The sequence below is a fragment of the Erythranthe guttata genome, chromosome 13 (assembly GCF_056151865.1).
Source record: "Erythranthe guttata isolate IM_541 chromosome 13, IM_541, whole genome shotgun sequence".
Taxonomy (NCBI): domain Eukaryota; kingdom Viridiplantae; phylum Streptophyta; class Magnoliopsida; order Lamiales; family Phrymaceae; genus Erythranthe; species Erythranthe guttata.
This window is the reverse complement of record NC_142545.1, coordinates 4,087,388-4,156,108: the sequence shown is the minus strand read 5'-3', so window position 1 is coordinate 4,156,108 and position 68,721 is coordinate 4,087,388. Positions and strand designations below refer to the sequence as shown.

General features: G+C 34.0%; 1 protein-coding gene and 2 long non-coding RNA genes across 5 annotated transcripts; all 3 read left to right on the top strand.

Annotated features, from left to right (window-relative positions):
- The first annotated feature begins 1,846 nt into the window (after positions 1-1,846).
- LOC105966386 (PLASMODESMATA CALLOSE-BINDING PROTEIN 5) lies at positions 1,847-3,082 on the top strand. The gene is made up of 3 exons (XM_012990945.2): positions 1,847-2,399; positions 2,511-2,538; positions 2,638-3,082. Exons 1-3 carry the CDS (start codon positions 2,057-2,059, stop codon positions 2,789-2,791), a joined length of 525 nt encoding a protein of 174 aa, XP_012846399.2. The 5' UTR covers positions 1,847-2,056; the 3' UTR covers positions 2,792-3,082.
- Positions 3,083-19,680: 16,598 nt separating this feature from the next.
- Positions 19,681-21,419, top strand: LOC105976967 (uncharacterized). Its single transcript, XR_001174524.2, has 2 exons — positions 19,681-19,923; positions 21,066-21,419. It is a non-coding gene; the product is annotated as an uncharacterized LOC105976967 (long non-coding RNA).
- Positions 21,420-29,624: 8,205 nt separating this feature from the next.
- Positions 29,625-31,651, top strand: LOC105952527 (uncharacterized). Of its 3 annotated transcripts, none has more exons than XR_016029159.1 (6): positions 29,625-29,868; positions 30,016-30,369; positions 30,489-30,570; positions 30,967-31,057; positions 31,232-31,303; positions 31,506-31,651. It is a non-coding gene; the product is annotated as an uncharacterized LOC105952527 (long non-coding RNA). The 3 variants fall into 3 exon arrangements; XR_016029161.1 differs by having other exon boundaries at positions 31,232-31,408; positions 31,512-31,651; XR_016029160.1 differs by having other exon boundaries at positions 30,467-30,570.
- Positions 31,652-68,721: the final 37,070 nt, after the last annotated feature.

Genomic DNA, 68,721 nt, shown 5'->3' with positions numbered 1-68,721 from the left:
GACTATGGATTTCGTGGGTGTCTATGGTTGTCTATGACTAGTTGACAGCTAGGGTTCAAAGAGGGAGTTAAGGTTTTTGAATTGTGCAGTACAAATGACTATCAGTTACTATGATTACTACAGGTTTCTAAGGATGGCAATAGTTAACTAAAGCCGATTTTTTTTTTAAAACAAATCATAATTTTCAATATTATATTGAAAAAAAAAAAAAAGATTTTATAATACTAAAAATACTTAAATAAAAAAAATCGTGTTCCACGTGCAAAAAGAATTATTAGATGCAAAAATAAAAATGTAAAATACGGAATAAAAAAATGATAAATACAGTTTAAATATTACTTGGTACATAATTCATTTGTTGTGTGTGGAGGGCATTTTTGGAATAAAATTTATAAAGGATGTGAAACAAATGTTTAGTTGAGTTTATCATTTAATTTTAATAAGTTTTGTCATCAGGGATCTATATCTTAAAACCCGTAAATTTTATTGTAATAGTGCCATATATTTCTTAATTAATTGTTACAGTCATGTATAAAATTAATTATCACTAGTAGAAAAATGATTTTTCACTCCGACCACTAACAATAGCAAAATGTACTAAATTCACAGTAAAAAGACTTCTGCAACCATTGGCTATGTATGAGTTTGGCTCCGTACCATATACGAGCGTGGCAAAAACTTTGTAATGGTAAATGGCCGTAGCAAATATTTTTTTGATACGGTAAAATCCTAACATTTACTACGACTCCTAGATTATTTCATGGTAAAAAGTAAATTATGTTACGATTTTTTACCGTATAAAAAAAAATGAAAAATCCATAATAAAAAATTATTTTTCTGTATTAATAAAGTAAATAACTAATTATTAACCATTAATTTGAACAATAATAGTAAACAACCATACCAATGAAAAGTTGAATTCGCAATTAATATTCCATTACTCCACAAGACCGTAACAAAGGCAATTTTACCATTAGCAGAGCAGTTCTCACTGCGACATCAATCTCCTTTATTTACGTTACAGTGTTGAAGAATCCCAAATTTATCTCCCCACCACACTCTTCAATAATTGAAGGGGATTTGTACTTCGCCCCCTAACAATTTCATACATTCGCACTTTCCCCCTTAAAAATTCAAAAAAGAGACGTCCCTCCCTGCAAAATATGTTTATGTTGCACTTTGCCCCAAAGTCAAATTTCCGGCGTATTTTTTGCCAGACTTGACAAAACTCCATCCACTCAAAGGGTATTGGCGTCATTTCACCTTCCCACCAAATTCAAACTGTAATATCATTCCCTTGTGGCACAACAACCGTAAAAAACTCCACTCTCATTTCACCAAACAATTTCTGGACACAAAATTAGGGATTTCAGTCCGAAAATTATGAGAATCTTTCATTGTTTCTTCGATTAGAAAGCTATCCGGGTGTTCCCGTCACAAGGTTTCAAAAATCACGAGTGAAGGAACACAAAATAGAACACATGTAATGTGTGGTTTCAATTCGAACAATTCGTAATTTCGGGAGAGAAGAACCCTAATTTTTCAACCCTATGTGTAATTCCTGGGTTATATGAATAGGAGTTAAGTCAGGTATAACCAAATTACATATATACCCTGAAATGACGGCAATCCCCTTCGACTGGACGGAGTTTTGTCAATTCCGGTAAAAAAAATACGCCGGCAGTTCGACTTTGTGGCAAAGTACAACATAAATATATTTTGCATGTGGATGTCTCTCTTCTTTAAATTTCTAGGAGGAAAAATGCGAAATTTTAAAATTTATAGGAGGCAAAGTGCAATTTGTCCATAACTAAATCCTGAATAGTGAAATTCTCTCAATAACGTCAAATTGCCTGCAGTTCTCTCTCTCTTCTTTCTCTCTCTTGTCTCCTCAGTTTTCGTGAAATCGCAACGGTCTCATTCTCTGCGTATAAAAAAACCGCCGAACAATGTGAACAATTGCGCACTCAACTTTTTCTCAACGGCTACTCCCACTTTCTTCACACGCTTCAACTCCCCCCCTTTCCACTGCTTCCTTCTCTCTCTACATTTCAAAATGGCTTCTCCAATCTTCGCCGGAGATCTGTTTTTCCTCCTACTCGCGCTCATCTCCAGCGCGGCCGCAGCCCAAGGCGGCGGCGGCGGAGGGGCGGCGAGGGAGCTCTGGTGCGTCGCCAAAAACAACGCAGAGGACGCCGCCCTGCAATCGGCACTCGACTGGACGTGCGGGCCCGGAGGAGCAGACTGCGGGCCCATTCAGAACGGCGGGCCCTGCTACGACGGGTCGGATCTCCAGCGAACGGCGTCGTACGCATTCAACGATTACTACCTCAAGCACGGCCCTTCCGATGAAAACTGCAATTTTGCCAACACTGCTGCTATCACTTCTCTCAACCCTAGTAAGCCCTAAATTTCCAATTTTCCCCCCAATTTTTTCTTCAAATAAAAAAAAAAAAATTATTACGAACATTCTATTTTTTTTTAATGGTTTTATTAATTATTTTTTTCAGGCCACCACAAGTGCAAATTTCCATCCAGGTGAGAAATTTGATGGATCTTAGTGTTGATTATTTAAATTGGAAAAATCGTGTATATTTGACGATTTCTGTGTGTATATATATATATATTTTGGTGCAGTTTAAGCTCCGGCAAAGGAAATTACAGTGGGGCAGTGGGTGCAGGGCCGGGTAGTGCAAATATGAGCGGCAGCGTTAGCGGTTCGATTGCTCGCTACTTTGATGTGAGTTCACTTGCAATTCATCTCTTATTTGCAATTGCGCTAATCTTGTAACGGAATCGAGTGCACATTTTTGTATGTAAACTACATTTTGGCTGAAACAAACGCAGCAGAAACAACTATGCAATTAATGGGATGGTTATTAGTGTTGATAAGATAACGTTTTTCGTAACAATTCGGGTAATATATTTTTATTTTCTTTAATTGGTTCGGTTGTTCTCACATGTAAAATTGTTGGGGAATGTTGAATCTCTCTTTTTACACGATTCTTGAGCAGTTTATTTCAAGCTGTTTTGGAAAGAGAAACTTGAAATATGTTACATTCTATCTCAAATTCTATGTTAAGGCCGAATAGTGTTCTCCGTTACGTGTATGTTCGGTTAAACAAACTGAATCATTGGTTTACAGTGATCATCGATTTGTCAAATGTTCACTGTAAGATGTTTGGTTCGGGAGTTCCTCTAGTCAATCCTTTCCCTTCTTGTTGTTGGATATCTCGTTCGTACACATCTTCTCTTTGTTTCCCGGGCCTCTAGTGAGTAAGCCTTGTGAAAGAACAAATTAATATGAGAAGGGAAGGGAAATTAAAACGGCAATTTCCAGGTTGAGTTTGGGCGTAAGAAGTGACAATGTAAGAAAACAAGAGCTCCAAAGTTAACTTGAAACCCCAGTGCCAAATTACGATTGCCTAATTTATGCAACGCGGCATAAAAATATGTTGGTATTGAACAACGGAGGAGTTTCTCAAGATGAGAAACTCCAAACGAAAAGCAATCTACAAAACTAAAAATTAAATCAGTAATAACATCAACAGCCTTTCACTAAAGAAAAACAAAGCCCAACAAAAATACGCTAGACAAAAATCACGACATTCTGTTGGTTGGTAATACCTACACGCAAGTGCACGTATCATCACACAAGTAATAAAGTGGATTTTTAAGTCCAAGTATCGATCCTATAGAGAATATTTAATTATTTAATCCTAAACGTTAAATTCTACCAATTGCTATCAAGCCTACCCACCCTACACAGTCAAAGATGATTAATAAACTAAATTAACTAAACTAAAAGCATGAAAGCAATTAAAAAAGCCAAAAGCAAGAAAACAATTAAAAACGAAAGATTTAATCAGAGAAAACGAGCCTAGGATTTTATTCTTCCCCCTATGTGATTATTACTCCCCCAATTCCTTCAATTATGCAAGTAATTAACCCGAATTATTAACATGAAATGCTCAATTAATCATAACCCGCTTCCGCGTGTATTATGATTCTAATACTCTAGATTCAATTACTGTATTCCTACGCAATTAATTCTAGAACACAAAATTAAGCAAAAATCTCAATAAAGGTTCTTCTACCACAGTTCTAATTATTAACCCTATCTGCCGATTCATGTGATTAACAATAACATAAAAGCACATAAAGTGGCCAGTTTCATGAACTTAATAAAACAAGTAGAAGAAATAATGCGGAATTTAAACTTGCATAAAATCATAAAATTGAGTTCATAAATCCCACGGCAGGGTTCAAAATAAAATCCTATAAATAAATAAATTAGCTACTCATGATTAAAGTAAAAACAAAATAATAATTTATGAAAAGATAAATTATGCTTGTAATGGTCGAATTCTCCGTATTCGTTATTGCTTCGTTGCTATAGAAATTGCGTAAAAGATGGATCCCCAATTGTGTGCTTGACTTGGCCTTATATATGGTGGGAAACTTGGAGAAGAAGGTAGTTTCCTTGTGCAATTATAATCTCTTTACTGCGCCTTTTCGTAATCTTGGACAGCCGTCTGGGCTATAATTCTTCAGATTTATTACTTCTTCATTTTTCGCCCATATTTTCTCCAAAATTGAAGTTTTGACCCCCTATTTATCCAATTCTTTAATTTGTACCTAAAATACAATAAATCAACATTTTAAGCACCAATTATCAACTAAAAGGCACGATTAAGTGTAAAGATATACACTTAACACATCCCCAAACTTGAACTTTTACTTGTCCTCAAGCAAAATCTACTCATAAGCAAATAACTCAACTACTACATCTCATAACATAGATTAATGATCAACTTCACGTTTTCAGAACTTGTAATTATAATGACAATTCTTAGGCATTCGCAAGCTCAAAATTCAAAAGCACTTAGTCACTTTTATTACCAAAAACCACAAATCATACAATTGCTTCAAGCATCCAATATTTGTAAATTAAAGAATGAAAGAATTTATGCTTTCATGCACATGTTTGATTCCAAATACTCACCAAATTATTTTACTCTACTAATATCGAACATTAAACTATTGGGATCATTGGGGCTTTTTGGCTTTCAATTGTTAGGCTCTTTGGTTCGAGGTAGGAAATATGGGTATATGTGACTATTCTTCAAATCGTACGTTCAACATGAAATGAAGGCGGCTCAAACCGTATTGGGAAGCGAGTAAAGATTGCTAAGTGACTTCGGTCACTTTTGCTTGAAAATAAAGAAGCAACGTTCGGCTGAAGATTTTAAAAATAGCGCTTCTCGGTAGGCAACCTGAGCTTTATTATTTTTCATAGTTTTCTTTATTTTTTTCATTTTGTTTTTATTTTCATAGGCATGCATTCTAATTAATCTATTTTGAATTTTAATTTCGAGGGTTGAGAATATGATCAGGATGCCCAGACGACCGTCCGAAATTGCAAGCAAAATCCCAGACGGTCGTCTGGGGAAACAGAAGGCCACATCTGCAGCACTGCCGGTGAGACGGCCGTTCGAGAATATGCCTTAAATCTCAGACGGCCGTCTGGGAAGCAGTGGGGGAAACAGAGGCGTCGGATGGCCGTCCGAAAATCAGTGTAAAATTCGGGACGGCCGTCCAAACCTATTTTGGGGCGAATTAAATAGGAAAGTTCATATTTCTACCCCATTATTTCCCAAACCCTTCTCCTTCCTTCTCTCAAACCCCCACACACATTTTTCGATTTTTTTTTTCGAATTTCTCTTCTAAAATTCATAAATTTCACACACATAAATCGACCACACATTCTTGAACTCTTTTATTTTGATGGTATTGACAGGGAGGCTAGAGAATCGAACCAAATTCTCCAAAACCTATCTATTCAAGGCACGCACACAAGGTGTTCGACAAATTGCTCCAATCAAGTTTGGGGTTCGATTCTCGTCCAATTCTCACCGAATCTATTCCAAAAGATCTCCCAACTATGTCGTCCAACAAAAGAGGCCGCACGAGCGAAGCATCATCTTCCAAAGGGAAAGGAAAAGGCAAGAAAGGTGCCACCAAAACGACGATCCCTCTACCCGAAAAGGAAGCCTTTAGTGTCGAAGGCGCGACGGCTCTATTCGAGAAACAAGCCAATAAGACCGTCATCACGGAACGAGCTTTGACAATCACCCTACCAAACTTCGCCAACCTTAATTAAGAAATAATACGACGAGGGTGGCAAAAGTTGTGTGAACCGGAGTCGATTTACAACATCTCAATCGTCTGGGAGTTTTATGCTAACACGTTGGCAATCAAGCATCCATTTCATGCCACAAGTGTAGTACGAAAAATACATGTCACGTGGGAGACGGACGATATCAACCAATACTATGGATTCCCGGACTTAAGTCAAAGATGGAGAGAGATGAGAGATGCAGTCACCAAAGAGGAAATTGGTGAAGTGTTGAGTGATGGACATCCAACATGGATTGAATACCCGGACAAGGGGACGTATGAGCTCAGTTGGAAGAGCATCAATTATGAAGGCAAGGCATGGTTGACGTTCATTTGCGCCAACGTGATCCCAACTACCTCCTTTAGTCGGATCAACCACGAATGTTGTGCTCTCGCCTATTACATCATCACGGGGCAGACGGTCGATGTCGGGGCAATTATGCAAGATCAACTTTGGATGACCATGCGCGACAACTCAAAGGGAATCTTCTTCCCCAGTCTCATCACGGGGTTGTGCGTCCCCAAGTTGCCGAACGATATCGAGTTCACCATCTGTAAGCTGATTGTTGATTTTGAGGCTTCGCAATTCAAGGAAGCAACCCATAACGAGCCACAAGCCTTGGCCGAAATTGCAGCCGCTCCTCAAGCCCGAAACAACTCCGAAGCCTCAAGCTCCCGTGCCGATCGACGATTCCGAAAGAAGATGGAGCGAGAGATCATACTTACGAGGAACCGGTTGACTACCATCGAGCATAAAGTCAACACGGTGGAGGCACTTCAGAGATGGTTGAGCAAGATGCTACAAGCGATTGTCCAACACTTGAGATGCGGGACGCCCGATTGTGTCGAGCCGGCACCTTTACCGGCGCCGATTCTTGAGCTCGTACTTGAGCTTTTCGATGACGAGGAGCTAGGGAGGAGCACCCCGATCACATCGACTCCGACTAGCCAGGTGTTTTCTATCCTTAAACTTTTTCCTAATTTCGTTGAGGGCAACGAAAATTTTAAGTTTGGGGGTGAAAAAACATGTTTTTATGTTTATTTGCTTTAGTTTGCATGCATTAGGTTTTATTTTATTTTTTTCTATTTTTATCGCTTTTATTGTTTTTATCATATAAAAAAAATAGAAAAAAATAGAAAAAAAAAAAACTACGAAAAACTATAAAGCTCGGGTTGCCTATTTTCGTTTTTTTTTTTTTTTTTTTTTTCTTTTTTCTATTTTTTTTATATGATAAAAACGATAAAAATAGAAAAAATAAAATAAAACCTAATGCATGCAAACTAAAGCAAATAAGCATAAAAACATGTTTTTTCACCCCCAAACTTAAAATTTTCGTTGCCCTCAACGAAATTAGGACAAAGTTTAAGGATAGAAAACACCTGGCTAGTCGGAGTCGATGGGATCGGGGTGCTCCTCCCTAGCTCCTCATCATCAAAAAGCTCGAGTACGTGCTCAAGAATCGGCGCCGGTAAAGGTGCTGGCTCGACACAATCGGGCGTCCCGCATCCCAAGTGTTGGACAATCGCTTGTAGCATCTTGCTCGACCATCTCTGAAGTGCCTCCACCGTGTTGACTTTATGCTCGATGGTAGTTAATCGGTTCCTCGTAAGTATCATGTTTCGCTCCATCTTCTTTCGGAATCGTCGATCGGCACGGGAGCTTGAGGCTTCGGAGTTGTTTCGGGCTTGAGGCTCGTTATGTGTTGCTTCCTTGAATTGCGAGGCCGCAAAATCGGCAATCGGCTTCCGATTGGTGAGCTCGATATCGTTCGACAACTTGGGGACCCTCTTTTTTTTTGCACAATCGGCTTCCCTTTGATTTGTCGCGCATCGTCTTCCAAAGTTGATCGTGCATAATTGCCCCGACATCGACTGTCTGCCCCGTGATGATGTAATAGGCGAGAGCACAATGTTCGTGGTTGATCAGACTAAAGAAGGTAGTTGGGATCACGTTGGCGCAAATGAACGTCAACCATGCCTTGCCTTCATAATTGTTGCTCTTCCAACTGAGCTCATACGTCCCCTTGTCCAGGTATTCAAGGGGCATGAAATGGATGCTTGATTGCCAACGTGTTAGCATAAAACTCCCGGACGATTGAGATGTTGTAAATCGGCTCCGATTCACACAACTTTTGCCACCCTCGTCATATAATTTCTTGATTAAGGTTGGTGAAGTGTGGTAGAGTGATTGTCAAAGCTCGTTCCGTGATGACGGTCTTATTGGCTTGTTTCTCGAATAGAGCCGCCGCGCCTTCGACACTAAAGACTTCCTTTTCGGGTAGAGGGATCGTCGTTTTGGTGGCACCTTTCTTGCCTTTTCCTTTCCCTTTGGAAGATGATGCTTCGCTCGTGCGGCCTCTTTTGTTGGACGACATAGTTGGGAGATCTTTTGGAATAGATTCGATGAGAATTGGACGAGAATCGAACCCCAAACTTGATTGGAGCAATTTGTCGAACACCTTGTGGGCGTGCCTTGAATAGATAGGTTTTGGAGAATTTGGTTCGATTCTCTAGCCTCCATGTCAATACCAACAAAATAAAAGAGTTCAAGAATGTGTGGTCGAATTATGTGTGTGAATTTATGAATTCTAGAAGAGAAATTCGAAAATTGTGTGTGGGGGTTTGAGAGAAGGAAGGAGAAGGGTTTGGGAAATAATGGGGTAGAAATATGAATTTTCCTATATAATATGCCCCAAAATAGGTTCGACGCTTCTGTTTCCCCCACTGGTTTCCCAGACGGCCGTCTGGGATTTCGCTTGCAATTTCGGACGGCCGTCTGGACCTCCTGATCATATTTTCGACCCTGAAAATTAAAATTTAAAATAGATTAATTAGAATGCATGCATACGAAAATAAAAACAAAATGAAAAAAATAAAAAAACTACGAAAAGCAATAAAGCTCGGGTTGCCTCCCGAGAAGCGCTAAGTTTAAATTATTCAGCCGGACATTGCTTCTTTATTTTTAAGCAAATGTGACCGAAGTCACTTGACAATCTTTACTTGCTTCCCAATACGGTTTGAGCGATTTGAATCTCGCTCCTTTATCTCGACTACTACGTGAGGAAGAATCTTTTGAACAACAAACGGCTCCAACCACTTTGATTTGCGCTTCCTTGGAAATAACCAAAGACGGGATTTGCACAATAACACCAATTGTCCTTTGTGCAATTTCTTTTTGACTTTATCCTTACGACCCCAATAGTTTGATTCGTCCCTCTCTCGTGGCTTGCTCGATTTTTGGGTGGCAACATCCTCCTTGCACTTTCATCGTCGTTACGACCCCAACTCGTATGACTTTGTCTCGGAGGAGTAGAAATTGAGTTCACAAAATAAATTTGCTCCGTCGACTCCCGGTTCCGCCACCATCTCCTGCACTCAAAGATGCTTTCCCATTGTCCAAGATCAAAACATCAAACTTTTCATGATTTGTAAAATCCATAAGCTCGATAGCAAAACCTCAATATTATCACATGAATTTTTATTAGCACTAAAAACATTGAATTTGATTGTTTGATCATGCACCGTCATTGTGAGATCACCACTAGCACAATCAATTAGAGTTTTTTACGTGGCTAAAAACGGTCTCCCTACGATAAGAGGTATCTCCCTATCCTCATCTATATCAAGTATAACGAAATCAATAGGGAAGATAAATTTATTAACTTTCACTAGCACATTCTCTAAAATACCTTTTGGGTAAACTAAAGATCTATCGGCTAATTGAAGAGTTATAGCCGTTGGTTCAATCTCAGCTAACCCAAGACTTTTAAAAGTGGAATAAGGCATAAGATTAATGCTAGCCCCTAAATCAATGAGCGATCTAAAATGTCTACCTCCTATAGTACAAGGAATAGTAAATGTACCTGGATCGGCGAGTTTTTGTGGAAGGGGCCTAGTAAGAATTGCACTGCATTGCTCGGTGAGTTGGATCATCTCGTTCCCTTACAATTTCTTACCTTTCGTCACGATGACCTTGAGGAACTTCACCCACTTTGGCATCTTTTGAAGTGCTTCGATGAAAGGAATATTTATGCGAATTTCCTTTAACTTGTCCAAGAATCCTTGGTATTCGGCATTGAGCTTCTTCTTTATAAACTTTTGAGTATATGGAATTGGTGGGGCTCGTGCAATCACTATTGATGGCAGTTCTTCTTGAATTGATTCCTTTTGCTCAATCACCTTCGGCTTCTCGATTACCGTATTTCTCTTCTCTTTTCGCGGGCCTTCCTCCAATTGCTTACCATTCTTCAAGGTGACTGCTTGGCATGTCTCGACCTCGATCTTTTTCGTTTGCAATCTTTGGGGATATGGGATTGGTTCCACCCATTCGGCTACAGTGACTTGCGGCTTTATTTGAATTTCTTCATTTTCTTCGATCTTGAGATCGATAGCTTGGCACGTCTCGAAATTTTGCTTTCGAGGATCTTCCGTATTTGATGGTAATGCTCCTGCCGGACGGTTCTCTTGAATTCAATGCAAATTTAGCGAATTGATTCTCCGAATTCCGCAGCGAGGCTTGGGTAGCGGTCATAAATTGGGCCAATATCTCATCCCTGTTTGATTTTTGGGCCGGTGGATTGTTGCCTTGATAGTTTTGTTGAGGAGGGGCTTGATTTTGAAATTGACCTTGAGGTCTTTGATACCATTGGCTTTGTTGATTTCCTCCGTATTGCCCTTGTGATCTCCACTAACCGTCCTTTCTCTTGACTTGGCAAACCGATTTTGTGCAATTTGATCCAACATAATAAATGCATCCAGTATCGATTGACTCATAAAGTTACCCTCGGTTGATGCATCTAAGATGGTTCGTGCATTCTCGTTAATGTGAATTTGTCGCCATTGCTCCACTCCATGTGTTGGACACTGCCGCAAAAGAGTTTTAAATCTCTCCCATGCCTCGTATAATGGCTCCCCTTGATCTTGGAGGAAATTATGAATTTCCCGTCGTATTCTCTCGTCCTTCTCTGGTGAGCTGAGGAGTTGAGGCCACGACGAGATAGAGTGGGGGGCTTGGGACATCAACCACTGGCGAGCTCTTCCTTGTAGGGAGTGCTTGAAGAGAATTAAATGAAGCGCCTCTTGGGAAACGCCGTTTTGACGATGGGAATTACATGTATCTAGAAAATTGGCAATGTGAAGATGGGGCCAATCCACTAAATAGCCCGTTATTTTGGAGCATCGTCAAGAGGCCTTGCTTGATCTCAAAATTGTACGCCTCAATGGGTGGATATTTGACGCAGAACGGAAGCACGGTAAAGAATTAATTTCTACGAATTAATCCTATAGAACACGATAACTCTAGAATCCACTAGATAGTTGAGAGAAAACTCAGAAATTTTATTAATAATGAAAGATGCTGAAAAATAAACCCTGGAGCAACTATTTATACTAAAGAAAACGAAAAACCTAATCAAACTAGGAAAACAAGAAAATTACCAAAAAAGGCAAAAACGAAATAACTCCTAAACCTAATAGAATACCGAAAGTTGGAAACATCCCAACTTGCGGAATTCAAATCCGATTTTTCTAGAATTAATTATGAATTATTTAAAATTTTCCTAAAATAGCAAAAACGTCGTTTTGAAGGCTTTAACGACCTCGAAACGCCAAAATCCATTGCACGTCATGGCGTAACAGTGAGTTTAACTCCCCTCGTCGTTCCGGTTCGGAAAAACTTGGCCCCATACAATTCCGGCTCCGCCACCTCTGCATCAATCCCCTGTTATTCGAAAGAGCTCGACCTCGAGCTTGTATCGGGATAAAGTGGGGTATTCTCCTGATACTCGTACAAGTCCGAAACGTTGAAAGTCTTCGAAATACCCATGTGAGCCGTGAGGTCGATTACGTAAGCATTATCATTAATTTTCTAAAGGACTTTGAATGGTCCATACTTCTTTGGCTTGAGCTTGCTATACGTTCCTACCGAGAATCGCTCCTTCCGAAGGCATACCATGACATCGTCCCCCTCATCAAAGGTCTTCAGCCTGCGATGCTCGTCCGCAGTAGCTTTATACTTGGCATTCTTTTGCTCGAGCCTCTCCTTAACCTCCGTTTGCACGTCTCGCACTTCATTAGCCAGTCGCTCCGCCGCCACACTTTTTCGGTGCTCTTGAGGGAGGCGTATCAAATCCATCCACTGCATGTTTCGGAGCTGCCCTGTAAACCAACGCAAAAGGAGACATTCCAGTGGGGCTAAAGCATGATCCCATTGCCTCGGGCGATCGCCGCAAATACATCGTACCAAATTTCCCAAAGTCCGATTAGTCACCTCCGTTTGCCCATCAGTTTGCGGATGTGCTGTGGTGCTTCGCTTGAGGGAGGTGTCAAACATCTTCCAAAGGACAAGTCAAAAATGGCTAAGGAACTGCACGTCTCGATCGGATGTGATTGTCTTCGGTACGCCGTGTAAACGCACTACTTCTCGAAAGAACAGTCTCGCAATATGAGACACATCAGAAGTCTTTCGGCACGGAATGAAGTGAGTCATCTTGGAGAACCTATCAACCACCACGAAAACCGAATCAACTCCCCGCTGGGTTCGCGGCAAGCCCAACACAAAATCCATCGACAGATCTTCCCAAATACCACTTGGGACCGGGAGAGGTGTATACAACCCCGTATTTTGAGATCGACCCTTCGAAACTTGGCAAACATAGCACCTTGCAACTATCTTACCAACATCTCGTTTAAGTTGAGGCCAATAAAATCACTCCTCGACGTTGCTCGTCGTCGTGTCTCGTCCCAAATGACCGCTTAGCCCGCTTGCATGTAGATCTACAATTAACTTTTCGCGAAGAGAAGTCCTCAGAATGCACAGCTGGTTACCTCTAAACATGAATCCTTCACTAATATAATAATCATTCATCGGCTGTCGCGCAACACACTTAGACCATATTTCTCCAAAATCCTCACCTCCCTCGTACAGCTCATTCAAACACTCCAATCCGACCACTTCTTCACTAAGAGTGGTAAGTAATGCAGCTTGCCGACTTAGGGCGTCCGCGACACGGTTCATGATCCCATTCCGATGCTTGATGACAAACGGAAACTTCTGCAGGAAATTCGTCCACCTCACATGCATGTTGTCGACACTTTTCTGACTATTCAGAAACTTCAAAGCTTGGTGGTCGGTGTATAGTACGAACTCTCGCTGTATCAAATAGTGTTCCCACTGTTTCAAAGCTCGAACTACCACATAAAATTCTTGATCGTAAGTGCTCCACATCCTTCGTGTGTCACTCAATTTCTCGCTGAAGAAAGCCACAGGACGCGGAACAAAACAGCTCCAACACCTACTCCACTGGCGTCACATTCTACTTCAAACACCTTCTCAAAACTAGGTAAGGCTAAAACAGGTGCATTACTTAATTTCTCCTTGATTACAGCAAAACTCTGATCCGCCTCGTCACCCCACATAAACCTTCCCTTTTTCATACACTCAGTAATTGGTGCCATGATGGTGCTGAAATTCCGAATGAACCGTCTGTAGAATGTCGCCAACCCGGAAACTCCTGACTTTCGAAACATTCTTAGGCGTGGGCCACTCACGAATTGCCCGAACCTTCTCATCATCGACATGAATTCCTTCCGCCCCAACTATAAATCCCAAGAACAGTAATCGACTAGCCATGAAAGTACACTTCTTCAAATTGATAAATAACTGATTTTTCCTCAAAACAGTTAGCACCTCACGCAGGTGTCCCATATGCTCGTCTTCCTGTTTGCTATAAATCAGGATATCATCGAAGTACACAACGACAAATTTTCCAGAAAAGGGTCGTAATACCTGATTCATCACGCGCATGAAAGTGTTGGGCGCGTTCGACAACCGAAACGGCATCACCAACCATTCGTATAAGCCATCTTTTGTCTTGAACGCTGTCTTCCACTCGTTCCCGGGTCTAATCCGAATCTGATGATACCCACTTCGAAGATCAATTTTTGAAAACAGCTTTGCACCTTCCAGCATATCCAACATATCGTCAAGCCGCGGAATGGGAAAACGATACTTTATGGTAATCTGATTTATTGCTCTACTGTCAACACACATCCTCCAGCTGTCGTCTTTCTTCTTCACTAGTAGCACCGGCAACGCACACGGGCTCATACTCTCTCTGATAAACCCCTTTTTCAGCAGCTCTTCCACCTCTCGCAAAACCTCACATTCTTGCAGATTCATCCGATAATGTGGCAGATTTGGCAGGCTAGCATCGGGCGCTAAATCAATCTAGTGTTGAACATCTCTCATAGGTGGCAACGAATCCGGTAGGTCATCGGACACCAACTCATCAAACTCCGTAAGTAACGGTTGCACACTCTTAGGTATTTCGACGGTTTATTTCTGAACCTTATTTTCCTTTTGAATTCCCAAAGACCTCATCATCGTCACGTATACTCCGGCTGCTGATTCGACATCTTTTGTGAATTCACTCTCAGACTGAGAGACCACAAAAACTGGTTTTTTTTCCACTATTCTGGCAGGCTTGACCGTCGACTCCGATCGGGGTAACATCACAATCTTGCGCCCACCCCACTCAAATATGCATGAGTTTTCTCTCCCCTGATAAGTCATATTAACGTCGAATTGCCAAGGCCGACCGAGTAGTATGTGGCTAGCGTCCATGTCTATGACGTCGCATATCACCTCATTGGCATAGTTCATTCCAATTGAGATAGGCACACGACACACTTCTGTCACTTTAACCGTTGGCCCTCTCCGAACCCACCCAATTGTGTAGGGGACTGGATGTTTTTCCACCGGTAACTTCAAATAGTCTACCAATCTTGTCGCAACAAAATTTTCGCAACTACCATTGTCAACTATCAGGTCGCACACATTTTTATTAACTGAGCACTGGGAATGAAATATGCTATTTCGTTGGTTTTGTTGCATCGCCGTACAAAGAACTTGCTGCACCACACAGTTAACTTGCTCTCCATCCTCCTGACTATGATATTCTGCCGTATCCTCTTCTTCTTGAAAAATGTCTTCATGATCACTCTCGCTTCTCTGCTCCGACCCATCTACTAAGTTCACGGGTATCCTCTCAGGGCACTCATTGGAACGGTGCCCAGGTTTGTGACACCTAAAACAGTTTTCAGGGACTGGTCTCGCATAAGGATTGTTTGTTCGACGCTGAACGGACGTGCTCGAACTACTGGCACCGACTCTATTCTGGATCTGTGGTGCCCGTGTTGGTGGGGCAACAAGGTTAGGGTTTTGGGATACAAACTTACCCCTATCAACCGGCGGTGGGGCATAATTTGGCAGTCTACGATAATTATTCACGCTGTTCCGTCGCTCAAATTCTTCTGCTCGCAACGCATACTCTGCGCATCCTGAATGGTATAAACTGGCTGCAAACCTATTCGGTCACGGATATTAGCTTTCAACCCGTTCAAATACCTGGCCACTTGCTGGTTCTCCGACTCCCGTAAATTATTTCGATCTGCCAGTTTCAGAAATTCTGTGGTGTATTCGTGTATAGACCTGCTATCCTGCGAACAATTATGGTATAAATTGTATAAGTGTTGTTCATAGTCGGCCGGTAGGAATCGATCGTGAAGAAGCCCCTTCATCCTCCTCCAAGACTGCACTGGGCCCTTCCATTGTCGAGTCCGTGATCGCTGCAACTGGTCCCACCATACAACCGCACCACTTTTCAACTTGTACGCAACCATCTTGACCATCCTCTCGGGTGGGGGTGTTCATCACATTAAAAGCACTCTCCACTTCGACCACCCAATCCAGAAAATCCTCTATGGAGAGGTTTCCACGGAAAGGTGGAATCTCAGCCCTTGTCGGATAATCGTCGTACTGCCTTTGTCCTTGTCTAGGTTGACCGCCGTCGACTATCGCTCTGTCGTTCTCATCCAAGTCTTCATCACTGTCCGGGTGAAGACATGGTTGGTCACGAATCTGATTTCTAACATGCACACCTCGGGTTAATTCCCCAGCGCGCGCTATATTAGGTTCGCCCCTCATGTTGTTGCCATTGAGGGCAATTCCCTCTAGCAACTCCCGAAGTTGCCGCAGCTCACCTCGAACCTCTACTCCAAATTCTTGCATAACCCGTTGAGATTCTACTCGAGCGAGTTCGACCGCCGCCTGAATGTTACCAACCTCGAGGTCATCGCCATCGCGGTTGTCGTCTCCAAGTTTCACACCTTTCGCCATCTAACCAGGAAAAACCTCGTTACTGATGCCAACTGACGCAGAACGGAAGCACGGTAAAGAATTAATTTCTACGAATTAATCCTATAGAACACGATAACTCTGGAATCCACCAGATAATTGAGAGAAAACTCAGAAATTTTATTAATAATGAAAGATGCTGAAAAATAAACCCTAGAGCAGCTATTTATACTAAAGAAAACGAAAAACCTAATCAAACTAGGAAAACGAGATAATTACTAAAAAAGGCAAAAACGAAATAACTCATAAACCTAATAGAATACCGACAGTTGGAAACATCCCAACTTCCGGAATTCAAATCCGATTTTTCTAGAATTAATTATGAATTATTTAAAATTTTCCTAAAATAGCAAAAACGTCGTTTTGAAGGCCTAAACGACCTCGAAACGCCAAAATCCATCGCACGTCACGGCGTAACAGAGAGTTTAACTCCCCTCGTCGTTCCGGTTCGGAAAAACTTGGCCCCACACAATTCCGGCTCCGCCACCTCTGCATCAATATTGAATGCTCGGACGGAATCCGTCAAGAGTCGGGATAATGTAGTCTTGAAGTGCCCGTGGCCTAGCTGCTAGCTGTAGTGGAAGCCTTGGGTGTTGGTCTTGGACTTGGTTTCCGTTGGCATCGAGTAAAGTTCCCTCTGCGTTTCTGCGTTCTTCGTCCTCCACTGTATTATTTGCGCGATGAAGTCTCCTAGCGGCTCGAAAAGTACGTTCAATTTCGGGATCAAACGGTTTTCTAGCAAGATCGAGTCTCCTGCGCATAAAACGGTACCTAAAATAAAAATAAAATAAAATAAAAGTTAAATGGGTGAATCGTGAAAATTGTTTAAATTTAGAGTTGGAATAAAATAAATAATTAAAATATTCCCCGGCAAAGACGCCAAAAACTTGTTGGTTGGTAATATCTACATGCAAGTGCACATATCGTACAAGTAATAAAGTGGATTTTTAAGTCCAAGTATCGATCCCACAAAGAATATTTAATTATCTAATCCTAGACGCTAAATTCTACCAATTGCTATCAAGCCCACCCTACACAGTCAAAGATGATTAATAAACTAAGTTAACTAAACTAAATTAAGCAAATTAAAAAAGCCAAAAGCAAGAAAGCAATTAAAAGCGAGTTCAGAGAAAACGAGCCTAGGAGTTTATTCTTCCCCCTATGTGATTATTACTCCCCCCGTTCCTTCAGTTATGCAAGTAATTAACCCGGATTATTAACTTGAGATGCTAAATTAATCATAACCCGCTTCCGCGTATATTATGATTCTAATACTCTAGATTCAATTACTGTATTCCTACGCAATTAATTCTAGAACACATCATTAAGCACAAATCTCAATAATGGCTACCTAAGAGATTAAGTATATTCCTATGTTAATACTACAAAGGTTCTTCTACCACAGTTCTAATTATTAACCCGGTCTTCCGATTCATGCGATTAACAATAACATAAAAGCACATAAAGTGGCCAGTTTCATGAACTTAATAAAACAAGTAGAAGAAAAAATGCGGAATTAAAACTTGCATAAAATCGTAGAATTGGGTTCATAAATCCCACGTAGGGTTCAAAATAAAATCCTAGAAATAAATAAATTAGCTACTCATAATTAAAGTAAAAATAAAATAATAATTCATGAAAAGATAAATTATGCTTGTAATCTTCGAATTCTTCGTCTTCTATATTGCTTCATTGCTCTTGAAATTGCGTAAAAGATGGATCCCCAATTGTGTGCTTGACTTGGCCTTATATAGGGTGGGAAACTTGGAGAAAAATGTAGTTTTCTTGTGCAATTAGAATCCCTTTACTGTGCCTTTTCGTAATCTCGGACGGCCGTTTGAGATATTGTACTAACAATGTTGTCGCGGTCAAAATCCTCTGCACAATAATTCCAATAAATCTTCCACACGAAAAAAAATGCGACTGATAAGGATGGCACTAGATTTGTCTCTAGATTTATTTTCTTCTGATAAGGAGCACATTTTACGTGGCGAAGACGCAATTATCGCGATTGTGAAAGGCAAGCAAACAATGTATTGTTTTGAAACTGATTCTGAAAGGGTATTTTAGATACTTCAAGTGGGCGATGGGGATAAGTCAAATTCATAAAATAAAAAATATAAAAAAAAAAAAAGGTTTGAGGGTATCACTAAGAATGTAATCTCTTTGGTAGTTAATTCAAAATATTTCTCTAGCGAGGGGGGTCGATTTTTTATGAGAGAGTCAATAATGGGGAAACTCAACCTGGGTCTCCGAGATGGTTTTCAAAATATTTTAATACGCACATGGTCTCATTGGAGAGTTTATTCCACTACCAAAAAATAGGGCTTTTGTGACGGATATTTTGTGACAACCTAAATCCGTCACCATGAGTGACCGAATGAGTGACAGATATGTGACTGAATGTACTACTGAAATTCCGAATTTTTTTATGACCAATATGTGACGAACTTGGGACGGATTTTTTGACAATCGAAACTCAGTCACATTTCGGTCACAAATCTTTTGACGGAAACTGATTCAGTCACAAATTAGTCACAAACTTTCTATGAATAAAACAATTTGATCAATGTCGGTCACATATCCGTCACAATATCATGCCTGTCACACATCCGTCACATACATTTTGGTCACAAATCTGTCACATTTTATGTTTCGTCATTAATCCATCACTATGTTTATCTGGTCAGAAATAGACACATACATTTCAGACACAAGTCCGTCACATTTTATGTTTCGTCATTAATCTGTCACTACACTAATTGTTGTGTTACTTGTTATTTTATTTTTTGTAAATTCACTTTAATACACCAAAATGAATAAATTGAAAATATAAATTCAGTTACTTGTGTTTTTATTACTTTTTTTAGTTCTACGAAATAGGAAATTGAATTTTTCAACATTAACTATTTTTCTAGTAAGAATTTATTTTGTTCTTAATTGCTTAATTCACTTATATATTTAATAAAAAAATTTATGTTCTCAAATATTATTTTGATTCTCTATTTACAGTTAGTTCTTAAACATATAATTAATTATTTTGAAGACAAACCTTAACTTAAATAAAATATAATATATAAAAGAATCACTTTACCTATTTACAGGCCAGGACATAATTACGCAGCTTTCTTCTAGTTATCTTCCAAGTGTTCTTTAATTGGTATTAGGACCCAGTATTGTTTTAAATATTGCATAATAGCCCTTAGCTAAAATCCTCCTAACTTCCTAGCCTATAAGCAAGGAATATTCCTCCTATTTTTCCTTCCCAATTTTCTTACGGCAGTGTTCTTTAATTGGTATTATGTCTTCACTCTTCTTCCTCGCATCCTACAGCTCGATGAAAAATCCTCAAAAATTCCCCTCCTTCTCTGGGAAGTTTCACATCTAATTAATGGGATTAATTTCCCTATAAAATCCACCAAACCATCAAGAGGATCGGACCCTCGATAACTCTACAGCCTCCAAGTTCAGCCCCAAAAGCCTTCAAGCCAAGCTCTGAGAATCCTTTGGTTTACTCTTCCTCTTTGTCTTCGATTTTCTTCAAAGAGGTAAGGACTTTTGGTCTTTACTGAGTTAATGATAAATAATAAGATAATGTTTATGTGGTTAATTGATTTATATGTTTAGGAATCGGATTTAGGGATCTATGTCAAGAAATATAGATTTCCATGAACCCTAGTTCGAATTCCAGATTCGTAGCCTCCGCTTTCAGTGCATGTTTCATCGATGATTTATTTTCTTAAAATTATGAAATTAATTGTGCATGTAGATGTTTCTGTTAGCTTCGTTTTGATATATGATATGCGTAATTCGGAAATGTATTGATCAAGTTATGAACCGTTTTCTGAAACTGCACGATTTCTGAGTCATCTATGAATTATGTGTTAAATTAAATTCTATCTTAGCCCGATTCATGCGATTCTAACTGGATATGATTTAAGACTTATAAATCTGATTCGCAGCAAAATTTCATGGCGTTTGGTTGAAAGAATGATTTATTTGGTATTTTTAAATTTGAATGCTCTGTTCTGAAATTCTGCTGGTGTTAGTGTATTGAATTAATTATTTCTCTCACGTGGATAGGTATTTTACTGAACTGTTTTAATATGCTATAATTAACATATATGTGAACATTGTGTGAAAATTTCATAAGGTTTGTATGTATGGTTTAAGAGATATGAATTTTCAAAGTTGAAATACCAAAGCTGCCAGATTTTCTAACATAGAGTACTATGAATGAAAAGAGTTGTTAGGACGTTATTTAGAGGACATAGTTCTATCTAAGGATACCTCTCAATGGATTTAGGACCGATAAGAGTATAGGTTCATTTAAGTAATTTGAAGTTCATTATTAAGGTATAATTGTAAATTCTTTTGAAACCTTGATGTGATTAGATTGCGAAGCTGATACGATTTCTTTATAGTTCTTTGGAATGGAGTATGTGGATTTGAATTTCATGTATTATGTGTGTATGTGTTATTATGGTTATGTCTATATATGCTACAATTATTGGGTCGTTGCATCCCCATGTTAATTCAACATTTTGTTTACGTGAGTAAACCTTGTGAGTATACGAACTTATCCGGTATCTCAAATGATTCATTAGTAACTTTTCAACGTTCGTTTTAATTATGTCAATACAATGCAGTTATTTACTTGTAGTTGTGGACTTCTCCTTTTAATTAACAGAGTTATGTGGATGGGGATGGGAAACAAGATGAAATTGTTGATCAGGGTTGAGGAGAAAGTGATGGAGAGGGAGATAGATACTAAGGCCATGGCTTGTCGATATTGAAGGCAGATCGATCAGTGGTGTTAGGAATGTGACCTGAAAATTGAGGGCACAAGAGATGGCAGTGATTCAGAAAAGAGAGGAGGAATACAAACGAGTTTAGAGCTAAGAAGAGATTGTGTTTTCTATAAATAAGATATTTATGTTTTGTAATTCATAACAAATTCTTAGCACTAGATACTACTAGCCAAATGATGCTCTGAAAGATTGGAAACGATATGATTTTGTTTTAATATATTTATGCTTTGTGATTTTGTTTTAATATATTTATGCTTTGTGATTTTTTGTTGATTGTTTATCAACAAAAAAATGTAGTAAAATAAAGAGAACAAAACAATTATGGTGCTATTGTGACGAGAAAAGTGACTGATATTTGTGACAACCAATGTGACGGATTGCTTGTGACTGAATTTTGACGGAACATTTGTTACAGAAGCATGTGACGGACTATTTGTGATGATATTTATGACAGATGAATGACGGAACCTTGTGACAGATTAATGACATACAAAAATTATTTATGATGGGATCCGTCACTAAATTTAGGGGAGTTCGATAAGGTATTTGTGACAGAATGTTCCGTCACCAAAGTGTGACGGATTGAAAAAAACCGTCACTATTTTAATTAGTGACGAGGCGTTATGTCACGGACGAATTCCGTCACACCTCCGTCACCAAAGCCTGTTTGTGACGGATTTTCCTCAATTCAGTGACAAAAATCTCCGTCACAAAAGCCCATATTTTTGGTAGTGTTCTAACTAGGTTTATTTATGTGGCTACCTAAGGGCATCTCCAATGGAGTCTCTAAACCCCATTTGGCTGCATAATATAGAAATTGTGCACCAAAATCCAACACCAACAAGAAAATTTAAGGGGCTCTAAATTTTCAGATTTTTGCAAAATATGCAAACTTGGTTCTAAATTTAGGTAATGGTTTGGAGACTCTGATTTTATGGGACCCATCTTCAAACAAAACAAAATTTCTTGAATTTAAATTTTGAATTTAATTTTTTAAAATTAAAATTAAAATTTGAATGATTTGCAAATATGACCGTTGGTTTTCAACGGTAAGAAAAAATATTGAAAAAGCATAAATACCTCTAATTGTTCTTCAACTTCTTCATCTTCTTCATCACTTCTAAATCTTCAGATTGTGAGTTTTTTTTTTCTTTTTTTTTTTCTCTTCAATACTTGTAGAAATTGTAAACTTGGTTGAGTTTATGGCTCAGAGAATGGAGAAATTAGAAGTAGGGGGTTGGGTTTTACTTGAATTCTTGAAATAATTAGGAGCAATTTTTTTTTTCTCTCTCTCTGTTACGCTGCGTGAACAGAGTGAAAATTGGGGAAGAAGAGGCGAGGGGTAAGGTTTAGAAAAGAGAAAAGAAAAAAGAAAAAAAAAAAAAAAAAAAAAGGAAAATACACGTATTGGAGGTCAAAGGCGGTTTATACATAGTGGAGATTTATAAATCTCTTAACTATTAAGCATTTAATTAGTATTTAATTAGTCTTTTTTTAGTAATTAGTTTATTTTGTATTTAGGTTTAATAAATTTAATTCTTTTATATTTAATTTAATGACTTACTATTTAATTATTTTTTAACAGCAATGGAAGATCTTGAAGGAAGTTCAAGGGGTCGTAATTTTTCTTCTGACGAGGATGCATCTTTGTGCCGAGCTTATATAGCGATTAGTAATTTTTTCAGAAATTTTTATTTTTTGGATCAAAATGTGTATTAAAAATAATTAAGATTGTTCAAATAAAATTTAACTATCTACAATCTCGTATATGAATAAAATTTGAGCCATAAACAAATTACTACATAAAATAATCCGTAACATGATTTAGAGACTCGAAATTATAGAGCCCTCCCATTGTGGAATTTTTTTTTTTAGAGACCCCAAAATTTTACCGGGTCTCCATTTGGGTCTCCAAAACAAAATTTGGAGACCCAATTTGGAGACTCTATTGGAGATGCCCTAACAACCGTACGTGTTTCCTTATTTTTACCCTTTCTCCTTGTTTATATACTTTAGATTATATTTATTTACTTTTAGCTTATTGTTTTGTGTTTATAGTTATTTTACTTTCGGTAATTTTAATTTTAAGTTTGGTGTATTAATCAATGTTTCATCTATTTAAAAAAAAATCAATTTTGCGGTTCGGCCCGGAATGGTGTGAACCGGAAGGTCAGCCTTCCTAGCAGAACTGGGAGATATTCGGTGAGGAAGATAATATCTTTTTTCGTATTAATTCCTTAAAATAACTGAAATATTTAGTATGATTATGCGGCATATATTGTGCACTTTTAAAGTATTAAAGATGTTGAAATATAATATTTGATGTCAGTTCTCATAATGTATTTAAATATAATCGAATTTAATTGCAAACTTCAACTTTTTTTTTTCCAGACATGATTTACTTTAGATCTTTTCAACCGATCATTTTTTTAGGCGATATTATTTAGTCAATAAGATTTACTGGCTGTGAACCTGACAAAATCTTAGTATATATTTGGGGCCCCATAAATGTAATCCTAGTTGTGTCATTGTGTGTAAACACAATATATGTATCTCTAACGGCAAGACTAAGTTATAGATATTAACAAAGACTACAACAAAAATTGTAATCTTTTCCAATGATTTGAAAATGGAAGTGATCAATTCCAATCATTGAACAATATCACGATTTATGTTTTAGTCTTTGTTCGTTTCGTTTATTTTGTTGGTTTTGCCATTAGAGATTCATGTACGTTATGGGAGTGAAAATCTTGTTATTGTATGGGTATAATTTTGTTCTCATTTATGTTAGCCATTTTTTTTAGAGAATTATGTATAGGCTTATAATGTGGCTAGGGGTGCAAGTTGGAACGGAAATTCCGATTTCCGCCGGTTCCGATCCGAAAAGTTCCGATGTTGGAACAACTTTTTTCATTCCGATTTCCGAAATTCCGATTTCCGATTTTTTCCGATTTTTTTGGAATGGAATTGGAATTATATAAAAAAAAAATTGGAATTTCCGATTTCCAATCCGATTATTTCCGAAATTAATTCCGAAAAAATTCCGATTTTTTTCCGAAAAAAACCGATTTTTTTCCAGAAAATACATCTTTGAGTAATATATATATATATATATATATATATATATATATATATATATATATATATATATATATATATATATATATATATATATATATATATATATATATATATATATATATATATATTATATTATACTTATTTTACATTATTTAGTTGTATTTATTCTTTATGGGCCATGTCACCTAAAAAAACCCTAGTTTATTTTATGTAAAACCCTAGTTTTACGTTTATTATTTCTTGTGCAAAGCCGAGGAGTTTATTTAATTTTTGCTAGAAGTTTTATTGGATATTATGATGTCGTTTATTTTTATTTATTTTTTGAATTGAAATTTAGTAGAGTTTTTTATCGACGTGGATGTTTTTATTTTTAGCAAATTATGAAATTTTCAGCGAAGTTTCGAAATTTTAATACTTATGTCATTTCCGAAAAATTTCCGAAATTCCGAAATTTCCGGGCCTTTTGGAATTGGAATGAATTTTTAGATTCCGAAAATTTTGGAATTGGAATTGGAATTGATTTTGTACTTCCGAAATTTTTTGGAAATATTCCGAAAAGGCTAATTCCGATCCGATCCTTCCGACTTTCAGCCCTAAATGTGGCACTTGATCGCCAACCTTGCCGACTAATGGCAAGTCAACAACGTGGTTCAATGTGAGCCCGCCTTGCTTAACACGATCATAAGACTGCAAATACAAACTCTGCCACACGGTGCAAAAGAACAACACCGAAGTAGGAAGAACAAGCACAAGCCACCCCACAATACCTTTAATGAATCAAGACCGCGCTGTTTGGATATGCACCATTAGGAAAACCTGGAGTAATCCGGAATTCGTGGCGGACTTAGAAATCTCCACTATCTGAAACACCCCCATAGCCACCAACAACTCACCATACATAACCTTCATACCCGCTTTATGCTTCACAACCACAAAGATGACCACTCCAGAAGTTCATCTTAGAATTAAAAATCCACTCATGCGTGTACTTCACGATTCCCTTCTTCATAACGTACATGTCTCTAGTTGCAAATCCTACAAAATAAAATATATACAAAAAGTGAAACGAAAACCGTGATATTGGCCAATGATGTTGCGTATGCCTTAAATATTTTTCTTGCGCAAAAACCAACATAAACCCCCATGTGTAAGGAAAACTTGTGTCAAATCCCCCTGTATTTTTTTTTCTTCCGCAAATTCCCCTTGTGTTTCATTTGCTTTGCATGAAATTTCATTTTCTGTTAATAGTTAACGCCGTTAACTATATAGGGGATTTTATGCAAGTTTTTAGTAACAAAGGGGGATTTGTACATATTTTCTACAACACAAGGGGTTTTTATGCAAAATAATTTATTTGTTTAAAACTCAAATTATTTCAAGCAGTTAAGTCGAACACATTTATGCAATTACTATATGAAAAATAGAATATTAATAGGTGTGGTGAATTACTTTTTGAAAATTTCAACTTTTTTATGACTAGGAAGAGCATGTGCGTTGCACGTGTCTAGTTCATTATTATATTAATTTTTATTTTATATATTTCCTTTTGTGTATTTATCCTTAAAATATATAATTATTTGAATAAAATATTATAAATAGACCCGATGTTTTGGTATAAAGTTCTCAAAAGGATGCTACAAAGAAAACTTGCAGTACTTTCGTTATTTGTATAATTATAAGATTGCGACTCCAAATTTCACCCTATTACCATAAATAAATAGATATTGCATGCTATCGTCAGAACTTCCTATGCAAATGTTTCTGATCATGCTATATTACAATTCATAACTTTCTAAGATATCATAGCAAATCTTATCATTTAATAGAGTAAAAAATAGTCGCCGGCAAACTAAGGATCGATTTGCACTTTGCCCCCTATACAAAATTGTTTTGCATGTTTTTATGTAAACTTGTTCTTACCGTGCCCAAAAATTGATATTTTCAAACAATTTTCGGCCGATACCTAGGCATGCGCGAATCTCGTGAGTTTTGCAGGGACCCTTATATACTTCATTTATGATATTCTTCACCACCTCCGCCTTCACCCATCTTCGATCTCAGCAAATCCTCCTTACCCTTCATCATACTCCTCCTTCAATTTATGTCCTAATTTTTTCACTTATCTCTTTAAAAAGTTCTCTATGGAACTAAACAAAAATTTCAACACACATCTCTACAATAATCTTACTCTTTCAGTTTGGGAGCACACTGCTCTTTACTCAATTTAATATATTAAAATCAAATATATGATCAATATAATAATTTATTCAATTAACTGAGAAATGTAAATTGTTTCTATTTAAATGAATTCTACCAAAATATGTACCTTAAACTACAATAGGAATATATATTTTAAATATAAATAAAAATAAAAGAGAGAATAATTATTATTTTAAGAAATTACGTGATATGGTATTCTTGATAGGTATTAATTGTGAAACTGTGATAAATGTACATGCATCATTTCACGTATAGTGTATTAATAATACACATCTATAGGTAATGCAACAATATAGTATCACCATAGTGAATGCATATATATGAATTTTTTTAAAACATATATATGCTACATATCACCGCTCGTGCAAGTTGGCGTGATACATTTTTATATTACTAATTTGTTTTTAATTTTTAGCTTGTAGCACTGCCATGTGTAATCTCTAATCATTGAAAAAAACTCACATTATAAAAAGGGTTAAATATAAATTGCACCAATTATTGTCAGCGTCACTACTGTCGCATATATCCCATGTACTATAAAATAAGACAAAACAATCACTCAAATTACCAGTCAACCCTCAGATCTTTAACATCGTTAAATAATTTTCATAAGGGGTCCTTGTACAATTAGAGATTAGAGAGGGTGATTATTGCTGAAAGCCTTATTAATCCTATCAACGTATCCATAAAAAATAAAAATACATATCCTATAAATAGTTGAGATTCTACTTCAGTAGTGAAAATATATTGATCAATAAGATAAATTCATTGGGATATTGTTTAGTTTAAAATAATTTCATCAAGCAAAAAAAATATTACTAATTCAAAAAAAATTCAATATACAATGAAGTGAATGAACATAACCTTTTACATTAAACGCATCACTTTAAGAATTCTTTTTGAAAAATTATGTAGTTTTAGTGGATCATATTCATATGAGATTATTTGACAAACCCCCCCCATATACATTATGCTATTAAGAGAGACCTAAAAAAAATTCCAGCTTTTAAGATAAATCCAAAATATTGTTTAATTATTCATAAATAATTTAATTCACTATTATACCGTTCACCTAACCCTGTAACTCACGTTCTTATTATTTTCTTTTTTTCATCAAATTTCTTCTATTTCTCTATCTTCTTTTAACGTACAGTAGCCGCCCTCTTCCTCCATAGTTGCGATCTGTTCCCCCAAATCTCGGCCCTCTTCACCGAGGCCGACCGATCTGCTCCACCGCCTCCGCCATCATTACGAAAACCATGACAATTGAAGGTACAAACATACATTGCAAAATTTGACAGAAACCTAACCACCTTCACAATCATTTTCATTATCCCAATTTCTACCCAAATAAAATTCCAAATAAATCGACTCGGGAGAATAGTTGTTTCCCATTATCAGCTCAAACAATTCAAAACACAAGGACCTATATTTACAAAACCATATATCTACATAATTAATAAAATCAAATTTAAAAGAAAAAAACATCGACTCAAATAGGGTTCTTCAAAATACTGCATTCGAAAATAGAAACGGAAAAAAATAAATTAAAATTAAAGGGGGGAAACACTGGTAGGAACTAGAAATAGCAGAAAGAAGAAACGAATTCAAAGTGGAATTGAAGAAAAAAATGAGGAACGAACCTTGCGGGTGAAGTCAACGAGATGTATGGGTAATATGAAAAACGGAGAATTTTAATTATTTCTTGTTCATTTTTTCACTTGATTTTTTGGAGCCTTTCAAATTTTAATTGGATAATGCTTTTTCTTCGGTAATTGAAAATGCATGTTCATACGAAAATCATACTTATGTTCTTCAATTCTGAGTATAACTCTTTTTTTTTCTTGTTTCGTTTTTACTTTTTAGGGAGAATAATAAAGTAAAGAAATTTTGTCTCTCCGTTTCCTATTAGTAGTAATATTTTTTGGATCAAATTTTTAGGACGCAATGGAATAATGAGAAGAAAGATGATTACAAGGACTATGCTCTAGTGTTCATTGGAGAGAAGAATTAAGGTGTCCTTTATAGTGGTTTTATAGTTTCTTTTTCGCTGAAATTTGATGTTTTCTTGTTAGAATTTATAGTGGTTTTCGATGTTTATACAGTTGTGTATACCGAGTGGTTTTCGTATTTATATAATTATTTATACAGAGTGGTTTTCATATTTATATAGTTGCTTATATAGAGTGTTTTTCATGCACTACTAGAAAATTGCGTATTCGCGACGGACAATAGCAACGGATTGCTGTTCTGTTGCGAAAATACATATTTAGCGATAAAATTAGCAACGAAACAAAAAATCGTCCCTTTTCTTCCGAAGTTTTAGTTATAGCGACGAAAATAAGCAACGAATGACATATTCGTTACTAAGTTAAATATTTAGCAACGGGTGTAGCGATAGACGCGGGTTCGTGGCTAAGACAAATACTTTAGTAACAAAAATTAGCGAGGGATAATAAATTTGTTTCTAAAATAAGTATTTAGCAACAAATGTATCGACGAACAACAAATCCATTGCTAACGAAATTATTACGGTGATGAAAAATAGCGGCATATAAAAATCCGTTTCTGATTAACTGAATGTCCTTTTAATTTAAATCAATATATTTAATGTGTTGGGTTTTAATATACATTTAAATATTCATATTATAGTACTATTTTTTTTGAATTTGTTTATTATTGTAATTGTTTACAATTTACATTCGTATTTATCTATTATTAAATCGTACTCACTTTTTATAAGCAATTAGGGAAAAACTTAAAAAACTAATTAATATAAAATTTAAATATATTTTTAAATTATTGAACAATTGATTTTTTTTTTCTTAATGTACTATTGAAAATTATAAACAGTGATTTCAATTCATACTTTGTATATTATATCACTTTTTAATCTTTTTCAACAATTATTTATTTGTTAGTTTGTTAAATTAAATGAATTATTGATTACATTATAGTAAAAAATATCTCTTAAGTATGTTACTTCCAATTAATTTTCATAGTTGACTTTTAAATAAAATAATAGTAATAAAATTTGTTCCAAATGTAAAATTAGATATGTGTAATTTAAAGAAAATAGAAGTATTAAAAAAACTCCACCCCTTTTAATTTTTTACATTTTCCTCCACTTCAAAATCTTTCCCTCTCTCATTTTCGCCATACACAAGCCAAGGGCCCAAACCCCAATTCCATTTTCCTCTCTTCGTCCAAAACCCAGTTACCCTTCATCAACAAAGAAACTCCCATTGAAAATTTTTCTCGTTGCTGCCTTTGGAAAATAAGCCCTTCGATCTGCCGGCCAAAAAATATGTCGGAGTTGTAGTAAGCCCTAATATATCAATTGAGAGCGATGACAACGTCTGCTACTGCATATCATTTATGGTAAGTTCTGTATTTCTTCTTTTTTTTCCCCCAATTTTTAGATGTTTCTGAAGTGTGTTTAGAAGGGGGAAGAAGATCTGATTAACATGTGTGTATGTAATTGCATATCTTTAATGTATTGGAAGAAATATCTATATTCCATTGTAGGGTTGTTTACCTAGAGATATTTCAAGAGGTTAAAATGAGGAGAACAAAGCAACAATTCGGTACATTGAGATTTGAGAGCATAGAAGGTTTGTTTATTTGTACAATATATATTTTTAATAATTTTTTTTATAATTATTTAGGTTGTTTTATGTATCTTTTATATGCATAAGAGTACCAGGATTTTTTGTAGGCCTAATTGCTTCTATATGGTTTAAGCTACATAAGCAATGTATCGATTATATGCAACTTAATTTACTTTTTAGCAATGGCTTTTTCATTCTTTTACTAAAAGTTCAAAATCTTGCAGTTTCGTCGGTTCATCCTTCTTGCAAATTATTCTCTATGTTTCATGTGGTATGTTCTTCAATAGCCTTTAATACATGTTTTAGGTCAATATTGAAACTACTGTCAAAGATTCAAAGTTCCTAAGAATTGTTTGTATTGATGGCAGACATTTTTGTTTCCAATCACAGAGAAACTCAGCAAAATACAAATTCCACCAATCTGGAGTGCAATTAAATTGATGATTGAGAGTTTATCACTCAGTAGAACAAGGTGAATAAATGCCTTTCTCGAGCCACACAGTAAAAAATAAATACAATTGCAATGTTTTGTTGTTTTTACTATTAACATGCTATTAATATAGTAATATTGTAGCAATCATCTACTTTTATTCATTTAATTGTACATAAGAATGTCACAGTGTATCATGTGCTTGAAACTGATTGGTGATGTGGTTTGCTTCTTTGTAATTTTCTCAAGCTTCCATATATAAGGTGCAGTCATGGGTATGTTTGAAGGCAATTTAGATTGTTTGGATATGCTGGAAATGTTTACTATGTGGAGATAACATGCTCCTTATTGAAGTTTTAGATTTTTTATAAATACATTCTACCTTATTTTGTTCATATCAGATTTTAGTTTTGCTTATTGGTTCTTCTATGTTTGCAGTCAAGACAAGTGATCAAAGATCCTGCCATATGTGAATATCAATGAGGAGAGTTTGATTTTACTCTAGCAGAAAATTGCTCGACTTTCTCAAGTATGACTATATCAGTCTTTTTGTTTAATTTAATATTATACATTGCTCTGATTAATATCTAGCTAATATCTCTGAACTTTCTTCTATTTTGCTACATGTCAGCCTTTCAGTAGCATGATCTTTAAATGTTAATTGGAATGAATTCTTTTTTTTTTTTTTATACTTTTTTAACAGGAATGGGATCTTGGCTTGTATTACTTCTAGAAATCTCTTTCATCAAGGATGAAAGTCTGAATAAAGATTCAAGTTAGGTTTGCTATGTTTCTCATTTCTCAAATTTGTTTTATCTTTTCTCTGTTATTTGTTTCTCTTGGTAATATAATTATTCAACAACAGGTGCTACATTTGAAGGTAAATAGTATACCTAAGTAGTTATTACCATCTAAGTTGTCTTCTTAGCTTAAGTCACCATTTGGCTAATTACATTTATCTTTTCTTTCTTTTATAGATATAGCAAGCTAGAGGATGGGATACAAGTAAAGCATGAAGATCAAGCACAAGGACCTCGTGAGAGAACATGGCACTTAAGAATATGATTGACTATGTTTCATGCTTTTGGAAGACTGCTATTAGAATTTGTAATTCCAGTTTATAATTGTCCTATGATTTTGTATGTATGATACTGTTATGGTATATAAATATATTAATAGGTATAAAATTATAGCATTGATATGTGCGTTTATATATATATATATATATATATATATATATATATATATATATATATATATATATATATATATATATATATATATTATATTATATTATATTATTTTTAAAATTCAATTCAATTTTTGCAACGGAAGTAGCTAGGGCTATATGCCTATCTAAAATTAGTGATAAATTTGGCAGCAGATTGTTTTATTGCTATGATAGCGACGTATTCAGCGTTGTTTTATTCTATTGCTAACATAGCGCCGGATTTAGCCACAGATTATTCTATCGCTAACAATTAGCTACGGATTTTTGTTTGTCGTAGCTAAATTTTAGCGACGCGACTTTTTTCGACGGACTTTGGGACGGGCTTAATCCATCGCTAATCAACAATTAGCAACGGATTTGTGTTAATTGGCAACGAATTCGTCCGTAGCTAATATGCGATTTTCTAGTAGTGATGTTTATATAATTGAGTATACATAGTGGTTTTCTTCTTTATATAGTTGTTTTTATACATAGTGGTTTTCATGTTTATATAGTTGTTTATACATAGTGATTTTCATAATGTTAGGCTTTGTCTTCGATAAATTTCTAGTGGTTTTCAACAAATTTATAGTGGATTTCGTCTAGCTCGTAGTGGGGTTTCGATAAATTTATAATGGTTTTCAACAAAATCATAGCGGATTTCGATAAGTTTATAGTGGATTTCATTTTAAAAATATGTTGTATTCTTTTTAAATATTAAAAAAATAATTACTTTTTAATCAAAAAAAAAATAATAATAAAAAATAATTAAACAAAATATTTTTTTATTAAAAAAACTGGGAAAAAAATCAAAAAAAAAAACCGTTTAAAAGAAATCGGAATTAAGAGAAAAACCATTAAAAAATAAAAATAAAAATAAAAACATTTTTTGAAAAATCAAAATGAAGAACATGAAAATATAAATAAGAAAAAAATAATTTAAAATAAAAAATTTAAAATTTAAAAAAATTATAAAATAAAAGAAAACCATTAAAAAAGAAAAAAGAAAAGGAAGAATAGAAACTGAAATGGCGTGATATGGGGATATATTAAGGGGATTTGCTTATTTAAAAAAAAATTAATTGATTAACCATAATAATATAATATGGTACATTTCAGTAATATTAAATATAATGGGGTATTTTTGATAATTTGAGTCAATTGGGTCTATAACAAATATCAAGTAATAAAAATGGATTTAACATTAAGTAAAAAATCAATAAGGTGTGTTTGGCATATAGCCCCTATTCATATACATGAAATGCAACGAAATAAACATAATGGTAATTTTATAGTGCTTTAGATATCATTTTAACATATATATTTAATTATACTTTATAAGCTTTCCAAATATATATTATTGAAAAATGTACTTATTAGATATCCATTATGTTTTTTAACTACATATTTGTTTATAGTAACCTCTTTTTAAGTGCAAAAAAAATGATATATTTTTCCACCAATCTTGTTGCATTTTATCACATTTTTCATGGATAATAACAAATAGTGATAGATGTATTAATTTAAAAGTAATCAACTAAATACATGTATCTAACTGTATAATGTTAGGAAAAATTGGTCAGTTAAGAAACATATTGTTTTAGTTCAAAGGAAAATATTATTTTGGATGAAATTATTAGTTTAAGTGTATCGTTGAAGCACAATATAAACATATAAATTATTGTTTAATTTGATGATCATAACATAACTTTTTTTTAAAGGTTCAATATTGTCATTTAAAAAGTGGAGGATGAATAGTTAAAATTAATTGTGACGCTGCTTTCCGGCGAACAAGGATTTCTTCCAAGCTTCAATGGTGGCGAGAGACTCCTATGGCGTCGCCTTATGGTGGGAGTGTCGAGCTAATTCCGGGAAGAATCCAACCGGTTGAAGGAGAAGCGCTTGCAGCCTTAAATGCAATCCGCAAGGCATTTGATCCAATTGGACATCAATTATACTCGATCGAAAGTGGTTGTCTTCAAGTAATTACTGCTCTCCATGACGAAGTTCGGTCGTTGAAATCGTTTGGTGCATTCCTTGATAATATTAGGGTTATTTCTTCTTGTTTTCACAATTGCAATAATCTTGCTCATATGCTTGTGAGCGACTAGCATATAAGGAGGGTATGTTTCTTCCTCCTGATTTTGTCGATGGTTAATTAATATAGTGTTATTTCTTAAAAAAATAAATGGATAAAACTATTAAAAATTCTCAAACTTTTTAAAACTAATTCTTGATGAGGAATAAGTGAATTTAAAACAAATTTTGCATTTTGCTGAAAATTTTAACTACAATTGTGCGGGTGTTACCGGTTACGTACACATTGAAGATAAACTTCACAAATTCCCAAATCAATGAAACAATGCAAATTAAATACCAATAAACTTTAAGAATCAACTCAAGATTCATTCTCTTATACACGTTAGAAGGTGAATCAAACATCAACCCCATCGAGTAGTCTGCCAACTAATAATTCACATTATACAGTTAAACCTCTATAAATTAATTAATACAGTTGGGACCATCAAAATCTTATTAATTTAGCAAAATATTAACTTATCGATAAATTACTAATTATTAATTTTGTACATTAATTAATAACTTATCAGTTTATGAAATTATGTTTATTATTATTTTCAACAAATACATATTTTTTTTTTACATATATTATTCATTCTACCATTTGTTCAATGTACTATAGAGCCCGTTTCTCGAATGGAAGCTCTTAAAGCAACAATGATATTGAACAATTTTCTATCGAGTTATGAGAAAACTATATCCGAAGTTCTAACCATGTTAAAAAATTGAGGGACGAGAATGATGGTGATATGAACTTCAACAAAAAACAAGTGAGAATTAAATTATATTTTTTTAAGCCTTCATAGATCTATATAATATGTATATTCTACAATGTAATTTAAGAATTATTTTTTGCATTATTAATTTATATAGTATATGGGGCTTCTTAAAATTTTCGAATGTGTATAATAAACTTTGTATTATCTTATAAATTTAGCGAATTATTAATTTAGCACGTTGTCCCCGAGTCGCGACCGAGAAAATTACTATTTTAAGCGATGTTATTAATTTATCGAAGTTCTACTGTATAATAAACTTGGGATAAATACACTTTGCACCCCTGAAGTATAGCCTATGTAACACTTATCCCATTAAAGTATCATTTGTAACACTTACCCTCTCAATATCAAATATTTTGTATTTTAAAATTAAAACATAATAAGCATAACAATCTAATAATTATTGGATCATAAAAGTTGAAAAGTAACTAAAATTAAATTATTGAAAAAATAATAAAAAAAAAAAAAGTAATATATACTGTATATAATGAATGAAAATATATTTTAAAAAATTAATGAACTAATATAAATTTAAATACTTAAGATTTCTATTATTTATGTATTGATTTCTTAAAATTTATCGATACGAATATATTAGATTAATTAGTCCAATAACAGTTAGATGTTATTTATTAAATATGTACATGTACCCAACAATACAAGATAATATTTTCAAAATTTTAAAATACTGCATTTTTCAATAGATATTTTTAGTTGTATAATTTAATTATACTTTTAGTTATTATTTTAAATAAAAAGAAAATTTTAAGGTATTAGGATTTAAAATACAAATTGAATTGAGATTGAGGGGGTAAGTGTTACAAATAATACTTTAGGGGTAAGTGTTACATAGAGTATACATTAAGGGTGTAAAGTGTAAACTGTATTTAACCCTATTTATAAATTATGCACTGACATATTTATTTTCACTATATGCTCATCACTTGCTCTATTTTTGCTTCTATAATGTTTGAACATACATTATGACACATCTAATTATTTATTTCAAAAATTATATCGATTTTTATTTAGGTACTTTGTATAACATCTTATTACTTTCAATTTATGTAGATGTTTATGCAATTCATGGTTCACTTTAGAAATTATCATTTGGAAGCATAAGATATACGTAAGTGATATTATTGCGTTGAAATTGATGTGTTTAAACATTATGGGTAGAAAATGTTTTGCATTTATTTATTTTCGTACATTGTTTATATCCATAGAGAGTGAGAATTGTGTTTTGTTTTGTTCATTTTGCAATAATTTATCTTCATTTAAAAAAAAAAGAGAAATTCCGCGCACCGTACGGGTGAATACCAGTTATCTTTCAATTAATTATGAGTGATAAATAATGAAATTGAAAAAAAAAATGCAATTGATAATTCATTAGTATAGTAAAATGACAAATAATTTGAAACATAATTTTTTTGGCCAAATTGACAACTAATAACGGAAGTATGAAGTAATGAAAACCTAAAAAAAATCCATATGTATTATTTGACATCAGAGGTTCAATAATAACTTTCCCAATGTTTCCGAGTCGACTCCCAAAATTATTGAATTCAAAAAACATCAAACAAAATTCATTTTATTAGTTAATCGTGATTAATTTCCAACAAAATTAGGTTTAATGGCATTAATAAAATGTAACAATCAATAATACTTCATTCACACAAAATCCTAAACCAAGATTTTCCATTTAATTCCAGATTCCTTTATTAAAGTTCTTACTAACTTAGTTCCCTCAATCCAAAAAAAATTCAAATTTTCATTTTTTCCACCCAAAATCTGATCCCCACGCGCCAGCCCAACATTTGTACCACTAAACAATTTTGACTTCAAATTCGATGTTTCACCATTTCACCAAAGGCGCCAACAAATTTCCGCAGTTTGAATTTATTTAGTTTTAAAATTTCCAACTTACCAAACTTCAAATATTTTTCAAAATTTAATATACTTCCCTCCAAATAACCAATCTGCATACAATAAAAACCTCTAACAAATCCTCTGCTCCCCCATTCAATCATCAATGGCGGTCAAGATTAATGAGTTGGATAATGACAACAAAGAGAACATCCCACCAATTATTTCTCCGAATAAATCGAGCCCTGATTTTCAATCGAAATTCCCGAAGATGAATGAGTGCAGAAGAAGAAGAAGAAGAACGCCTTTAAGAGATATTACTCATCTTTACAAGGCAGGTGCCCAGATTCGTCAGGCTGACGTCAGCCTGACGAATCTGCCCTCCTCTGTTTTGGTTTCTATCGTCGTTTCGACTAATCGGAAAAGAAAATCAGCTGATGATAATTCAGGGGTCGAGTCTTGCTCCAAGATTTTGCGAAGAGATTTTAGATAGATAGATAGATAGATTCAATTCTAGTGTGGCTTATTTACTACAAGTGTTTATTTTTTATTTTTTTGTAATAATTAATCTAGATTCTATATTTTCGTAGAAAGAAAATTGAAAGTTGGAACAATGAACAGAGTTCATAATTGTGAATTGACTGGTTCAGAAATCGAATTCAAAGATTAAACAAGGTAGAAACATTTGACTGAATTTGGCTAGTTTCTTTGTGTTTTTCATTTGTTGATTTTGTTTTTCAAGTGGCCGCTAAATTTTCGCAATCTAGTAATTCATTTCAATTCCAAAACTTATTGCAATTTTGGATTTTCGGAAAATTTCGGAAATCACATACGTTTTAACATTATTTTAAAGTTTTGGAAACTTTCAAAAATTTGAAACTTTTATATTTTTTTATGAAATCGTAGGGTATAACTAAAACTACTAATATGACAAATTATAATATTTTAAAAATAACTATAACGATTCCAATTTGCACTTTCACTATACCACATAATTTTAAACCCTCAAAATGAATAAGCTGAAACTACGAAATAAACTACTTTTTTTAATGAGAAATAGCAAAAGAAAGATTTTGACACTCCAACATGGTTGATCAGATTCGGTTCTTCAGAAATGATGACGATGGGTATGACGTTATATAGATTCCGTGATGTCAGCTTTTTGTCTCCTTCGGGGATGCAGCCGATCGTTGTACCTACAACGTCGGGAGGGTTTTCCCGGCGTAGAGCCTTCGACGGTCAAGTTAGAGACAGGGGCGGTACTACATAGGGGCAGGGGGGGGGGGGGGGGGGGGGGGGGGGGGGGGGGGCAGTTGACCCCCCAAGAAAAAAAAAAAAAAAATTTTTTGCTGTTTTGGCATAATATTTTTTTAATATTACTTTTGGCCCCCCCAAAGGTTTTGTAAATATGCATTTTAACCCTTAATTTTTTTGTTTATTCTCCACAATTTTATATAAATTATAGATATATATTATATTTAATATAAAAATATAAAATAAAATGGGTAAAACTTGTACTATTTTAAATAAAATTTATGAATATTTATTTATCGATCTTTAATTTTTTATATCAATGTCTCTAAAAAATAATACGAGACGTGCCATAAATCCCATTAAGTGCAATATATTATTAGAATAATTTAGATTTTTTTGTCATACTTGAAATATGATAAAATTATATATATATATATATATATATATATATATATATATATATATATATATATATATATATATATATATATATATATATATATATATATATATATATATATATATATCATTTTAATTAAAAATTCGCAGTATAAACCTATTTTTTTTAATGTCTTGTGAACCTAAAATTTTTTTCGGGGCGCTGCCCCGAACCCCGAAATTTTAGTCTGCCCCCCCAACTTTCTAATCATAGTTCCGCCCCTGGTTAGAGAGTATTTTTTATGTATTTATAGTATTATTCAATATAAAAAGCGTATATAGGAAAATGTAAGAGTTTGAGTGAACACCCTTTTTGTAAGCATCCTCTTCTGAGGTCTCAAGTTAGCTATATATTAGGTTTTTTTGACCTCTGTTTATTTGGGCAAGCCGTCGTTAATGGGATTTTAGGTTAAATACTAATCTTAGCTCGTTGATAATAACAACTTAGGGTTTTCCGCATCGCCCGAGATGTCGTCGTACGTCGTGAGATGCGACCTCCTTCTTGTCTTTGTTAGGGCTTTCTCTATTCTTTTAGCATATTGTTAAGTGTATATTTCAACACTTAATTGTACCTTTTAATTGGAGCTTTTGGTGTGTTTTAATGTTAATTGGTGCTTGAAATATTGATTTATTGTATTTTAGGTACAAATTGATGAATTGGATAAATAAAGGGTCAAAACTGCAATTTTGGAGAAAATATGGGCGAAAAGTGAAAAAATCAAAAATCTGAAGGAATATAGCCCGGGACAGCCATCTCAGAATTACACTTAAAACTGGGATGGCCGTCTGCGAAACAGAACCGGTCTCTGGTTTTGAGACGGCAGTCCGAGTTTTAGTGCAAAATTCGGGACGGCCGTCCGAGATCACGTAATTGCGCAGTATAGGACTCCTAATTACACAAGGAAACTACCTTCTTCTCCAAGTTTCCCACCCTATATAAGACCAATTCAAGCACACAATTAAGGGATCTTTATTTTACACAATCGGAGAGCAAGAGAACGAAGAATCGAAGACGAAGAATCGAAGACGAAGACTTGACGAATCTTCATCATAATTCTTCTTTTATCTATCTTTTCTAAATCTATGTCTTTTTATATTTTTATTATGTTTTTCGTAGAGAATATGAGTAGCTAAGTTTTTAATCTAGGATTTTATTAGAACCCTATGTGGTGATTCGAACCTATTTTTCTAATATTATGCAAGTTTAATTCCATGATTATTTCTTCTACCTGATCTTATTTAGCGCATGAACCTAGCTAATTTATGTTGCTATGTGTTATTGTTAGAATTGAATCGATAGATCGTTTTAATAATTAGAACAGGGATAGAAGAGACTTCGAGTAGTTTTCACCGGATGAGTGTGTCAATTGCATGTATTATCGTAGACATACAGATAATACCTTAGGTAACCGTTTACAAGACTTGATAGTTAATGCTTTATTCATAATTGGTTTGCATAGACATATAGTGAACTGTTTATGACTAATAGACTTATAATACACGCGACAACGGGTTATGAGTAATTTCGTGTCTCGGGTTAATAATCAGGAATTGTAACTTGCATGATAGAGGATTAATTGGGTGACGATTTATCGCATAGGGGGAAGATAAAATCCTAGATCCGTTTTTATTGATATTTTCTTGTGTTTATTTGTTTTTATAATTAGATTAATTATTTAGTTGATTGAATTTGACAACCTTGCGTAGGCTGGATAAAAATCATAATTATTAGAATTTGGTACTTAGGATTAGATAATTTGAATATTCCTTGTGGGATCGACATCCGACTCTCACGAGTCCACTTTTACTACTTGTTTGCGATACGTGCACTTGCGTGTAGGTATTTAGCCCAACAAGTTTTTGGCGCCGTTGCCGGGGAATACGGCTAAATTATCTATTTATTCTAATATTAAATTTGAGCAATTTTTCTTACTTCAGCCGTTTTATTTATTTTATTTTATTATTTTATTTTTATTGTTTTTGTTTTAGGTACTTTTTATGCGAAGAGGACACGACACGAACTTGCTACCTTTTGATCCCGAAATTGAGCGAACGTTTAGGCACGCCAGGAGAAATCAACGGTTAGCTCAAAACGTTCCCGCAACAATGGAAGAAGAAAATAATCGCAGGGGAGATGACCAATGACGTTTACCAAATGCGGCAGGAAATATCATCAACGAGCAAGAGAAACTTCAGTTAATTAATCCACCACCTCGTCAACGAGCATTGCATGAGTACACCGTTCCGACACTCAACAAGTTTCAATCAAGCATCCAGCAGCCCCCCATTGAAGCCAATAATTTCGAAATTAGAGCGGGACTCCTTGTTATGCTCCAAAACAATGGGTTGTTTAGCAGATTAGCTCATGAAGATCCGCATCTCCACTTGGTCAACTTTCTCGAAACGTGTGACTCGCATAAGATGAACGGAGTATCACCTTAAGCACTGCAACTCCGTCTGTTCAAGCACTCTTTACAAGGAGCAACCCGAGAATGGTTACAAACTCGTGCACCGCACTCAATCTCATCTTGGCCCCAACTAGCACAACTCTTCATGAACACATACAACTCCCCAACCAAACCTGAAAAAATCCGAAGAGAAATACAGAATTTTATACAAGAAGCCGGTGAAGCGTTATTCGAGACATGGGAGTGGTTCAAACAACTAATTCGGAGATGCCCGAATCACGGACTTCAAGAGTGGTGCCAGCTGCAAATATTCTACGATGGATTGCAAGATAACTCGAGGACTGTGCTCGACTCTGCAGCTGAAGAAATGTTCATGAGTTTGACCTATGACGAAGCATACGAGCTTTTGAAGCGAATCGCTATAAATAGATACATGGGGGCGTCAGACCAGTCAAATATCGGAGCCAAGAAGGCAGGAGGAGTTTTGGAGTTAGACGGGGTCACAACAATCACTGCCTAGATAGAAAAGCTACAAGCAAGTAGCAGCTTTGCAGACTCAGCAAGTCCATGCAGTGCAAGGTCCCAACCAGTGCTTAGAAGAAACGGAGTCTCTAAATTACGTGAATGACACCAACCGACAACAGAAGAACCCGTACTCCAACACATATAATTCGGGATGGAAAGATCACCCCAACTTTGGGCGGGGAGGAAATCAGCAAGGACAAAGAGAAGCACCACCTCAAAGTCAACCTCCTAGTTATTCATGGCCAGCTCCCGAATTTCGAAATCCACCTCAAGCCCCACCTCAAGGTGAAGATCTCGCAAATATCTTTGCACAATTCATGACATCAACTCAAGCTTCCATCCGAAATTTGGAAGCACAGATGGGTCAATTTGCAGCACAACTAAGCACGAGGCCGTCGGGAGCACTGACGTCGAATACGGAAGATCCTCGAAAGAGCAACATCGAGCAGTGCAATGCTGTAAGTTTAAGAAATGGGAGACAATTGGAGGAAGCCCCACAAAAAGAGAAAAGAAACACGGTGATCGAGAAGCCAAGAGTGATTGAGGAAAAAGAAGCAACTCACGAAGAACCACTATCATCAACAGTGATTTCACGAGCCCCTCCAATTCCATACCCTCAAACGTTTCTAAAGAAGAAGCTCGATTCCGAATACCAAGGATTTTTGGACAAGTTGAAGGAAATTCACATAAATATCCCTTTTATTGAAGCCCTTCAGAAGATGCCAAAATGGGTGAAATTCCTCAAAGATCTCGTGCACAAAGAGGAAGAAATTGCGAGGGAACAAGATGATCCAACTCACGGAGCAATGCAGTGCAATTCTTACACCACCCCTTCCACAAAAACTCGGCGATCCAGGTAAGTTCACTATTCCCTGTACTATAGGAGGTAAAAATTTTAGATCGCTCATTGATTTAGGCGCTAGCATTAATTTTGTGCCTTATTCTACTTATAAAAATCTTGGGTTAGGTGAAATTGAGCCAACAGCTATAACTCTTCAATTGGCCGATAGGTCTTTAGTTTACCCTAAAGGTATTTTAGAGAATGTGCTAGTAAAAGTGAACAAATTTATCTTCCTTGTTGATTTCGTTATACTTTATATAGATGAAGATAGGGAGATACCTCTTATTTTAGGGAGACCGTTTTTAGCCACATCGAAAACTCTGATTGATTGTGCTAGTGGTGATCTTACAATGACGGTGCATGATCAAACGATCAAATTTAATGTCTTTAGTGATAATAAAAATCCATGTGATAATAATGAGTGTTTTACTATTGATCTTACGGATTTTACAAATCATGAAAATTTTGATGTTTTGATCTTGGACCATGGGAAAGCATCTTTGAGTGCAGGAGATGATGGCGGAAAAGGGAGTCGGAAGTAGCAAGTGTATTTTGTGGACTCAATTTCAATCCTTCCGAGATATAGTCAAAAGAGTTGGGGTGTTAACGACGATGAACGTGCAAGGAGGATGTGGCCACCTAAAGAATCAAACAAGCCTTTGTGGGAAGCGAGTAAAAATGGTCAGGTGACTTCGGTCGCATCAGCTTAAAGATAGAGAAGCAACGTCCGGCTGAAGACTTTAAACTTAGCGCTTCTCGGGAAGCAACCTGAGCTTTATGTTTTTCGTATTTTTCTTTAATTTTATGTCTTGTTTTTATTTTCATAGGCATGCATTCTAATGAATCTATTTGAATTTTAATTTTCAGGGTAAAAAACGTGGTCAGATGGTCGAGACGGCCGACCGAAAAGCCAAGCATAAGCCAGACGGCCGTCCGAAATCCAGAGACTTCAAATTCAAGTCTCTGCTTTTGAGATGGCCATCCAAAAATACGTGCATATTCCGGGACGGCCGTCCGAATGAAAAAAAATAAAATTTCTTGCATCAATTCTTACACCACGATGACGACGATTCCGACCAAATCAGGTGTTTTCTATCCTTGAACTTTGTTTTAATTTCGTTGAGGGCAACGCAAATTTTAAGTTTGGGGGTGGAAATATTTTTATTTGTGCTTAATTGCTTTAGTTTGCATGCCTTAGGTTATTTTTTTATTTTTTTTGATGTTTTTATTTCGTTAGTTATTTTTATTTGAGTCGAATGCATCGATGAGTTATGATGATGAGAGATGATCAATGTTTGATGATGAGATTGCTTGTTTTATTGTGATAAGGATTAGATGTTTGTTTACTTTAGATTCAACGGAACTTAGAAACGAATTATTGCTTGGAATCACATTTTGTGCATTGCTTTGGTTGAATGTTTTGCATGTTAAATTTGTAATTAATTTGTGTTAGATCATGTTATGTTCGGTTTTAGAACTCACCTTAGGAAATTTATGATACGAAATATTGAATAGCGAGTGATTTGGGATATGATTTGGGCCTTCTTTGAACCGTTTGAGCCTTTCAAGCCGACCATTTTATCGAAATTATCCTTAGAACCTTGATTTGAGCCTCGGAGAAAAGGTGTTCTTTCTTTTAGCCAATGTGTATAAGGTAGAATAGATGGAGATTCTTGAAAAATTACCCCTTGGAGTTCGGTTGGAAAATTTTATAAGGTCCTTCTTCTTCTTCGAAAAAAAAGTAAAAAAATATATATATATATATATATGTGTGTGTGTGTGTGTGTGTGTGTGTGTGTGTCTATATATAACTATAAAAAAAAAGAAAAAAAAGAAGAAGAAGAGACTAGAAGGGAGAAGTAAGGACTAGTTGTTGAATTGTTTTGAAAGCTCGATCCATTGTCTTAAGAGCAAAAGTGGAGACTTTTGAACTCTTAAGAATCGAGTTTATTAAAGTCCTTAGAGGTGAATTAATCTATGTAATGAGATGTAATTGTTGAGTTTTTTGTTTATGAGTAGATTTTGATCGAGAACAATCAAAAGTTCAAGTTTGGGGGTGTGTTAAGTGTATATGTCTACACTTAATCGTACCTTTTAATTGGAGCTTTTGGTGTGTTTTAATGTTAATTGGTGCTTGAAATGTACAAGGACTCCTAATTGCACAAGGAAAATTACCTTCTTCTCCAAGTTTCCCACCCTATATAAGACCAATTCAAGTACACAATTAAGGGATCTTTTTTTTACACAATCGAAGAGCTAGAGAAGCAAGAGAACGAAGAATCGAAGACGAACACTTGACGAATCTTCATCATAATTCTTCTTTTACCTATTTTTTCTAAATCTATGTCTTTTTATATTTTTAATTTTATTTCTCACTCTCTGTGTCCCTTTCACGTTCTCTCTCTCTCTCTCATAATTTCTATATTGGCTTCTTGTTTTTTTCTTTTTTTTTTCACCAAAATATGTTGGGTTGGCGCGTGGGGATCACATATTCAACTATGGTCATATTCGGCATAGTAAACATGTCGAGAAAAAAAAGTCAATTTTTCGTTTAAAAAAATTATTAAAGAAATATTAAAAAAAAAAAAAAAAGATGCTAAATGATGTCCGAATAATAAAAAATAAAAAATTCAAAATTCAATTTTTTTTTGATTTGGTAACATATTTTTAGGAATTAGGAAAAAGGAAAAAAAAAAAAAAGAGGAATAATTGGGACAAAATATGCTAATTAACATAAAGGTAGTATTGGAAATAAAATATCTACGGGTTATCACAAAGAAAGATTTAAGGAACGGACATATCACCATTTATTAGCGATATGAGGGGCTTATCGCTAATGACCCCTAAAATGTAACAATAAATACTTCATTCACACAAAATCCTAAACCAAGATTTTCCATTTAATAATTCCAGATTCTCTTATTAAAGTTCTTACTAACTTAGTTCCCTCCATCAATTTATTTTCAAATTTTCACTTTTTCCATCCAAATTCTGATCCCCACGCACCAGCCCAACATTTGTTACCACTGACTAAGTAATTAGTTCCCGCCATTTCACCAAAGCGCCAACAAAATTTTCGCAGTCTAAATTTATTTAGTTTTAAAATTTCCAACTTACCAAACATCAAATATTTTTCAAATTTTAATGTACTTCCCTCCAAATAACCAATCTGAATACAATAAAAACCTCAACAAAATTCTCTGCTCCCTCAATTCAATCATCAATGGCGGTCAAGGTTAATGAGTTGGATAATGACAACAAAGAGAACATCCCACCAATTATTTCTTCGAATAAATTAAGCCCCGATTTTCAATCGAAATTCCCGAAGATGAATGAGTGCAGAAGAAGAAGAAGAACGCCTTTAAGAGATACTACTCATCTTTACAAGGCAGGTGCCCAGATTCGTCAGGCTGACGTCAGCCTGACGAATCTGCCCTCCTCTGTTTTGGTTTCTGTCGTTGTTTCGACTAATCGGAAAAGAAAATCGGCAGATGATAATTCAGGGATCGAGTGTTGCTCCAAGATTTTGCGAAGAGATTTTAGATAGATAGATTCAATTCTGTTGTAGCTTAAATACTACAAGTTCTTTTTTTTTCTTCTTTTTTTTTGTAATAATTAATCTAGATTCTATATTTTCATAGAAAGAAAATGAAAGTTGGAACAATGAACAGAGTTCATAATTGTGAAAGATAAACAAGTTAGAAACATTTGATTTGACTCAATTTGGCTAGTCTCTTGTGTTTTTCATTTGTTAATTTTGTTTTTTAAGTGGCCACTAATAGGGGGCAAATTACGAGAAACCTCATGTGGTAAGATCAAATTACGAAAATACTCTTATTTTTGTGTGAATACGAAAATCCCCTATGACCAGTGTTTGGTCGCTTAAATTCACAGAAAAATCTAATTTATCCATTTTAGCGTTTAGTTATTTGAAAAAAAGCAAGCGAAGTAATGTTTAATTACAAAAATCCCCCCATTTTTTGACATTATCAAAACCACCCGGGGCATGTTGCCGAATAATTATGCAAGAAGCTTATTCGAGTGATTAAAAATAATGAAAATATTTGTAAACATGAAATCGACTTTACTGATTAAAATTTATAAAAATATGTACAAATCGATTTTATTGAATGCAAAATTATAAAAATGTAACAAAAAAATTACAAAACAAATAAAAACTTTTAATCTTACAAGGAAAAAAAATTGATTGTTTTAATAAGTTTTTTTTTTATTTTTATTTCTATATTTTAGTGTATTTGCCCCTAAAGAATAAAAATACCCACTTATAATATATAATTTAAATTTAAAGAGTTTCAGTAATGATATATGTTTGTAGGGTCCATTAGATATACACCCCTCGCATGGAAAATATATACGGATAGGTCCACCCCTAAAAATCTTTCTTTGAGATACCCCTGGAGAGGCAAAAGTACTATTGTGCCCTTATTTGTAATTTTCACCCAACTGCATTCAGCATTTTTAACCTACTGCATTTATCATTTTGGACATGCATTTCGTATTTTGTAATGCATATATCATCATTTTTGTTTTTAATTATTTTTTTATTACTGTGTATATATTGTACCTTTTTTTATTATCATTGTATTTTTTATAAAATAATTTTTTTTAATATTTTGATTTTTTTAATTTTTCGATTTTTTTAATTTTTTTGATTTTTTTAATTTTTTAGATTTTTTTAATTTTTTTTTATTTTTTTTTTAATTTTAATTTTTTTTTTATAAATTCAAATTTTGGTAAAATTACTGAACTGAAAGTATACTACACATGACTACAGTTTACTACAAGTTCAATAGTCCTGTATAGTTATATGTAGTCATGTACTGCCTTTTTACCCCAAAATTCATATACACCAACAAAAAAAATTCACAATTTATCTTGATATTATAAACCAATTAACAAACAAAAAATAAAAAAATACAATCACATGCATATATTCTTAACAAGTATTACTGTACATTAAAAACCTATAGCATACATATAACTGTATGTTACTACAACTGACTATAGTTATTTACAATTATCTATAGTTATATATAGTGACATAAAGTCTAGACTACTCTAGCATGAATCCAACTTCACAAAGGCACTTCATCAAATCTTATTCTCTGCATGTCATAAAATTATAATAAAAGAAAAACATGCGACAAAAAAATCAAGTTGAATAGCAAAATGGAAAATGCGATGAAAAATACAAAAAAGAACATGATTTTTTTTTGTTGATAAATTTACTGAACTGAAATCGACTACAAGTGACTATAGTATATACAAGTCCTATAGTCATGTATAGTTATATGTAGTCATGACTATACATGACTACATATGACTGACTATATATGACTGACTATATATAACTGTATATGACTAAATATAATTGTATATTCACCTGACTCAAATCACCAATGTAAGTAACCACTACTGGTTAACTTTCTATTATAGACAAACAAAGCTCTCACACTTTAGGCATTTCGAATCATCTTCAAATAAATACAAAAAATAATTACATACGATTTATAATAAAAAAATCAAATTACATGACAAATACAAAAAAAACATGATTTTTTTTTTGATAAATTTACTGAACTGAAATCGAGTACAAATGACTATAGTATACCACAAGTCCTATAGTCATGTATAGTTATATGTAGCCATGACTATACATGACTACATGTAACTGACTATATATGACTGTATATGACTAGATATAACTGTATATTCATCTGACTCAAATCACTCATGTAAGTAACCACTACTGGTTAAATTTTCATTACAGACTTTAGGCATTTCGAATCATCTTCAAATAAATACAAAAAATAAATTACATATGATTTATAATAAAAATGAAAAAGATAAGAATCAAACAAAATAAAAAATTAAATTAATTCAAAATAAAAAGATTTTAATATTACTTGTTCATAGATCTCACAGTTGAGGCATTTCGAATCATCTTCAAATAAATACAAAAAATAAATATGATTTATAATAATAATGAAAAAGATAAGAATCAAACAAAATAAAAAATCAAATTAATCAAAAAAAAATATTTTAATATTAATTATTCACATATCTTCAAAAACATAGTAGATGTGGTTTTTTTTATAAGAAATAGTAGATCTGGTTTGAGCCCTCCCCCAACAAAAAAAAAGACGAAACTAAAACAATAACGTAGAAATCATTTCAAACGGAAGTAGATGTTTTAATACATGTTTCAAAATGGTGGGAGGAGCAACGACGACCGGCGTGCGGTGGTGGCGGAGCTGCGGCGTGCGGCGGTGGCAGAGCTGCGGAATGCACTGTCGGAGCAGCGGTGGGGGAAGGAGATCTGGCCGCGGATGATTTGTCGATAAAGAGGAAGAATTACAGAGAGAAACTTAGAGGGAGATGAAGAGAGACGGGAAAGTTAGAGATAGAAAGTTAGGGAGAGATGAAGAGAGAGGAGAAAGTTAGAGAGAGAGGAAGAGAGAGGGAAAGCTATAACGTGAGTTAGAAAGAAAGAGAGTTAGAGAGAGAGAGATGAAGAGAAAGGGGGAAAACGGCTGTGAGTGAAAAAAAGAAGGGTGGACTAGAGTTTTGTGTATTGAATTAAAACTAAAAGGGTAAAATAGGTACTTCAAGTTGTTAGGGGGGTCTCCCTAATTAAGATCAGAATTTGGGCTTTCGACTAAGAAAGAAAAATTTATTTGGCCTTCTCATATATATTTTCAAAACTAGGGGGTTATCACTCATTTCCCAATGTTTGTATTACATTGACTAAAATCTAGAATATTTTTGCTTTCTAAAGTAATTCTAAAAATAAATTCAGCCAAAAACTCTCTGGATCCGCCCATGCGTCGATCCGCCCATGCACACAGCAATACATTATTTCAGTCAATTAAGTTATTCTTATAATATATTTTACGGGATTATTTGACAAAATCCTCTCATATAGACTGTACAATTAAGATGGTCCAAAAAAAATCTATTTATAAGATAAATTCAAAATATTTTTAATTAACCATAAATAATATAACTTCACTATAATATCCTTTCTCATTTTTTTAACCGAATCACTGGTCGTCTCTTTCTCCCATTTCTCTTATCCCCTCTCTTTTCTATTCACAAGGCTGCCTATCCCTCAGTTATTTTAGCCGTCACCGCGCCTCTCTCTTCTCTCACTTCCAGCCGCCGCCTATCTTTCCCCTCCGATGGCAAAAAAAACTCGATCCGCTAGCTATCTATGGGTATACGCTTCGTTTAAAACCCGCTACTGAAACCATTAGGGTTTGGTAAAAGAAATGCAAATCGTCACGGTTTTGGTATGGTTGTGGTTTTACCCCTACGGCCATGGGTACTCGACAATTATATATATATATATATATATATATATATATATATATATATATATATATATATATATATATATATATATATATATATATATTATTTTTAATTCAACATAATATAAATAAAAAATTAATTTGGCAATTTTTTAATAAAATATTAAATAACCTAGGGAAAATATAAATTTACTATTTAATGAATTACTCAAGTACATAACAAGTTTCATATCATTCCAGTTAATTGTATATCCTAAATTTCATACTTCAAAATATATTTTCAATATATTGTAGTGGATATTGTTTTTTAATCATCATTTTGTTGCCTTGTAACATCTCTTTTGTGCAGTATCTTATTTCATTTCGTATAATTTACTTTAAAAAATTGCGTCTTTTTGTTCTTTTTCCTATATTTCTGAGAGGTATTGAAAATTTATTGGCCTCAAGTTATTTTGTATCACCATAATTTAAATAGTAAATGGTTACCAGTGAGTATCCGGATATTGGTCGTAATGGTTTTGGTATTCCGATAAGCTTTCTAAATGGGTTTGATATGGTTTTGGTTTGAGATATATTAAATAGTAATAGTTCTGGTATTACACTTTTTCGAGGGTACCCGCTCCACTAGTCGTCGCATAACCTCTGTTATGGTACGAAACACCAAGCGGCGGATGGGCTTTTCTCGTTCAGCCGAGCAGATTAAGTTGTTAAAAAATGTATTTTTCTTATTGTTGTTTCAATTGTCGTTTTGTGGTCTTAGGGTTTGTGGGCAGTGGTGGATCTACTTGTGTGCAAGGGTGTGCAGCTGCACATCTTTGATTTTAGAATTTTCTTTATATAAATATATATAATGATTACATATAAAATTAAATGTGAAATTATTCTATAACTATGCATATCAGCATAATTCAAAAAATGCAAAGATTGTATTGAAAATGCAAATTTCTACCACTCATTTAACATTTTCACCATTTTTTTTCCTAAATCTTTCCGAAATTCCTATAAAATTTGCAAACATTTTTTTTAGTTTTAATTTTGTTTACATATTTTTATTGTCTTACGTGTATACAATAAAAAAAAAAAGGTCGGGGCCGCTACCCCCGAACCCCCGTACGCTTTTGGTCGACCATTTTTATTAAATGTTATTTATATTTTTTGCTACATTCAATTCTGGACATCCTTGGCAAAAATCATGGATCCGTTACTGTGGGTTGTGTCAGTTTAGTTTAGGGACTCGATTATATTAGTGTTTTTTTCTTTTCTTTCTACATGTCTGAGTATATTTAGGTCGTGTCTTTGTCTGTGTATTGTGGGTTCTAATGAATTGTAAATAGTTTGTTTATGTTAATCCGGTATATCTAATTTTCTTATGAATGTAGAGTAAATAAATGTTTTAGTTTTTTCTAGAGAACCATCACTCTACATTATGGCATGACTGAATTATGCTTGATAAACTATTGGAGTTGATTATATATATAAATAATTATGTAGTGGATTTCAATCTTGTAGTGAATTTGAGTAAATTCCACTTTACCCCCTTGTACTTTGGCTGGATATCACTTTACCTTCTTGTACTCTTAATTGCATCGATTTGTCCCCTTGTACTTTGGTTCGATATTACTTTACCCCCTTCTACTCTCAATTCATCGATTTGCCCCTTGTACTTTGGCTCGATATCACTTTACCCCCTTCTACTCTCAATTGCATCGATTTGCCCACCTGTACTTGAAAATTTATCTCAATGTGGCCCTCGCCGTTAGTTTTCAGACCTTTGACCTTAACACCGTTTGATCTAAGTTTGAAAATTACAAAAAAACCACCCCTCCCAGTTTAAATAATTATTAATAAAAAAAAAATTGTGGCTGGCGTCGTGGACTATGTTTTCTCGCTGCCTTGAACTTTTTATTATTTTATTTTTTGTTTTTTTTTATTTTTTATTTTTTTTTAAATTTTTTTAATAATTATTTAAACTGGAGGGGTGACATTTTAGTAATTTTCCTACTTAAATCAAACGGTGTTAAGGTCAAATGTTTGAAAACTAATGGCGACGGCCACATTGAGACAATTTTTCAAGTAGGGGGGGGGGGGGGGGGGGGGGGAATCGATGCAATTGAGAGTAGAAGGGGGTAAAGTGATATTGAGCCAAAGTACAAGGGGGCAAATCGATGAATTGAGAGTAGAAGGGGGTAAAGTGATATCGAACCAAAGTACAAGGGGACAAATCGATGCAATTGAGAGTACAAGGGGGTAAAGTGATATCTAGCCAAAGTATAAGGAGGTAAAGAGGAATTTACAGTGAATTTTAAACTCTTGCTTTTGAAAATGAATTTTTTGAATGAATTGAAGACAAATCGTTACCTTCCTTTTTTTTTTTTTCTTCGGATCATGTTCTTGGACAAGAGAAGTGATGCTTGGTGGCTAGGTTGTGTGATGCGGTAAATCTACTATTGTGCCATTTTTATGTGTCCAGTTTTGTGCCATTTTTTTAAAATAAAACAAAGAGATATAGTAGAGTTTTATTAGAATTGTTAAGGTCGTTTTTATTTCTCCTTGCAAAGCACATTGTAAGTACCAATGGTTTGTTACATTAATATCGTAGTGTATTGCGTTAAATTTATAGTGGATTATGTTAATTTTATAGTGGATTTCAATAAATTTAGGGTTAATAGCACATTGTCATCTGGACTTTGCCACCATAACAAAAAAAATTCGTACGGGCATACCGAAACACGTTATTTTGACTCAATCACCTAGAAGGAATATTCTGGCGAATCTTTACGAATTTCAGCGCACGCCTGAAGCACATGACAAAGTACATGGATTTTTTCGTCTTTTCACCTGAAAATGTCATATGGGGTAAAATTGAAAGTTCCAAGGACTCGATTGAACTTAAAGTCAAAATTCGAAATTAACTAAAATAAAGCTTTGAGTCTTCTTCTTCCACGGGAGTTTCTCCCCATTGATTAATTCAAAGAAAACCCATACCTTAATTTCAATGAATTTCACTGGGTTTGTCCACCTTCCCAATTACAAACAAATCGAAGTCATAGTGAGTTTCCTCTTCACTCTTGCTGGGTTTGTCCACCTTTCCATCGACAAGCATCTTCTTTGCCATTTGGACAATAGTGTATGAAAAAATCATGCATTTCGTTAAATTTATAGTGGACTATATGTTAATTTTATAGTGGATTTCGATAAATTTATATGTGGATTTCGATAAGTATGTAGCGGGTTTCAATTTGATAATTTGGTATAAAAAAAAATTATTTAAAAAACATAAAAGAAAAAAAAACAATTTTAAATTATTGAAATTAAAAAAGGGAAAAAAAATTAAAAAAAATTTATTTCTAAAAATATCACAAAAAACCAACATCTTTTTAAAAAAATCGAAATTAAATAATACCATTTTTTAAATCAAAATAAAAAAATGAAAAAGAAAAAAAGTAATTTAAAATAAAAAATAGAAAATAAAAATAAAATAGAATTTAAAATGTATATAAAAAACAAAGAAATCAAAAATACCCTAAGTGGGGATAATTTAGATAATCTCCATCTAATGAATTTAGTTAGAGCATTTTAGGTAATTTGAGTCAGTTTTTTTCTTTTCTTTTTTTTTTTTCTTTGGAAGAAAAGGTTTCGAAGTAAGTTGAGACGGTGTAGTTTATGTTGGAAATCGAATTAAAAATTTCGTTTATCATAATAGGGAAATTTACTTAAGGGGGTTTTGTCAAGATAGCTCCTATATTTTAAACCAATTTTATCAGCACCGACATATCAGAGGAAAACCTGAGAATTATAATCAATCATTGAAATTACGTAAGTCTGAAATTCAACTTAGTGATATAAAGCTTATTAAAAAACAAACAAACTTGGTGATATAACTATAGGTGAGTATAAATAATTCAGCATATATATATATATATATATATATATATATATATATATATATATATATATATATATATATATATATATTCTGGATTTTACAAGTGGAAACGTCATACATAAGTGCACCACCAAGCAAGATTCTAACTGGAGAGCCTGGAAATTCATATCTTTCAGATACTATGACAATGCATAAAAGCAGTGTTCTAAAAATCGGCCGAGGCGGCCGATTAATCGGTCGCCTAGGCGGAGGCGGTCCAAAACCTTTACGATTTTAGTGCAAAGGTTTGAAAAATCGGTTTTTTGTCTGTGAGGCGGTTTGAGGCGGTCCGAGGCGGTCTGAGGCGGTCCGAGGCGGTCAAACCTTTAAGGCGGGTCAAACTTCGGTGGCAAAAAATCGGTTAAAAATCGGTTTTTTTTTTTTTTTTTTTTATAAATCAAAATAAAAGTTGGGATTTTAATAAAAAAAAAATAGTTTATGCTTTATTTTGTTTATGTTAATTATTATTGTTAAAGAACTAATGATGTATGCGAAGAATGTATGTAAATTCAAAAAAAAATTGCCTTTTTATTTATATTTTATAAGGATATTTATGTATTATGATCTTATTATTATTAAACTTTTATTATGTTATTAGAATATATATACATGATTGAGATATAACTATGTTTAAATATTTTTTATCTATGTTTTGAGTATTTATAAATAATATCTACAAATATATTATATTAAATTTTAAAAACCGATTTATTTACGATTTATCACCGATTAATCACCGCCGCACCGATTAATCGTGAGTCGGTGCCTGACCGACTCGGACCCGATTACCGATTTTTACAACCTTGCATAAAAGTGTTGAAAATCAGTCAAAATCAAGCACCATGTCCTTTTCAAAAGCTTTTTTTTTTTTTTTTTTTTTTTTTTTATGAGTAATGTAGTATTGTCGATTTCCTTGAATACAAAATCCTTGCACCGTAATTGAAAGGGTAGGAACTTTTTGTCTATAATTAATGCAGTCGAGAGTAATGTAATATTCTTTATAATTAATGCAGTCGAGACCAGCCAAATTCTATTAATTTAGCGAAATACTAATTTAACGATATATATTTTAACACAGTGTCCTCAAGTTGGGACCGCGAAAATGCATTATTTAAACGATGTTATCAGTTTATCGAGATTATACTGTATTGCAATAAAAAATTTCGTTGACAAGTAGAATTAAGTGTCCTCGAGGGGGCAATTTTTCTTTTTGGTGTTGTTTTGTAAAAGAGTAATTAAAATGGTGTTGTTTTGCAGGTGGTAACCAAATTGGGGTTGACCGCCACTCCCCACGGCGGCACCGGCAGGAGGCACCACTTCCACTGGCGCCTTCAATCTAATTTTAAAATTTGTATATTTTAATATTTTAACGGTGTAGATGGCCCAACCCAGTGGATGATCTGACGGCCAGAAGTGGAGCTAGCCGCCTCGATGACCGTGCGTTTGACCTGAAGACGCCACCGCCGCTGGCACCTCCTGAAGACGCCACCACCACTGGCGCCTCCTTTCTCTCTCCTCCAATGTGCTTCTACCCCAGCTCCTCACTTCTATCTCATCTCATCTCTTAAAAAAAACGTGCTTCTAAAATTCAAAAAAAAAAAATTACTACACAAAAACCTCCGGCGGCCCCCTCCGTTCGCACCGCCGCCGACTCGCCGCCCCCAATTGTCGTCGGTCAGGTCCTATCTTTCCTCCATTTCCGCCGCCGCCGCCTCCCCCGCCGTCGCCTCCCCCGCCGTCTCTGCTCCTCCAGTCGCCGCCCGTGCTCCCTGCCCCCAGTTGTTGCAGATCGGATTCAAAGTAATAAATTTATTTTTTGTGTAGTAATTAATTTTTTTTTTTGAGGTTTTGTGTGAATTTTTTTACAGATGAGAGAGAAGAGAAGAGCTGGGGAAGAAGGAGAGAGAAAAGGAGGCGCCATGTGAGTGGCGCCTTCGGTCAAATGCACGGCCGTCGAGGCTTAGGTTGAAGACGCCAGTGGTGGTGGCGCCTCCTACTGGTTCCACCAGTGTTGGTCGCGCCTCCTGCCGGTGCCGCCATGAGGAGTGGCGCTCAACCCCAATTTAGTTACCAATCCAAAAACAACACCATTTTAATTACTACCTTAAAAAACAACACAAAAAAAAAAAAAAAAATTGCCCTGTCCTCGAGATAGGTGGAAATTACTGAGTTGAAAATCCATTTTTTTTTTCAATTTGAAATATGAAAAAGAAAAGTTAATTTAGGGATAAGTAAAGTTAATCCCCCGACTATAGGTTCCGACCCAAAATGCCCCCTCAATGATAAACTTGGACAGTACTCTTCCGTAACTTAGTCAATGTTAATAACTGCTAAAAATGTTAACGACGTTATGTTTTCTGTGAAAAACTTGCCAAAAAATGCTAAAATACAAAAATACAGTTGTGTTGTCTTGCTCTCTCTCAACACTTAGAGAAAAATCAATATTTTTGTGTCTCTCTCTCTCAACACATCACTTGGATCACTCTCTCCCCACAATTACAGAGAAAAACTCTATCTTGTCGTTCCTTCTCAATAGTTTGTACGCAGTCTTGAAGAATTTCGTAAAGGCCCGATCTGTTGAAGTATTCCAACGTTTGGAAGGCCCAACTCATTAAAATATTTCGGGGATCCATTAAAGAAAATGAATGTTTAAATTTAGTAATGTGGGTATAGGGTTTAAAGATGCATGTTAATGGGAGAAGACGAGTTTTGATTTGGGATAAAAAGCAATGAAAGATGGTTTGAATTTGGGGATTTTGAATTTTTAGAGGTTTTAAATAAAATTAGTGGTTATCACTAAATTAGCATTTTAATTTGGGGGTTTTAAATGGACTTAGGGTTCTAACTAAAGTCAAACCTCCACCTTAACATTTGGGGACGGCACATTACGAAGGGATATAAACTGTCCTAATTTGTAATTAAGGTGATATTTTGAGTCGGACCCTGGACCCTATAATTCAGGGAGTTAACTGTACTAACCCCTTTAATATATGGGGCAATTTGCTATAGGTCTTCCTATAGTAGATTTAATGTGTATAAATCCAACTAATAAATCCCTATTTTAATTAAATTTATTGCACTTTTTGTATCTAAAATACCCCTCACAATATATGGAATAAAATCCCAAAATAATAGACAACTTAATACTTTATTTTTATCCCAAAAGATCTGTATTAACCACTCTCTAAAATCCCAAGAATCCTGAAATTAAAATCCATCGGCTAAAATTAAAAAACCTAGCCAAAAATTAAAAAAATTAAAAAACCTAGCCAAAAATTACATTGTGTATGCGCATAGCAAGAGCCTTCGGATTGTTTTGAAATCTTCAAATTTCGTTTGCTGTTTGTGATGTGATAATTGCTTGCTCGTTCTTCGTTTGCTATTTTGGAGGTATCGCTTGCTATTTTGGGAGCTTTTTTCGTTCTAGCTTGTTTACGGTTTGCGATTTTCACTCATCCCGCAAATAATGGATCGGACGTGTATGGGTCTTGGTAAGCAACAAATGTTATGGATATTATGCAGAAAAGTAAAAGCCTGGGTATGTAATTATCTTTTTTGCATTTCTCCCATTTGTTTTTTGTTGATGATTGAATGATAGATGTTATAGATCTCTTCTTTTTTTATCTCAGGAATTTTTTTTTGCTGATACAGGAGTCTCGATCTCGTTCATTAACCACACATTTCAAAGGTTTCGATTTACATATTTTGTACATTTATTAACTGTACTTTTTATATTGTTGTTTGCATTTTGTTTAAAAAAAATTGCAGTTGTTTGTTGACAATTATCGTTGTTTGTATTTCTTATTGTATGAAATTTGCATTACATTGTGCATTATTGAACCTTTGTATTTATGTTTATTGGTTGTTCTTATGACGGTCTCCATTCTGTTGTTCTCGAGGTCTATTATTTATTGTTGTTCATTAGGTTTGCAGTTTGCTATTTGTTTATAATTGAATCAATATATTCTTGTTAGCAGTTTTTTGTTTGCAATTTGAAGTCTCTTGTTTGCAATTTCTTGTTTGATATTCATTGTTTGTAATTTCTTGTTACTTTGGAATCATTGTTTGCAATTGCAGTTATTGTAATTTGCTATTTCATGTTTATCTCTGCAATCAAAAGTCTTATTGATAGTTTTTTTTTTGCCCGCTCAAACAATTACGTCAATAAAAACAGGAGCAAATCAGATTGCAAACGAAGTTCTGAAAAACGACGACTTTCGTCGAGAACATTGTAGGATCATTACATTCCATATCATTGTTGTGTAAAGGCGTTTGTACAATAACATTTTAAACATAACTTAGTTGGTTTCATGTTCTATTTGTTACGCTATTTATTTTGTTGTTGCAAATTGCAATTTGTTTGTCCTTTCTTTTGTATTTCTCGTTTGGTTGTTGCAATTTGTATTTTGCAAATTGTATTTTGCATTTTGTTGTTACAACTTGAAAATATATAAATTTAGTGGATAAAAAATTGAATAGTAAAAAATAATGTCGAAAAATTATGAAAATAAATGTATGAAATCCTACCAAAAAATGTAACAATTAAATACATATATTACAACGATTTTGTGACGTTAAATATCTGTTCAAATTATTTTGTTGTTTGATGAAGCATAATTAATTAAAAAATGCAAATAAAAATTATAAGTCTACTACTTAATTAGAAAATGCAAATAAAAATTAAAAGTATGCTACAAATAAGTAATAACAAAAACATATTGAGAAATAGAAAGAGGGGAGAGTGATTTACGTGAGATAGAGAGAGAGAGAGAGAGAGAGAGAGAGAGAGAGAGAGAGAGAGAGAGAGAGAGAGAGAGAGAGAGAGAGAGACGTGTTGTGTGATAAGAAAAGGAGTGATATGTGGGATTTGTTTCCTCAATTGCCATGAATAATTAATTTCATATAAATATTAATTAAGGGTATTTATGTCTATATACTATTAATTTAAATATTTTTTTAAATTAAAGGACCTATACCTATATTCATCTAACAATTTGGATCCTCACCTATATAAGTGTAGAATAAGGGGTGTCTAGCCAATTTCCCCTTAATTTATTTGGCTTGGAGATGCCAAAATGGAGAAATTTAGCTCTTGATTGGCAAAATTTGAAAGTTTTAGCTATCCATGCCAAAATATGCTCCTCCAAAATTACAAAGAAGCTAAATTTTACATGTTATGTAAATTATACACGTTGCCCTTCATATTAAGATAACTAGCTAAATTTTATAAGCTCTTCCATTTTTTAAGGAAAAAGGCATTTCGTTCCCTAGAAATATTCAATTTTCGAAACATAAAATTTTGTTCGAGTTTCACTTTGCCCCAAATAATAATTTGCGGAGTAGTTTTTTATTGGAATTGCCATTTATCTATGTACTTTAAGGGCATCTGAGTCATTTCATTATTCCTATCCAAATCCTAATATTCTTATATTTTCTAATAGACAAAAAACACAATCCATTTCACTAATTTAAGAAGAAAAGAAAAAGAGTATTTTGTTTTCTCCCAAAACTAAATGTGACTATTGCGGTCTCAAAATTGCTATTTTTTTTATTTCTTATTCTTCAGTTAACTACTATTACAATAATCCGCTCCTGAAATGATGCAAATTCTCTTCAATGGACGGATTCATGGCAATTTCAGTAAAAAATAGATGAAAATTGTAGTTTGAGGCAGAGTGCAATTTAAAAAAACTTTTGAAGGAGGAATCTATTTTTCTTTTTAGGTTGTAAGTGCAAAATAACTTTTTTAGGGCGCAAAGTACATTTTGTCCTTTTTCTTAACAGTTTGTGCCAAAAGTTGACAAAAGTTTCAACTACCATCTCTCCTCCACCATTTGTTTTTCGGGGCTCTTTGAGGAAACCCCATCATTATTTTTATTAATGGAGAGAGGTCCAAAATATTTCTCTCCATTTGAAAAAAGTCCATAACCACTTTGTTATTATGTTTTCCAGCTTTGCTCCCGCCCGCAACATCATCACTAGGTCACGCGCCCAGCGAATTTTTTTTTCTTCTTTTTTTTTCCCTTTTTTTTATTTATCAGTTTCCTTAATCGACTATGAAGCATAGTCGATTAGCCTTAATCGACTATGCTTCATAGTCAATTAAGGAAATTCTTTAATTTTTTTATTTTTTTTTAATTTTTTTCTATATCAGGTATATTAATCGACTATGATGAAGCATAGTCGATTAAGAATCTGCTACTAAACATATCAAATCACAACTGCGAAAAAAATGCAAAATCAACTATATTTCACAAAAAATAAAAAATACACAAACATTATAATTGATTTATACACTTGGAATCAATAAAAAAATCCACAAAAAAAATAAAAAATTGGAGTCGATCAACCTTAATCGACTACCAGAGCATAGTCGATTAGCTTAATCGGCTACTGAACATGTACATAGTCGCTTAAGGTTCCAGCCTGCACGAATTTCTCTATACGTGCCGTCCTCCGCTCTGATACACCAAAAAACCCTAGATCTGCTTCCCCATCGTCACCACACCGTCGCAACACACAATTCAACCAATCCTGAACAAGAATAAAATAAATAATTCATACAAAAAAACACAAATTAGCATTTCAATGTCCACAAAAACAAATACCTTTATCAACAATTTTCGTTGATTTTCCTCCGAGGATGAGTGCTTCTTCTTCTTTATCAACAGTCTGTTCCTCTTCTTCTTCCTCCACACGCCGACGGGATGGAACAGACTGTTGAGAAAGAAGAGTGTTTCTCCTCCACACGCCGACGACGAGTGCTTCCTCTTCTTTCTTTCTCCGTCTTCCGGCGGCAGCGACGGGGAGAAGATTGCCGGAGAAAAAAGAGAAAAACATAGAAAAAAACAGGGAAGAGAGAAAATGTGGAGACGTGAAAGCGGCGGATGAAAAATTAAAAATAAGATTAGGGTTTTGAAAAAATATAATAGACAATTAAGGGTAGTTTTGAAATTATGAAAATATCACATGGATGGAATATTAGCTAATGATGTTTTCTCTAATTATTTTTTGGAGGGGGTGTTTCCTTAACTATATTTCCTAAATGAGGGGGTTTCTCTAATTTTCCCTTGTTTTTCCATTTCTGCCGCAAGCGACTACAAAATATAATCCATTTGTTCTTAAATATGTGTTGTTTTTCAACTTTGCACAAATTTTAAGAAGGGTAATAATATACGTAGGCCAAATTAAACATTCAGGCACTTTTTTACCATGATTTTTTACCTTTTTACCATAACTATTTACCTTTTGTACTATTCCTACAAGGAGATGAATTTACGCACGAGAGAATATTAAAAAAAAAAATTGTTAATGTGCTCGTGTGAATTTACGCGAGCACTTGGCAAGTGCTCGCGTAAATTCACACGAGCACATTAACAATTTTTTTTTTTTTTTAATATTCTCTCGTGCGATTTTACACGAACAGGTGGCACCTGCTCGTTTAAAATCACACGAGCTATTTAATTTTTTTTTTAAAAATTCTAAAAAAATTGTTTTTTTTTTAACCCACTCGTGTGATTTCACAAGAACAGAGAAGGTATGCTCGTGTGAAATCACACGAGCAGAACGTCTCTGTTCGTGTGAGCAATTAAAAAAAAAAATAACAAGGCTTGCTCGTGTGGATTTACACGAGCGCAGTGGATGCGCTCGTGTAAATTCACACGAGCAGGCCAAAGTCCGATTTTTTTCGTTTTTTTTTCGGATTCGTAATCTACATAACAAGAAGATCGTAAAAACGTAAAAATTACCTCCGATCTGTTGACGATTTGCACGGGCTTTGCGAAAGAAAATCGAAAGGTTGAGAGAGTTTTTGAGTTTTTTCACTTTTTGTTTTTTAAAGATTGGTAAAAAATGTGCCTGACTGTTTAATATGTGCATGCACAAATCATTTCAGTTTTAGGAAACCCATTGAATATGTTTTGATTATAGGAAAATAAATATTGTTAGAATAAATTAAATACTCTTGTAATTAATGCAAAGTATTGATAAAGTCATAATTAAAAAAATATATAATTAACGCATCACTAAAATTCTAAAGTAACAAATACATAATGATATACCTAATTGGACCGATTCAATGGGCCCCCAAATTTATCTAATAATTGGGTCCACTACACAAAAGCCCAAACACCTTCAAAATAAGGTTTGGGCCCAATAAAGTAAACTCAACCCAATCAACACATATAAATAGATGTTTTTACTCATTTGTTAAGGTACATTCTATTATTCACAAGTAATCTAGAGTTTTATTCTCTCTACCATCTCCACGATTCGTACATCTGACTTGAGCGTCAGAGGGGTTTCTGCCGGATCAACCCCGGTTTAGTTCACGTGTGTTCATTTCGCAGGGACCTTAGGATCATCAAATTGCTAAGCTACTGATCCGTTTTGCTCTCTTTGCTCGTTTTCTATACTACCCCAGATGATCTAAGTAATTAGCACCATCACATAACAAAGAAAAATCTCAAAAGTGACGGATATTTGGAACATAAGGAGTAATAGTTAGTTATTTACATATAACTAAATATATAGCTCCCTTTATTGAAATGGTGTTACATGTGAATGCTTGTTTCTATGCATTATTTAATTAATTATCCAAATGAATTTCTAATAAACTATAATATACATGTGTCCTATTTTTCTGCTAACCTCACAGACACTGAGAATTAATGACCATAAATAGGTTTAAAACTTTTCTAAGGTAAAAGCACTTTTATTTTCCTAAAATGTTTAGTACGATCAATATTAAATAAATAATCCATTATAATTAATTAAGCCAATAAAAGTCATCTAGATTGTGACCCTTGGTTTATTAATAGGCACCCTTTGAGACTTTGAACAGCACAAATTGTTAGTTAGTTAATAACGCCAAAACCTTCTGACTGGGACTAACACTTTGTGCATGAATTACAAATCTGACCTCACTCAGAATCTTTTATTTATTTTAATATTTATTTCAAAGAGTACTAGGTTAGAGGCATGGGTGTACCAAAGCTTTGCTTTGTGGGGCTGCCGCCGCTGCCAAAAAAAATATTTTTTTTGCCTTTCTCTTAGTGTGTGTGTGTGTGTTTCTTTTTTATATTTATTTATTTATTTATGAATTTTAGTGTATTCCGACCCCCCTCCCTAAATAAAAGAACTTATTTGTAGGCTATAATTTTAGAGTAAATAGCAAATGGGCTCATGACAAAGAACTTAAATGCACATAGATTCAGATAAAATATAGTATCTTAAATAAACTCATTCCCATGTTTTTTTATCTAAAAGCCACTCATAATATAATTTTCTTTAATTTCATTCATTGTACTCTAACTTTATCAATACTGCACATTGATCCCGGATTCAAACAAATATATCACATTATTCCCATTTTTTTTTATTTTTGAGAAAACTATCTTTTTTTAGAAAATAATTTTTTTCTAAATTTTTTTTCTGGCCAGATTCGGCGTTGACTTATTTTTTTTGAAAACTTTTTTTTCTGATATTTTTCCCAACCGGTTTCTGCCGTTGACTTTTTTTTTTTGAATTTTTTTTTTCTCTCTAAATAACTATCTTAACAACAAATTAAAATTGTTGTCTAAGATAGTAATATTAAATGTCAAAACTGTAATATTACTGTCCCAAACTGTACTCTTACTAATATTACTGTCCCGAACTGTAATATTACTTATATTACTATCCCAATCAGTTATATTACTAATATTATTGTCCTGAACAATAATATTACTGCATGAGACAGTAATATTACGGTCGGAGACAGTAATTGCACGCCAAGACGATAAAATTAATTAATTCAGTAAAATTACTGTCTCAGACAGTTAAATTACTCTCTCTGACATTAATATTGTCGTCTCCGAGACAGTAATGTTGCAGGCCAAGACTGTAATATTAATGAAAATAATTTTTTTGAAGAAAAAAAGAGTCAACGCCAGAGACTGGCGGTTGCCCTGCCGGAAAAACAATTTCAGAAAAAAAAAGTAAAAAAAGAAAAACAACTGCGACTGACCGGCGGTCTCTGGCGATGGCGGTCAAAATGGGGCCAAAATTGGCATAATGGTTAAAATTGATTAATTGGTGAAATTGAGCTAACTTGGAGTGTAAATCATCAAATTGTAGTTGAATTAGGGTTTCAAGGAATTAGGGGTAATGTTGGTATATATAAAAGAGTTTACCTTATTTACAACTAAGTTTGAATGATGGGATGGATTTATTTGCAAGAAAAAAAAATTGGATAATGGTTATGGACCTATTTGTCATTTTGCCGTAATTTTAGTTTTAAAAATTCCAATAATGATAATAATATATTTTAAATTATACTTATTATTATTTAAAATATTTAATTTTTTTGTTGTTGATGGTTACAAAATATCCACATTTTTTTGGGAGCGTTACCCATGCATTTTTTAGGGAGCGTTACTCCCGAACCTCTGTAAATTCATAGTTCATATTTCCCAAAATCTTGCCCCCGTTGAAATAGCACTGGGTCCGCCCCTGGTTAGAGGGTAGGCTCTAGTTCTTTTATTCTCATAGCGACAGCTCAAACCTCATTATACATTCGCTAAATTCCATTTTATTTTTCCTGTTAATGTAAATAAAGAAAACAAAAGTGTACATATATATATATATATATATATATATATATATATATATATATATATATATATATATATATATATATAATTCTAGAAAGACAGACGTATATGCCTCTATATATATACCTGTGGTCTATGAATTGGATGTTTCATACACGCAGAGTAGTAGTGCCCTTAGCATAAAAATGTATTGCAGCAAACACATTCTTGTTTTTTTCATATTAGTTTCGATAATGGTAGTGAAAATAGAAGCTCGTCCGCACAAACTATCCTCACGACACGAGAGGCTGAGTAGTGCGGTCGAATCTTTTCGGGCAATGTTACGTGGAAAGATGTTATTGGAGGAGGCTAATTACAAGCCCGCTCGGTATAGCCCTGGAGGACCCGACCCTCAGCATCACTTCAATGCTCCATTATCATAAGTTTCCGCCTCAATATATATATATATATATATATATATATATATATATATATATATATATATATATATATATATATATATGATCAGTCTGTAAGTTGTGCTCAATCCCAATTAATTTGTAAACTCTTTCGAGCTTTAATTTGTGTTGACCTTTTTCCTCATGCTGTTGCTGTGTAATTTTATAAAGAAATAGTGCTTTTTTATATGATGCATGAGTTTTTATGTGAACATTAAAAAGATTAATCTTTGTAAAGTATGTGGTACTCAAACGAGTGTAATTCTTTACAAAGTTGGTTGTTTTTGGATTTAGAGTTTGGACCGTTGATAAGAAAACCCTTGAAACTTTTTATAATGAGCTGTATAATTTGGTTTTATCCTATAATTTTCGTGGGAGCGTTTCGATTAGGGGTGGAAAGCGAACAAAACAGATCGAAAAATGTTTTTTTTTCGGAAAAAATCCAATTTTTTCAGAAGTTATAACAAATGAGTTCAAATTTTGATTCCAAAAAAACTGGAATCCAAAAATCCATTCTGATTTTGGAATCAGCGGAATTTTAAAAATTGCATTAATTTATAATTTATTGTTCCGAATTCGAATATTATGAAAGTTTTTAGATTAATAAAAATATATATATTTATTTCCAAACTTTCTAGCAAAATACAAGAAAATCCAAAAAGAGTTCAATAAAATGGAATAAGACCACATAGGCACATCAAAATGCATTAGAATGTGTTTGAAAAAAAAATGCAACAGAGAGTTTAATTTGGTACTATTTTTTTCTAGGGTTTTATTTAGTTAATTACTTGTCCTTGAATATTTATATTTATCATACAAAAATAATATAAATTATATTATGGAATTACAAAATATATCATAAAATTAGATTACAAATATATACACATTTGTAGATACTAAAATATTATACATTTCGGAAAACAATGGGAATATTTCACTAGTAGAAAATTTATGTTTTACTAGGAAATTTTTTGCTATGGTTAAAAGCCGTAATAAAAAGTACTTTTTATTATGGGACAATTTTGAAGTCGTAGTAAATATTAGGATTTGCCGTAGCAAAAAAGTATTTGGTACAGCCATTTAATTACCGTAGCAAAGTTTTTGTCATGCCCGTATATGCTACGAGGCAAATTCGTAGCAAATGCGTAGCAAAAGCGTTTTTACTACGAATTTGATACCTTTTGGTACGGTTAATGGTCGTAGTAAAAAGTTATTTTTCTACTATTGTTTGGAACTAAAATCGGATTGAAAATAGAAATTTTCGGTAATTTTATATACAATTCGAATTCCTTTAAAAAAATTGAAAAACTGGGAAGTCATAATTTTGGAAATTGGAATAAAAGAAACAGTTCGAACTTCGAATATTTTCGGATTGAAGTCTGCGGAATTCAGAAATTTGTTCCGATTTCAACCCTTAGTTTCGGTAGATCTTGAATAGTATTTCAGAGTTGCGCATAAGCAGTTGCGCATAAGCAGGACGCACATTAAAAACTAGTATTCAAGTACATAGGTCCATAAAAATAAAACATTTTACCTAAAAGCCTATTAGTTTCGACATTAACGAAAGGGGTTATTTTACATACTTTGGTACTCAAAGTTAAAATCATCTTTTGACGTACTCCTTTGGAGAAGTGAAAGTACTATACTACCCTCATATGCAATTTTCGGCCATACTACATTCAGCATTTCTGGTCATGCATTTATCATTTTCGCTGATTTATTTATTATTTTTTTTAATAATAACAAACCTGTTTGTTAAATTTATATATATATATATATATATATATATATATATATATATATATATATATATATATATATATTTAAAATAAAAAAAAATTAATTTTTATTTTTTATTTTTTTAATTTTCGAAACAATATGTTTACTGTACTGAAAATAACTACATGTAACTATGGTACCTATAGTAATTCGTAGTTATGTTCGCCTTTTATCCCATATTTTTAGTCGATCAATTGTATACACACACGGATACTGGCTTATACAAAAGAAATTCATAAACCCCAACAAAAAATTGCAAAATTCAATATTTTTATTATAAATCACCTCATAACCAATAAAATACAAATCGAAAATACACAAATATATGCATATGTATAGTAATGTATACAGTTTGTTGAACACTGCTTCACATGTAACTTTAACCAAATTTTTGACACCGGATCAATGGCTTTCACTAAGCTGCAATTGCAAAATCAAAACCAAAAAAATTACTTTAGTGCAAATAAAAAAAAATTGAAGAAACATCAAAACACTCAAAATTCAACAAACACTAAGAGAGCGAGAGATAGAGAGGGAGGGGTTATTGCTGGGAAATGCTACATATTTTAATTCAAACAGACAGTGACTCTTCACCCCTCGCCTCCTACCAAAACCCAAGGCGTCGCCGCTAATAAGCACCCACGGTTCCGCGCGCCCACAAATGCAAAAAAATATAGAAATAAATCCGAGAACATAAAAACAACGAAATTACCATCACAATATAGATCTCGACGAGAGGAATCCAACGGTGGGTAACCCGTCAAATTTCGAATGGTGGAACACAAAATACACCACCGGTAAGACCACCGTCGTCGAATGAAAAAAAACTGCAGAAACAGATCTGCGCTCCAAACTGAATGAAATCACTACCAAAAGAAAGAGCTCGACGAGAGGAATCCAACGGTAGTTAAACCATCGAATTCCGACCTCCGGAGAGAGACTTATGACTCCGGGAAGCAATTTCGCCGGTGAGAGGTTTGTGGAGGCGTGATTTTGAAATTGGGAGAAGAAGAGATAGACCAAAATATGAGTGGCTAGGGTGGCTAGGGTTTAAAACTGATTTTAAAAGGGTATTATAGGAACTTTAGGGTGGCTCAGGGGGTATGTCAAAATATTTTCGAAATGAGGGGGGTTTCCCCTAGGGTGTAATCCAGTTAGTAGTTAATTCTATATAATTTGGAAATGAGGGGGGTTTACAAAATAATCACTTAACGAAATCACCCTGTCCGAATTTACAATTCTATCGGCCTCACAAAGTTCTGAAAATGCCAACCCCTGACTCGACTTCTTCGACCCTACACCCGGTGATTAATACCGGGTGGGTCTTCTGCTGCTATGTGTCAATTTTTAAATTTTATAATATATTCCTCCGCTAGAGTCTACCTTTCGAGATTTTAAGAACATACAAAAAATTACACGTGACAGCAGAAGACCCTGCCAGTGTTTATCACTGGGGTATGGTCGAATGAGCCCCGGATAAAAAGACGACTTCTCCACTAAAATCATAACATTTCTTTCATCTATATTCAAAACAACCATTTCAAAATCGAAGAAGTCAGAATTTGATCGTCCTTTTTCGTAACATTTTGGTCCACCTCAACATCATTTCTAGTTCGTACATTATTGTAACCCTAATCAAAACTTTTGTTCTAATTTGATGTAGATTTCTTCTTCTATAAATTTAAATCGTATGTTATTGGTTTTTTCTTCTTTTATTTACTAATATATTGTGTTAATTCCACTAGGTGGTTGTTGGGAAACGAATCCCATGAGCTAATGACAAATTCTTACAAGATTTGATGTTTTTTTTTTTTTTTAATCTCACGCGTTCAAAATTTTAAATGATTGTAGAAAATAAAATCTAGAACTTACAATAGGATTCGGATTCAGACTCGGAGGGTTTTTGGCTAAACTTATAAGATGTTAAAATGAGCTTATAATATGTTTTAGAGTTTATAAGTTCTTTCAAAGTGTTTGGTATTTTTTTTTTAAATATATTTATTTTTAAAAAATAAGCTGTTGGAGAGCTAATAATATCTTATTAAAAAATTACCTTCACCCCAATTTTTATTTAAGATCTTATAATGAGTAAAAATAAGAAATAAATTCATTATCCAAACACTCTAAAAATTAATCATAAAAATAAGATGTAACAACTTATCAACTCTTAAAACATTTTATCAGTTGTTTAAAATAAGCTTAGCCAAACACCCTCTCAATCTTAACACCGTTTTTAAAATTCATGCACTGAAAGATGCTAGATTGCTGGATTTAGAAACATCAAAAACTCGAATAAGAAATCCAAGAACTCGATCTCTCCATAATAGCTCCAATACCATATACCTCCAATCATCTATTGTATATCCACAATTAATTAAGAATTTTCTTATAAAGGCGCGGTTATATCAAAAAAATACATGAATCTATAATCAATAACTGAGAGAGCAAAATTTTTTTTTTTACTTCACTAAAAAAAGTTAGGAATGATTTTTTTTTAGGAGAATTGTGTATCTCTCTTAAAACAAATACTTATATATAAAGTAACTACAAAGATTTGTATTAGAAGACCTGATGAAGTTTGATGATGATAATATAATTATGGGAAGCCCAATTGGTTCTTGGGCCAATGAAAAGGCTATAAGCTCTTGGCAGACGACGCCGATAAGTGTTCGTTTTGCACTTTTTTACTTGTTTAATCCTTGAGTTTTGGTCTTCGTTTATCCGAG

What these genes read in the sequence shown, in the direction of transcription:
- LOC105966386 (XM_012990945.2), top strand. Translation starts at nt 2,057, where the DNA reads ATGGCTTCTCCAATCTTCGCCGGAGATCTGTTTTTCCTCCTACTCGCG. An exon ending in TATCACTTCTCTCAACCCTA is followed by an intron (nt 2,400 to 2,510) that starts GTAAGCCCTAAA and finishes TATTTTTTTCAG; the next exon opens with GCCACCACAAGTGCAAATTT. An exon ending in AAGTGCAAATTTCCATCCAG is followed by an intron (nt 2,539 to 2,637) that starts GTGAGAAATTTG and finishes ATTTTGGTGCAG; the next exon opens with TTTAAGCTCCGGCAAAGGAA.